The sequence below is a fragment of the Zonotrichia leucophrys genome, chromosome 1 (genome assembly GCF_028769735.1).
Source record: "Zonotrichia leucophrys gambelii isolate GWCS_2022_RI chromosome 1, RI_Zleu_2.0, whole genome shotgun sequence".
Taxonomy (NCBI): Eukaryota; Metazoa; Chordata; class Aves; order Passeriformes; family Passerellidae; genus Zonotrichia; species Zonotrichia leucophrys.
This window is the reverse complement of record NC_088169.1, coordinates 101,555,608-101,627,696: the sequence shown is the minus strand read 5'-3', so window position 1 is coordinate 101,627,696 and position 72,089 is coordinate 101,555,608. Positions and strand designations below refer to the sequence as shown.

General features: G+C 43.8%; 1 protein-coding gene across 2 annotated transcripts; it reads right to left on the bottom strand.

The window, feature by feature from the left end:
* Window positions 1-21,342: 21,342 nt before the first annotated feature.
* On the bottom strand, window positions 21,343-52,814 carry WNT11 (Wnt family member 11). 2 transcript variants are annotated; one of them, XM_064726278.1, is made up of 7 exons: window positions 52,687-52,814; window positions 49,343-49,563; window positions 40,146-40,381; window positions 39,455-39,568; window positions 39,291-39,370; window positions 37,493-37,785; window positions 21,343-26,734 (listed from the first exon to the last, which is right to left on the bottom strand). In XM_064726278.1, exons 2-7 carry the CDS (start codon window positions 49,423-49,425, stop codon window positions 26,560-26,562), a joined length of 981 nt encoding a protein of 326 aa, XP_064582348.1. In that variant the 5' UTR covers window positions 49,426-49,563; window positions 52,687-52,814; the 3' UTR covers window positions 21,343-26,559. The 2 variants fall into 2 exon arrangements, with proteins under 2 accessions (XP_064582348.1, XP_064582338.1); XM_064726268.1 differs by having other exon boundaries at window positions 39,291-39,568.
* Between the last annotated feature and the right edge of the window lie 19,275 nt (window positions 52,815-72,089).

The window sequence follows — 72,089 nt, the reverse complement described above, 5'->3', positions numbered from 1 at the left end:
ACCGTGTCCTGGGTATCGCCCCTGGGGAAGGTGATGCTGGATTTGGGCATTATCTGGCTTAGATTACCATCAGATCTTCTGGCATCTGTCCCAGTCTTCCTTTCTGCTATTTCATTTTCCCATTATCCTTAAGGTTTTTCAAACAAAAGGAATATCTTTTAGCAGCATCAGATTTTGAGGGAGACTGAGCATGTCTGGAGTAACTTAAATTTTTTAAGGCAATGCTGAGCTTGTTAACTTTTTCAGGGCTACTTCTTTTCCCAGAGGGAGGTTATTGTGACTTAACTGTGGCAAAGACTCCAGAGTAGCATGGCTGCCAGCCACAGCTTTGGGCTGAGGTGGACAACTCCATGGGAAGGTGCTGCTGGAATCACAGAGATGTGGTTAGACTCAAAAGAATTGCTTAATTCCCCATTTTGCTATAGCTTGCCTGTATATCTTCTGCTGTCTCAGCTCCCTGGATAAAAACCAGAATGGATCCATCCTTTTTCTACCATTTCATCTGCACTTCTTACTGCATATCTATGAGTTTTCCCCTAATTAATAATGTAGGAAAAGCTGCACTGGGTTATACTTTCTCTCCTATCTCTGAAATGTAGGAACCCATGACAAGAATGATCAAGCATGGATACAGCAAAAACTATTTCAATGTTGCCCTCTTTTTGTTCTAGGACCTTAAAGACACTAATTTTCCATCCCCCTTCCATTGCTGGCATTTTTTATTGAGCAGTAGACTCAACATCTCAGGAAATGGTGGTGACACATGGCGTGACTTCTTTGCAGAGCCAGGAGCTGGACTTCACTAATCCTTGTGGGTCCCTTTCAGCTCAGGGAGATCCTATGGCTGTGTGCTGGGTGCTCCTGTAAGAAGTGCAATGGAGAGTCCCAAAGGTACCTTCCCATCAGCAGCCAGATGGGGTGGTTGCTTTCATCTCTTTTAAAGCCAGACATACGGCACAGATGGTTCCAGATCGCTTTTCCACCACTGCAGTATTTTCCGAAACTGTGTCTGAAGTATTTCATGGGTTGCTGGGGGCAAAATACAAATGCACAATATCACTGACAGTCCCAGAAACAATGTGAGATGACTTCATTTCCATCTTCTCTATCAGCTTAAGAAGTGCATGACTGCTCCTGGCATTTCTTTATTCAGAGATGTTAAGAGTGGCAGAAACTATGGAACTCCTAATTTGAACTTGAGTACACTGCAGAACAGATGCTTTCACATCAAAACTGGACTGAGCCCAGTGACATGGTTTTGCTTAAAGTGTCTTTCCTGAAGACATGCTAATGATCGGCCAACACTTTAACCATTCCTTGATAGATCACCCCAGGCTGTCAACATCCCCCTTCAATTCACAAGGCTCGCTTGCTTGTAACCAATGTTTTTTTGGCTTCAACTCCTAGCTGTTGGCTCTTGCTACTTTTCTTTTATTATTATTTTTTAATGAGTAAAGCCCTGTGCTATCCCTTGTGTTGGGCTAATATGATTGTAGCTGTTGCTGGAAGTGTGGAAGCAGTTTTCTCCTCTGAACTAAGGACAGATCTTACCCCATGTCATGCTCAATTTTAGAGTTCCATAATCAGCAAAATGGGGTAGGTTTTTGAACCAGCACAGCCCAGAATTTGCCAGAAGAGATGTGCTTTTTTTCCCAAAGCTCTTTCCCATCAATAAACTCACAGTTTTCTCTCTCAGGAGTCAATAGTACAAATTCAGGATTTCTACTCATGAACATATTTCAACATGCACCTAAGGAAGACTCTTAAGTGTTTTACCAGAACAATGGGTACTTAAGCAAGTCTTCAACCACTCTCTTCTGAAAGCAGTAAGGCTGAGGCAAGGTTAAATCCCTGCTGTATCAGACTAATGCTACCCAGAAAACACTGCAGTGAGAGAAGACAAGCCTGTTATGTCTCTGGTGTGATGTAATAGAATCATTTAATTATTTGGGTTGGAAGAGACCTTAAAGATCACCTTCCAACCCCCCTGCCATGGGCAGGGACACCTTCCACTAGATCAGGTTACTCCAAGCCCAACCTGGGCTTCAAAAATTTCCAGGGATGGGGCATCCACAGCTTCTCTGGGCAACCTGAGCCAGGCAAGAATTTCTTCCCAATATCCCATCTAACCCTTCTGTCTGTCAGTTTGAAGCCATGCCCCCTTGTTGTGTCACTACATGTCCTTGTAAAAAGACCCTCTCTGACTCTCTTGTAGTGGGTCTCAATTCATCTTCTCACTCTGTGCTTCAGTGACATTCCAGATAACCTGGCAGTTTTGTCAGTGGTCAAACAGGGGTGGCAGATGTTTACAATGGTGTTTCTGGGCACCAGGAGCCCCATGGTTCCCCCCTCACATATTGCCTGGCATCCTTGTGGTGGGTATACCTCTGCTGCTCTTTTAACTGTCCTCCCTCTCAGATGAACCTCCAGTGTTGCCCAAAGCCTGTTGAAGTGAAACATGCTTTTTAATCAACTTCAACAGGCTTCAGCTCAGGCTTCCAGTGTACAGGTCTCTCACTTCCAAAGGCAGCTACCCCAGTTCAGAGACTGTGTTTCTGAAAGCTGCTGGCACCCAGGTCCTGCAGTGAAAGCTCTTTATCCCTGAGCCACGTAGCCAAGGACTTCACATCCTGAGTACAGGTCATCATCTGGCTGGATGAGTGTCTCCATCTGAACTCCATCAGCACTTGTCCATGTGCAGCTTTAGCCCTGGTCAGTGCAGCAGTGTGGCTGTGCTGCTCAGCACTCAAGCTGCAATGTGGAACAAGTTTCCTGGGGCCCAACCTCCAGCTCTGCACCCCCTTTCTCTCCTGTCATATACTCAAATAAACACATATGTCTGTGCAGAGCTGTGTGCATTTCCTGGCTTTGTTTCAACAAGCAAAAAATAAAAAGTGGGAACCTCTGGTCTAATCTGCAGGGACAGGATTCCTGAATTAATAAGTCTTCAATGCCTAATTCACCTCCCTGTCCTCAGCAGCAAGCATAATGATTCCCTCATTGCCTCTAACAAAAGCAATAAGAAGAAGAAGAAAAAATTTCCTAAACAATTTTTAACTGATTTTTTTTCACTTTTCTTCTAACATCAGTAAGTGGGGGTACTTCTCCACTCTTAAAATTAAAACAATCCAGACAAACAATATGTCGAGCTTTGTCCTGCTTCCTGCTGCAATTATTCCTAATGTTTGGCCTCAGATCAGAGGCACAGCAATCCCTAGAAATATGACAGCAGAGCAGAGAGCTCTTTCCAACAGAAACGCCTCCTGAATCATGTCAGGAATTTATGAGGCTGACAACGGGCCAAGACTTAAATATGTTCTGGAACAAATGGCATTGCATAGGTGGCTCTGATCAGCTTTACAGTGGTGGGATGAAGATGGAATCCTCCAGATGGAGGAGTGGAAGGATATTTATTGATTAAAAAAAAATAATAAATTAAAGCTGAGAGTGACAAGAACAGGCATTGGTATTTCAAAACTCAGGCTCTACCAGACAGAGCCAGCAAGGAAAAAGCTTTAACAAGTCTGGATTCTGTGGTGGTGTTCGTAGGGGTCCCAGGATGAGGGAAGAGATAAGAATCTTCACTCCATGTTTCAGAAGGCTGATTTATTATTTTATGACATATATTATATTAAAAGAAAATTATATATTAAAACACTAAAGAATAGAAGAAAGGACTTCATCAGAAAGCTAGAAAAGAATGGAGTGATGATAAAATCTTGTGACTAACCAGAGTCCCAACACAGCTTGACCTGTGATTGGTCATCAAGTAGAAACAACTCACGTAGACCAATCAAAGATGCACCTGTTGTATTTCACAGCAGCAGATAATTATTGTTTTTCTTTTCCTCTGAGGCTTCAGCTTCTCAGGAGAAAAAATCCTAATGAAAAGATTTTTCAGAAAATATGTCTGTGACATGGATTCCACTACATTTTGTGTGTGTGTGTGTACTATTCTTATTGCTAAATCTCCCTAGACCACTTCGTGCCTGGTACAGAGGAAGAAGTGATACCTGTACTACAACCCTTTCCCCCCTCTAAATTGCATTGTCCTGGGGATATGCCTGCTGATTTGGTGCCTGCTGTCATTACAGACCATTTGGACAAGGTTTCATCCAGTGGGTTTTTTCAGTGTCTGCCTCCCATCAAGTGTAAAGTAAAACATTTTGCCCGTCTGAGGCCACATTGGGTTAGACAAAATTCTCAGAGTCACATCAGCACTTTATATCTCAATAAACAAATCAGGGAGGAAGAACTGTGAGGAGCTAGGCTGGCATGTGGTGTGGCACAGCACTGACAAATATTGGGACTTGCAAAATAAGCAACAATATGTATTTTCTTTTACTGCCTGTGTTTGACTTTTCACCACATTTTCCTGAATCATGAGATACTCAGTGCTGCAAGTCACAGATCTCACTTGTGCACCAGTCCAGATAGACCAAAGCTTTCTTTGGTCAATTCAATAAGAAAATTGAATACAGAATGACTGCACAGTCGTAGATAAGGATTTTCCAGGGGTGAACTCTTGATTCAGATTTTTGGGCAGGGACACCTGGGTTGTAATGTGATGAGTTTGGCTGGGGTTGAGTTAATTTTCATCATAGTAGCACAAACTGTGCTTTGGATTAGTCCTGCAAACAGTCCAGGTAACACAGGGATGTTTTCCTTATTGCCAAGAAGGACTTAGACAGCACCAAGGCCTTTCCTTCTCCCCAATGCACTGGTGAGGGGACTGGGGGTGCACAGGGAGCTGGGAGGGGACAGAGCCTGGACAGCTGACCCAAGGGATATCCCAGACCGTAGGGCATCATCCTCAGCAAGCAAAGCTGGGCAGAGGAAAAGGAAATGGCAGGACTATCAGGGCCACAAAAATTACCAGAGGGGTGGAACACCTCTCCTGTGGAGACAGGCTGAGGGAGGGGAGAGGAAGAGGAGAGGGAAGGAGAGGTGAGGCAAGGCAAGGCAGCTCCAGGGAGACCTTAGAGCCCTTTCCAGAGCCTAAAGAGGCTCCAAGAGACCTGGAGAGGGATTTCAGACAAGGGCCTGGACTGACAGGACAAGGGGGAACAGCTTCCTGCTTACAGAGGGTGGGGTTAGAAGGGATATTATTATCTCAATCCATTAGTTTCCTCTTTTACCTTTCCAGTTTCCAACTTTCACCTTTCCAGTTCATTCTCCTGTCCCACTTGCTGTGTGGTGTTTGCTTGCTCAGTGACATTAAACCACAACACAAGTTTTGGGGCCATGACCTTTGAAGAGCCTGTGACATTCCCAAAGGCCCTATTTAACATTTTGTAAAGACACCACTCCCAGATGTCAAACTCAAAAGAGATATATCATATATTCACCAAGGTATCACCCTTGCATGCACAGAGAGTACAAGGGTCATGGAAAACTCACGTCCTCTGTGAATTCTTGGACCAGTTTGCTGATTGTCATCTAGCACATGGTGCAGCACCAACCACACTGCTTCTACAGTCAGTGTAAGGGGAAGGCAACTGCAAGAGGACAGTTTATTCACCACAGATAAATAGTGAATATAAGATAGTAGGTGCATGTGGAGAACATTTTTGTCTATATGCCATTGCTTAGAAGCAGTGCCTGTCCTTGGCTTCTCACTTATATGCTAGCTCAGGGATGTGATATAAACCATTTTTCACACTGTCCATGCTGTTTATTATATATATGATGAGGGGAACTTGAAGGAAAAAGGAAGAGATCTCTTTATAAATAAATGAGGATATCCTACAGAGCCATAAGGAAGTACATATTTAACAGAGGGAGATAAGCAGCAAAAAAAGAGAAATATTTGTTAAAATAGCTCTTATCTTAGGGCTAAAAACTCCTTCAGCTTCAGCAGGAGTTGCAGAGAATGAAATGTGGGTCTGGTACTTTTGCATTGGAATACAATAGAACTGTACCCTAGACTTGCCTGTGTCAGAAGCCAGGATGGGATTGCCAAGGAAAGAGTCATTTCTTGCCTTTAGGAATAGTTTTTCAAACAATTGTTTCTGGCAATAGCTGGGTAGGACACTAACTGTGTATAAAGAGTCTAATTTAGTAATTTTGTGATCATTACTTTTATAAGGACAAGGGTCAGTGTAGAGATGATTTTTTAAAGTGACTCTCCCCAGCTTGTGAAGATTTAATTTCATTCTCCTGTGGAGGCAGATGAAGTCAGTGTCAGCCCAGAAAGTGTCAGCCCCAGCTCACACCTACCCAGCCTGCAGGGCTGTGCTGTGTGCTCACGTCTCCTCCAGCCCCTCTGCACATATTTAGCTGCCAATGTTCAGACTTCTTGGCTCTCCTTCACTGATGTGTAGCTAAAGCCCTCCTCTGTGTGACCCCTGATTTTTGCCTCAAACCTTACAACTTGTATATCATTACTGAGTTCCTGTCCCATCATTCCTGGGCCTCCTTTGGACTTTTCCATCTGCTTCACTGGAAGTGGAGCTCCCATTTTTTCCAATATTATTCCAACCAGCTTTGTAATTCCTGGAATTAGTCCATAATGCATAATATTCCTCTTCATGCTCCTGCCAGGTAGGCCTTTATTTAATTTTGGTCTCCGTGTCAGATCATTGTCTGGATTGTTGTGTGACTAAGCCCTGGACAATAACAAGATTCTGTGCATTCAAAATTTGACTTCAAATGCTGCAGCTTAAATGAAACAACTTTTGCCACCTTTGACAGCTTTTCTTGCTGTTTCCTTCAATGCTGGTCAATATTAGCATAATAAAGTCTTTTTGATGCTAGAACGCAGTCATGTTTTTGGAAACAAGTCCTGGGTCTCTTGTGAATGCCTCTTAATATGAAAGAAATATCTGAATTTCCTTAATTTGTGCTGGGATTTCCCTTTCAGTAGCCTGGCTGGCCTTGGTGGAATAATAGCCAAAAGAAACGCTGTGCCCTGTTATTTGCTTCTTTCTCTTTGTGCTTCAGAGGTCAAGATTGTACCAGCTGCAGCTCTGCTAAAATGGAGGAAAATTTGATAATCACTGTAAAGTCGCAATAGAAGGTACAGCTAGCTGGATTTTTTTTTTTTTTTTTTTTTTAGGGGAAGCAGCTGTGGGATCTGTTGTGAATGGGTAGGATTTGGGGAGATTCCTAAAGGCTGGGAATACGTGTGGCATTTCTGAAGTGCAACATACCTGGCAGACAGAGCATGAACAATGTTTATTATAGTAATAACATATGGCCTCCAAGAGCAGAGCACTGCAGACATTCAGGGGCTTGTAAGTCTGCTGGCACACGTTTTGGATGCTGTAAGCTCAAATCCAGCCTGGTTTGTCAGCAGTGAAAACCTGCCATTCCCTCACTACCTACAGTCAGTAAGGAGACATATGTCCATTTTACAAAAGCCAGAGTTGCCCTGTATGATCTCCTTGTCAGCAGAGAGACGGGTGCTGAAGGAGCTGCTTTCTTCAGGCTCCTTTCCTCTTTCACATGGTTTCTGAAGACATAAAGCTTCTCATAGTGTGTGACCAAGACACATCATTATTCTGACCATTGCGGATGAACTCAGCTGGGAAGCAGCCTTGTCTGCCCTATCTGAGCAGGGATCTCCCTTTGGAGACACTTCCCACAAGGATGCCTGAAGATAAAATATGGGCACAGCTGTCTTCTTTGAGGTGGGCCATGCAAATTTTAGGAGCCTCATACCAACCCTTGCAGAAGTGGGACAGCAGTGTCCTTGTAATCTCAGGGGTGGAAAGAAGAGGATCATGGAGCAGACTGACTGGGAGATGAGTTGTTGGCTTTCACACCTCCACAGGCTGGCTCTTCCAGGCAAGAACATTGTATCAAAAGATGCAAATTGATGAAGTCACAGCCTGGATTGCTTTTCCAGTAGTGAGTTTTCAGTTGTTTGCCCATTAAGCAAACAGACCCCAAAGTGCATCCATGTTTTTATACCAGTTCATTGCCTAAGGCTTCTACCTAATCTGCCTCTTCCTTCATAGTCAAGTCACTTGTCACCATGATATTTTCTGAAAAATCCCTTTGCCAGGATTTTTTGCAACAGGTGCATCTTTGGTCTCATGTGGATTGTTTTTAATTAATGGCCAATCACAGTCCAGGTGTCTTGGACTCTCTGGTCAGTCTCAAGATTTTATTATTCATTCCTTTCTATTCCTTTCAAGCCTTCTGATGAAATCCTTTCTTCTATTCTTTTAGTATAGTTATAATATATAATTTTCTTTTAATATAATATATATCATAAAATAATACATCTGTCTTCTGAAACACGGAGTCAAGATTCTTATCTCTTCCCTTGTCCTGGGACCCCTGTGAACACCACCACCACAGTCACTCACCTTCCTGTAGACCACATCCAGGCTGCTGAATTGATTTAGATGCCAAGGACTATGGCAGAAGGTGCATTCACATATATAATAGCATATCCGTGCTCATTCTGCATGGGGCCTAGAGGTTTGCTGTAAGAGCTGCAGCAATGTCAAGGTACACCTAGAATGTTAAACCCTTGCATTCTGGTTTGAAGACAAGCCGGGTTTTCTTTCTTGAAGAGCAGTCCATATCTACCGCCCCTTTGTGGAGGTGAAACTCACCACTTGTGAATAGTTTGATGCTGGGGCTCAAAGTCATCACCCAGTTGTGGGAGCCTATGTGACATTGCTGCAGGTTGGCTGAGGTCTAGGAAATGTACCAATGCATCCTCTCCATGCAAGGCAAACAGAATAGGGCACTTCTGTATTATAAGACACTTCTGCAACATGGGTTGCTGTGAATGACCTCACATTTGGCTGCCATGGTTTACCCGGCATTTGATAACCCTATTATATAACTCTATTATATAATTATACAACCCTATTTGCTGTGCTGGGGACTTAATCAGGAGTATTTGTAGAAACTACTTGGGTTTATAGTTTTGCTGTGTGTCTTACCAAAGGAAGATTTCTTGGAGCCACAATTTTGATCACATAAAAGGGAAGTGGGAAGTTGGATGAATATATGCCTCACAAACTATTTCCAGTGTCTTTACTGGCAAAAGTCTTTCTTGCCTTCTAAGGACATGGTCCCCCTAAATCCACAATAATTTTTTCGGTAGTGCTAAAGCAAAAAGGGTTGTGCTTCCACTTGCCTTGAAGTCCAGTTGCTCAGTTTGGTTTTTATTGTCACACACAGCTCAGGGCTGCCAGCAGACTGCCTAGCCCACAGCACATGGCATTTGGCATTTGGCCTCCTCCAAGTCCTGTGTGATGCCTCATGGCTCGAGTTCATAGTAATTACTGAAGGAGGAGTGGAGGGGAGGTTCAGTTCAAAGTGTCTGAAATATTAAGTGGTCTGTACTGCAGCCTGCCAGAGCTGTGTTTTTATAACACAAAATTGAGGGTAGGTGTTATGAGCTCTGAGATGTGGCATAAAGACTTGTGGGGGTATTTGAAGGTGCAAAGCTTGCTGGGACAGTATTGAAGGACTGCACAGGCCAAGAGGGAGCCAAAATTGGTATGGTCTCATTAGCAACACCTACTCTAATAAATAAAGCTGATGGGGGCTGATTCACTGGCCCTGAGGCACAGCAGCCCAGCTTAACTTGTGTCCAAACACCTTCTCAGCTGAGAGCAGGGTTTGGGAGTGAGCTAACAGCAAAGCCTTAGTGCTCCAAGAGCTGAGCCTACACCCTGGAACCTCTCTTATTTAGCAGCAAAGATACTCTCTAAATGCCAGGAATGAGTTCAGGGATATTTAAGCCAACTCCTCTATGGCTTAGAAGCAGCAAAGACCTTCTTGTGGGGACTGCTAAGGACTTCAGATTGTGTTATAAAATTTGATCTGGAACTTAATGATTGCCCAGCTCTCCTTCATCACACACAAGAGCAGCAGCACCGTTCATGTTCATGTTCTCCAGAAGAGAAGACCATCACTTCTTCTGATAGCCCTTCACACAGATCATTCACACAGATCATACCATTAAACAAGGCTATAATTAAAAAGTGTAATTTCAAATGGGAGCTTCAGACTCAGAAACTCTCAGACAATGAAAAAGCATTCACTGACCCCCTGCCACTTAAACAAAGTGGACCTACATCTTGGAGGTGTCAGTTTCTCATTCCTGTTATAGCTGAATGATCCTCAAGCAGACAGGAAAGCAAAAATGTTATCTTGAAGGTAGGCGATAAAAGGGAAATGCACATGAAATATCATAAGAAAATGTCACATCAATAATCTGTGCCTTTCAAATAAATCCTGTCCCCCCCACTGACAAAGGTCACCTTGTTGAAGAAACTCAAATTTTGTACCATGTAACTCAACAGTTTTAAACAGCATCATAACATACCTGTTATATCTTCTCCTTCCTTTGCTATGCAAAACTTGGCTAATACATCCCAAATGTTCCAGATGTTTTATGATCAAATACACATTAGCCTGGCTAGCTATCACTCAGAAAAAGGCTTTGTTAGGCAGCTCTTAGTCATTAATTTTTTTTGCTCAGATATTAAACAGCCTCATCCACCTAGATCATAAAATGTCTTCCCAGCCCTGCAGACTGTTAAAATTTATGCTTGCAGACATTTATGTATGCCTGTCACATCTGGAAAAGTGTGTGCTATCATAATGGCTTCAATACATTTCATCAGAAGACGCGTGGAAATTAAACTGGATTCACCCAATCCCTTGCAAGCCGTTCCACACAAAGCACATAAGAGCTGATTCCCTCTGTTTCCCTGTGCACAAGTAGTGGTGCTCCACTTCCTTTACATTTGAGTCTCCAGGAGTTGGATCAAGCTGCCAGGTTGGAGTTATGCAATTTTCCCTATTCCAGCAATTCTGTCCCTGACTCTGGCTCTGCATAATCTGAATTCCTGAATGCCCCTGGGACCCGAGTTCACAATTCCTTCTCTGGTATTTGCTAGCATGATAAAGTAATATTTTCTTCTCTAGAGAGGAAGATACACCAAGCCTGACTGTGACTTATTTAACGAGTGGTTGTCCTAGATTGCAAGGTAATGTGTGCATTCTATTTGCCATCTGTTAGAGGTGGGGCAATTTCTTCTGTTAACTGGGAAGTTTTCCTTATCTCTTCCACAAACCAGTCCTCACTCTGGGAAATATCTTCTGTTAATGGGGCATTGAGTGTCACTGCATGGCTGATAAAATTACAGCATCCCACTGTGAGATGCTCTGCCTAGGGGGAGGAGCCAAGCATTCCTAACTGGATCTAATCTGAGATTTTGGGACACCCAGGGAGCCTTTTCCACTGGATTCCCAGAGGAGCAGCTGCATTTTCCACTGGTTCCCAGAGGAAGACCAGGCCCATCTACACCACCACTGGATTCCCAGAGGAAAACTACACCCTTCTACAGAACCACATCTGACACTCCAGGAGCACTGCAGCCACCATTTAATCAGACTGCTACCAACACCCTGACCAACAGGGTGTCAGGTGTATTTTGACTCTGTCAGTGTTGTTTTGATTTACTGCATTGTTTATTTTTTTAAATTAATTTTCTTGCCTAATAAAGAACTGTTATTCCTGCTCCCATATCTTAGCCTGAGAGCCCCTTAATTTCAAAATTACAACAATTCAGAGGGAGGGGGTTTACATATTCCATTTCAGGGGAGGCTCCTGCCTTCCTTAAGCAGACACATGTCTTTCCAAATCAAGACAATGATTTAGGTCAAGACACAGTTCCAGTGCTTGTTTTAGTGCTAATACGGACTTGCAATCTCGTTATCACAAAATCACAGAATAGTTTAGGTTAGAAGGGACCTTAAAGATCACCTTCCAACACCCCTGCCATGAGCAGAAACACCTTCTATGAGACCAGGTTGCTCCAAGCCCTGTCCAACTTGTCCTTGAACAGTGCCAGGCATGGAGCAGACACAGCTTCTCTGGGCAACCTGTGCCAGGGCCTCACCACCCTCACAGGGAAGAATTTCTTCCCAATGTCTAGTCTAAACTTGCCCTCTTATTCATGAGCCAAGATGCCCACTAATTCCTCTTATTGTTTTCTAGTTGCCTTCACTCTGTAGTGTGGTAAAAGTGCTGCAATGAATTGCCCATTATCCAATACACTGATATGGCTTAGTGGTGGCTCCAGAACCTCACCAGCACACACCTTTGTGGGCTGTTCTGGCAGACCCTGAACAACCCCTGACCTGTGGCTGCACTGCTCCAGTTGGTTGAACACAGATCAGCTGGAAGATGGTCATGCATTTTGCAATGTTATCTTTCAAATGGTCAAGGTTGCAGGGTCATATTTTCCTTGTAAATGTCTCAGTCTGTTCCTGAGGCTGAAAACATGTGACTTCAGGGACTTTGCCTGTGAAATGGCTGTTTCCACACATTAGATGTATAGATCAGTGAAGACAACATGAAATTTTACAAAACATAGAATCATAGAATATCCTCAGTTGGAAAGGATCCATAGGGATCATTGAAGTCCAACTCCTGGCCTTGCACAAGACTACCCCAAGAAATATACCATGTGTCACACCATTAAAAACATAGAAATGTTTCTTCCTTAAAAAAAGTCTCCAATGTCACAAATCTAGTATCGGAAATCTTCCTGAGTAAAGGTCTTTTCTTTTGGTGAAGATAGACAGGTTTTCACTCCTAAATTTGAATTTAAGCCAGGAAGGACAAAAGTCCTTTTCATGAAAATTTAAAAACTGGGAAAGAAGTACAAAGTTTACAAATTCCTTTCAATGCTCCTCCTTATTTTCCCATCATTACTGGAAGCCCACTGGACCTGAAACCTTTCTGGCTTGAAAACCGTTCAGACGACATTTTAAAATACATCTTGAGAAGCAATCAGTGACTTTATTCCCTTCTTTTCCTTGGTTGTTCCACTTAGTTTTCTCCATGGTTTCCAGTCCTCTGCCTTCCAGACCACCCTTAAACTTACTACCCACCTTTTTGTGCACACAAAGGACTGAGACTTCCCACTCATTTCTACAACCAGGTCACAGTAGCAAAACCCCACACAGGCTGTGCGAGGAATTCTGCCTTGAGCCGACTGACACTCCTGATTCCCTTTGCAGATCCTTTCCCAGGGATGCCAAGCACTGATAAAGTGGTGTCAGTGCCCTCCTCCCACTCTGTTCTACCCACTTTGCAGGCCAGGCAATCTGCAGGCAGCAAACTGGGCTAAGAAGAGGTCTTTCACTTTTAATATTCCTTCTCCTGGCAGGGAGCTTGGCCAGATCTCAGAGAAGAGGGCCCATGTCCCCAGCCCACTCTAGAAAAGGTTACAACATCTGCTTGCCAGTGAGGAAGAAAACCACAGTAGAGAGACCCCATTTGTTTCTGTTTTGATGTGAAGCCAGAAAAGCCAGTTGGTTTTTCATTTCCCCAGATGCTTGAGGAGCTCAGCTCCTCACTCTCGTATCCATGCAGCAAGAATGGAGGATGCTAGAAACCAACAGGGTTTTGTGGTGCCATGAAGGTCTTGTGGTCTGATTCCCCAAACTCCTGCTCAGTTCTCAAGACAGATGGGCCTCTGCTTCCCCTGCAGACTTCTTCTTGTGAAACCTGAACTCTCCATGCACTCAGGCACGGGGCTAAGACCTCCACCCGAGCCCAGACCTCTGCTGCCCGGGTAATTCTCATGCAATGAAACTCTCAGAAGTTTCTTCCTGAAACCACAGCTCCCAGAGTTAGCTGAGCTCCTGAGACAAGGAATTAACCCCTTCTGAAGCATTTTGGGATCAGTCCCCGGTTCTCGTTGTGTTCTCCACTCCCTGAACAGCATATAAAGGGATTTCATAAAGGAGAAACAAGCACAATAGAGGTGCAGATGTTCCCTGATGGGGGATAAAAGGAGAGATCTGCAACCTGTGTGTTGCTTGACTTCAGGCCACAGCTATAACAGGATATCCCTTTTCTGCCTCTGTTATGCATCATTGAGGATTATAAGGGTGATAGCTACATGAAAATGAGAGGATGTCTGGGAAGGCCATCCAGGAGGAATGAAGAGGGATCTGTTCAGTTCAAGAACCTCCTCTTGTAGAAGGAGGACTGAGGGACAACATATAAAGCTGTTGGGAGACAGGTTCAGGACACACAAAGTAGTTAGGTCTTTAACCAAGATCTGTTGGGATATGAGAAGGTGACAGGAGCCCAAGGGGAGAATGTACAATTTCAGGAAAGGGAAATCAAAGGGTTACAAAATGCTTTAAGCTTCCAAGGCCACATCTGTATTAAAGAGTCAAGAGAGCCAGCTAGAGCCAGCCAGAGAGCCAGAACAATGTCTCCAGCTCTGTTCTATGACTACATAAGAGTGCTTAAACCTTAGATTGCTCCCTGTCGTGGCTGAGCACTAGTGAGTCCCAGACAGCATCCAGGCATGTTGGATACTAGGAAAGGGCAAGGACCATGACAAAAGTCAGTGAGGGTGAAGTAATCTGTTTAGGTGATAAAACCCATCTGGCTGCAAGCTCTGCTGTGCCACTTGCCATGGGCAGCCAGTGAACAGGATCCAGCCTGGTTTATTTACTAGTCAAAGGCAGCCAAAGCTGCAGGTATCTCGGGGCTGTGCACAGGCACTGGCGTTTTAAAAAGAAGTGTGATTTCCAACACATGTCACTCTCTTTGGCAGTGCCTGTTGGCTGGACTGAGGCATTCCGCTGTGGAACACTCCAGGCTGCTGTGATGCTGAGATATCTCATTCAGGCATCAGTGCCTGAATTTAACCATTTAACCATGCCCATCTGGCCTTGCTCCAGCTGCTTGCAGGGCTGTGTCTCCAGCAGACCTTTCCCTCTTTCTCTGATCCAGGGAAGTTTAAAAACAAGTACAATAGAAGCTGGGACAGGTACCCAAAGGAACATGGCACCTGTGACAGGAACACAGTGTCCCATTAGCACCTCATGCCTTCCATGACCAACAGACCTGTTTTGGCAGAAATAGTTTGTCTGATGGGGTTTCTGCAAGAGAGAATTATGTGGCCCATCTGGTAGCTCCAGAGCTGGGATTTGAGCCCAGCAGCTTGGTCAAAGTCCAAACAGAATGTTCAGGCATAGCTGGGACACCATATTCAAAGGATATTGTGGTTTTCCACTCTCAAGCACACTCATTTGAAGTCCTGGTTGTAACCAAGCACAAAGGAAAGAAGGAAAATTATTTTGTGTTTCAGAAAAATTATTTTCTTTGACTTTCTAGGCCCATACATTTAGCATGTTTCAAAGGTGACTTAGCCAGAATTTTCTGAGTTTATCAGGTCCAAGAGTTTGGGATTATTTTCACTAAATTAATTCAAATAATGAAGTGAATTCCCCTAGCTCCACAAGGAATACAAGTGCTTTGGTTTTTTCTTCTAAGTATCCCAAATATAATTGATCATTTAGAAGACTGATGCTGAACTTCTCTGGCAGTGTGCTACCTTAATCAGAGAAGATCTGGGCTATTTTACACAAGGATGAAACATGTACCTGATGCCAGTTCCTAAAGGGAATCCAGGATGAGCAAGTTCAATGACAGAACTAACATTTCTAGGCAGATGGGATATTGTTCACCTTGGATGTTCTTGAAATCTCAAACTTCTCACTGCCGAAGTTTGCTGGAACTGGACATGGAGAAAAGGCAGCGTCTGAAAGGATGGAGGTTGGACAAACATTCCACATTCATGAAGATGGAAGAAGAATGTTAAAAAATACTCATATTCTTAGCAAGTTAGGGTCCCAAGTGCAGTTCTGCTAACTTACCAGAATTTGCCACTTCTCCAACAGCTCCTGGCTCTGAGAGGCAAACTCTGGCCAGCTTTGCTGGAATATTTAGGATATTGCCATTCCTGAGAGTTCATGCCTTTCCTAACCTTCTGCCAGGCCTAAGCTTACCATATGTGAGGAGCAGAAAATTCTCATGGGTTCTCAGATGTTCTTAATCAGAGGTACATATATTGATTCTCACTCCTTGAATTCATTTGTCCCGTGGACTGATCCATCAGTTTGGTGAGAAAATTAAATACTCCAAATGCTGCATCCTATTTTCCTTCACACTATACTGTCCTTCCCATCCTTTCCTTTGCTGGTTGGACACCTATTTCCACCTTCTGAGTGGGCTGCATCCATCCATCACAGTTCCAGATGCCTCTGGAAGCCCCTGAGATCCCTGTAAAGCACTGTGGGCTCCAGTGGGCCTTCCAAGGCTGTCAGTGCCTTGTATGGGATATCCAGCACCTCAGCTTGGCAATGATGTAGGAGGGAACTCAGGCCATGATCACCCAGCTCCTGTCTGTTCTGCAAAGATGGATCCATCTTTTCACTTCTTTAATCATGAAAACAATGTGGGAACACAAAGGATAGGGGAAAAGAAAAAAAAAACAATCAGGGCATAAAATACAACTGTATTTTTACAAAATGTTCTTCTGGCTAATATAATACACAGTCCAATGCACTTAACAAGACAGGCCCTCAAAAATCTGCTACCAAGCACCGGAATTCCCATGTTCAGCTGGTATTAATCATTGCTTCTGATTTACACTGAGAGGCAGGTCACAACTGCCTAATTAAATAGCTTCTCTTTGAGTACAAAGCTAAACTTTATAGAAATGTAACTGTGAATTACTTTATATAGCTGAGAGGCAGGTCACACCTGTCTAATTAAATAGCTTCTCTTTGAGCAGAAAGCTAGATTTTATAGAAGTGTAACTGTGAGTTACTTTATGTAGCCATTTGATGGAAAGAGAGAGAGTGGAAGAAAGAAGAAAAAAGCCAGGAAAAGCAAGGGAGAGCAGAAGAAAGAAAGAGAAGAAAATAAGGAAAGACAGAAAGAAAAAGTGAGGGAAGCAAATTTATATATTTTGAGAGTTCAGTTCCTTTCATTGTGAAAGAATGGGAAAGTTTGAGAAGCCCAGACTGAATAACTCACAATGATAACAGGGTGATACCAAGAGCATTAAAACTGATTTATTGGGCTGAGTTTATCTGATTGCAGGGAAAGTGAGTACTGCTGAATGCAGCTCTGACTGTGCCTGTGTTTGACAAGACACACAGCTCAGATGCAAAATTACATTAAGCAGATGTGGCCTATTAAGAAGCTGAGCTTGAAAATGTACTTTATCCTGTCAAGGCAAATCCTAGTTGAAAACTTGTGCCTCAAAAAAACCCCTGAAAACTGCAAGATGTTCTATTTTGGGCTTTTTTGCTTTAATCTTTTTGTGTCAGTCATAGTTCCAGGGTGATGATAAACATAAAGCCACCTCCACTGTATTTCTAACATAACTCCATTACCTACCCTCAGCTAGAACAGAGAAAAGCCCCCTAACATAAAACCCAGCAGGACCAGTCCTGGGCTCAGCTATCACCCAGAACTGGCTGAGGTTGCCGAGATCTCGGACGCAAACCAGCTAAAACACAAATCATCTGTTCCTGCTCCAGCCTGGGCTAAAATGCAGAATGGCAGAGGAAGCAGAGCCAGTTCATCCCTTCCTTGCCCCCATCCATCACGGAGACAGGGCTGGGTTCGTTCATGTGTGGGGTCTCCAAGATGAGAGACTCTCACTCTGGGTGCCTCTCTGCATGGGAGCTGCTGAAAACATGTGGGATGTGGTGCAGAAGGAGAAAATGGATGAGATTCAAGATCTGTGGAGCAACATTTGGTTGTGCTAAAAGGGGGTGTGAGTATTATTTGATAAAAATGTTGGTGAATTCCCATACCAAATTTCTTTTTATCTAGCCTATTTATACATCTGTATTAGTTATAAAACTTGGAAAAAACCCACTTGTTCTGGATTAAACCAAGCCAAAATATATCTCATGAGACTCAATTCTCACTACTGAATTTAGGTGTGTAAAAGGCACTTGGAGTGTATCAACCCCTGACAGCTCCAATGATTTTTTTACCTTTGGAGTATATAATGATTCTTGATGCTTCCTTTATTCTCAAGTATTTCATCCAGTACATACACCACTGACAGAAATGTTCAGAAACACCAGCAAGATTTCAAAAGGAAAGAAGGTCAATCTCATTACACTGGCTAAGATCATTTTGAGGAGAAAAAGCATGATGTTGAAAGAATGGTCAGTGTCTTTCTGTGCAGGAAGATCTCAGTTTATCTAAATCTCCTGAAGGTAAGCTTGGGCACTTAGGCTATTAACCAGATGATATGGAGTAATGGAAAATATTTTGCAAGGAGAAATCCTCTGCCAGCAATTCAGTGTTCATGTAAAACACAGTCACTGTATGGCATTCATTTTGTTCTTTGAAGTTTCTTTGTTTATGCTTTATTATCTGAAATACCCTCCTTAATGGCTGGGGGGAAAAAAGTTGGTTTGTACCAGTGCAATTATCAATATGAGGCAAGTTCAGGGGCCTTGAGTCTGACATTTGATTGCAACTGTGAGGTGGGCAGTGTGCTTGAATGGTTTGATTTTCTTTACAAAACTCCATGAAAAATAACTTTTTTTCGTTTCCTTGGAATTCTGTGCAAATCCCAAGATGAAAATGTTCCCTCCAATGGAGAGAAAAGGAAAAAAGTAAGTCTAACCAGCTAAATTCACATGTTTACAATGTTTGATGTCATTCATTGAGCTTCATTGTTTAGTTTGGAAGTGTCATTAAGCAATTTATGTAACATAACAGATACCAGCTGTAATAATTTTGGGCATGGGAGTTACATAGGCTCATTCTTTGATGCTAATAGTCCAGCTACAATTAATAACTAATTAGATTGGTTTATAACAAAACCAAGCATCAAAACAAAAGAACCCCTATGACAAGCATTGGGCTAAGGATAAGCCCCACCTGACTTCCAGCATCTGCTCAATGGATATCTACATGAAAGGGTCACACTAACTCCCAAATAGACATAATTCATCTTATCCCAACCCTCTCTTTGGAGGCATTCCAGATTTCTACACTCTGAAAATATCTTTATTGCAGAGAGCTGAGAACAGATTGCTCCAAAACCTGCTCAGTGAATTCCTGCTGGGGTAGTTCATTCAACACCTTGTGACTTTATTTGGTCACAATAAGGTCTTGCTTAACTCAGAAACCCCTCTTGGTGATTTGGAATTGTAAGACCTGGAGGTCAGACCCAGACTATGGGTGCCAATGGCACTTATGGGACAGAATGAGCCTGATGGCTTTGCACAGCTCATTTCTGAGTGTCATCCAGTTTGTTGGTTCCTGGTAGACCTGGAAGAGCCTTTAGGGCAGTGCTGTGAAGGGAGGAAACAGTCCTCAAGTCCTTGCATCACCAGAAGCAGGGGCGCAATTGAATTGCTTAAATGTCAGTACTGCTGGAAATGCCATGGGTGTCCCTTGGATGTTCCTCTTCCAGCCCTGGTGGGCAGAGAATTCTCCTGAGAACAAGGTCACTCTGAAGTGCCTCAAATGGCAACAGATGCTTCACTGCAAACTGCTGAGAGGAGTCTTCCATCCAGTGGAGGAAGAGTTGTGTGTGGAAGTCAGGGCGAGCTGGGGAGCTATTGCTGTCTTAAATCAGGCCATTCTTTGCTGGTGTCATCTCAGCAATTTCGTGTCACACCCAAGAGCTGCTTCTCAAGTGTGGAGTTGCTTGCTGTCATCTCCCACTTCCCCAAAAAGCAAAGGTACTTCCAGCTCCTACCCACCACAGCTCACACACAGCAAGGAAGGAAGCACCTGCAGAGGTGAGCACTGAGGTGGGGTTTTAATCTTCAGAGCTGTAGGAGGAGAGCAGCCCTGGGCAGAGCAGATGTTTAGAAAAGAAAACAGTTTTCCTGCCCCTGGTCAACACAGGCAGCACTTTGTAGAATTAATTGCATCTTGAGTGGAAAGTAGCTGCAGTTGGTGTGTGTTTTCAGTGTCTGCAGGCACTGAAAAGAGTTTGGGATCCCCCAGCACACAATGGACCTCACTGACCTGGGGCTGTTTGACTGACACCAGCACAGGCTGCCCAGAGAAGCTGGGACTGCCCCATCTCTGGAAGTGTTCAAGGCCAGGTTGGATGGGCTTGGAGCAGCCAGGTCTAGTGGAAGGTCTCCCTGCCCGTGGGCTTTGGAATGAGATGAGCTTTAAGGTCCCTTCCAACCCAAAACACTCCATGATTCAAAATACACCCTACCAGTTGGTTTCCTCTGATGATGACAAGTTGCTGTTTTTAATGGCTTTCATAATGGCACAGATTTTAGCATCTTATCCTAAATTTCAAACTATTTTAGGATAGTTTTAAACTTGAAATTTAAGATGAGAAACAATGGAGAAGGAAAGATGCCTCTTAGAATAACAGATCTTAAATCCCCCTTTCCTCTGAAATGCAGCATGAATTTTGAGAAAGCAGCCAATCCTCAAGGATGTTGAAATTATGCTGTCACACATCCTAGAGCTTCAGACAAACACAGGATCGTGAGCACCTAACTTTACCTGGATTATTTTTTATAGTTCCATCTTTGCTCCAGTTCATAATTCGTCACCACTGAGCGACACTCCAGACCTCATCCCGGGCTGGAAATTTGAAATTCTGAAAGAGCAAATTAGAAAATCTGAAAGAAACATGGGCCTCCATTTCTAAAAGCCCATTTGTCAGCAGTTACCACTTATAGAGATCTATTGATAACCGGCATTTATAAGATTCGATTATCCAAGTTTTTCAGTGCTTTGGTACTAATACAGGAAATCTCTTATCCACACCTTTAGCTTCAAGCACGTGAGCCATCCCTTTTTGAGTTGTTGTCATGTGTCATGCTGTCGCTTTGATTTTTAAAGATTTTCTAAGCCTTCTGATGTTTACATTCTTGTAACAAACTTTCTCACACACTTTGTGTAAATAACTTATTGTTTTACATTGTTATACGGAAGAAGAGAAATTTGATGGACTGTTGGTTTGTCCAGTGTCATTGGAGAGGTGACACTGTCACCCTCCAATCCACTGTCACTTTTAGAAATCTATAAATATTAGAGTCAGAAAATAAACTTCTCCCTTTTTTTACCTTGAGAACAGCATCATGTTCACGTCGTGTTATTTCGTGTCTTATAGCAACATCATGGGAATGGGCAGGCTTCACAGAGTAACTCAACCAATGACAATTTTTAGATCTGAATTTCATCTTTACACTGACAGCAGCACAAGGGTTCTGGTGCTATAATATGGATCTGGTGGCTTTCTCCTAAGCTCTGTGGTCCTGGCAGCATATCCCTTTATATCCCAGCTCCTGCAGTTTTGTAGTTACGTGATACCCTCTTCTGCCTTAAGAGAAATTTCAAGACAATTTGATTTGGGTAAATACCTTGAAAAATTCCACTTAAAAGAGCAAAAAAGAGAAAGCTTTCCACACAGCCCAGAAAGTATCTTTGAAATGTAAAACTAATTTAATTTCCAATGAAGACCAAATACTGTCCACTTATTCTTAACAAAAGAGGAAATAAAAACAATCCACAATGTATTCTGTTGTTACTATTTTTATTATTATTGTTGCTCTCACAATTAGAAAACACAGTTAATGCTGCTTCCACGAAGAGAGGAAAATTTGTTCTTTAGATGAATAAACCAAAGCTCTGCTTGAGATATTTAATCAAACTCTGTCTGACTGATGAAACTGTTCCTGAGAGTAAAACAAAACAAAATATGTTGTGCATGTTAAAGTCATTAATCTCAGGTGGATTTTAAGTTTCCTGTTCTTTCTCCCCCTCTCCCAAATCTTGTTTTCTGCTCCATCTCCTTTGCAGGGGAGAAAGTCATGCCTGTTATAGCTCCAGTCTGCTCTTAGGAATAAAACAATGTTGTTTCACAGCCCCCTGTCCGATGCAGGGAAAGCCAAATCCTTTGTCACAGGGTGAAGGTCTAACAACAATCCATCCCAGGCCTGAATTTTCCTCTTGTTCCCCATATTCCCAAGGACCTCCAGAGCCTCCTCCCAGCCCTTTCCCCAAACAGGTAGCCCAGAGCTGGGCAGCACAAGCCTGTCTCACTTGGAGGATGATAATGTTTGTCTACAGGGATCTGTTTTCTGGCAGGAAGAGGGATGGTCCCTCAGGGACTCTTTTATCACTTTCCTGACAGAGACGCTTCTAATTGTATTCAGATTGTTTTCTTCTTCCCTCGCTCCCCTTCCCCTCACCAAGGGCTTTTCCAGCTGCAAGTGAAATATTGCGGGCTGCCTGCTGTAGTATAATTAAGATATTTTCTCTTTTTGTCTAATAAAATACACAATCAGATGGGAATTTTTTATAATGAATGGCATTTGCCTACCTTATGGAGAAACCTAAATGATATAAAACTGGAAAGGGTAAAGATGGGAAGATTAATAAAAAAAAAGTCACCCAGATATATACAGGGTCTAAAAACTCAGATCTGAAAATAGCATTAAGTCCACACTGTTTTATTAAATCATAGATTTTTTTTTTTTCAAGTTAATAAAATAGCATAATACTCTTCAGGATAGCTTGGCAGTTTCCATCAGGGGTAATATTGTAAAGCTGTGAAATAATAGTGAATAGAATAAATCAGATGTATTTTGCTAGCTAGTTTAAACCAACAGTACTGTGTAGTATGACATGGAGCTGGGCTAAATTATATCAGCTGCTGGGATGTGGTAAGACATGTTATAAGAAGGGAACTACAGCATCACCTGACAAAGGCATTCACAGTAATTAAGCTGTTTTCTGCAGTAGCTGAAAGATCTCAGTGTTTCAGAGCAAAGCCTTGAAAACTGCTTGCTGAAGGCCTGAGAAAGGGAAGGAGGGATGTATTTTCCTTGCAAAGCTGGTTTGTGACAAATGTTCTCCCAAATATCTTTCACACAGCACATGCACAAAAAAATATAGAATCATGGAATGATTTGGGTTGGACCTTGAAGATCATCCAGTTTAAATCCCCTGCCATGGGCAGGGACAGCTTCCTCTAGACTGCAGAAATAACTTGGCCATTTTGTTTTGGATCCCTGTTGTATTGATAATTGAAATTGAGAGATGTGACACTTTTCTGGCCTCTCTGTGCTTTGCTGCTGGTGCAAGGAGTGAAGCATCAGAGACAAGTTGCAAGAAGAAAATTGTACTATGAGTTCCAGCAGTATGGCCCTGTATTATAGGTACTCTCTTTATTCCTAGTTCTTATTAAAAGGAAGTGAGAGCTGTCTAGTGCTCATAGAATGACATTTTCAGAAAAAAATTGGAAATGCCAGAGCATCCAGAAGGACATCATAGAATCACAGAATGGTTTGGGGTGGAAGGGACCTTAGAAGCTCCTAAGACCTTAGAAGTGGTGGGCCTTAGAAGTTCCACCCCCTGCCATGGACAAGGACATTTTCCTCTAGACCAGGTTGTTCTAAGCCCTGTCCAACCTTGGACATCTCCATGGATGGGGCAGCCACAGCTTCTCTGGGTAACCCGTGTCAGGGCCTCACCACCCTCACAGGTAGGAATTTCTTCCTAACATCCAATCTAAACCTACCTTATTTCAGCTTAAAGCCATCAAAGTGCTGAGATGGCCCTAGCTGGCTGGATGAAGCAGGCCTGTGTAACAAGGGAGGCTGCAGTTCATCAGACCTTGCCCTGTGCATGATTCTCACCTCAGGAAGGTACATCCCCCTGGGCACACTCCTAATGCAGAGTGCAGCTCTCCAGAGGGCCCTAAAATTTAGAAGTTATGGCAAAAGCAGTGTAACTCTGTAAATTCATAGGCTAACAGCCTAAGACATGGGCTGGGGTCGCACAGACCCTTTTGTCAAAGAAGCGAAGTTCAGATGAAGCCCATGATGGATTATCTGGAGAAGAGAGCAGAGATTTTGAACGTGGCTGCCCCAAACTGCAAAACTCCAAACAATTCAGCCATTTCAGGTCAACATCTTCAGTAATGGACATCTGTGGCATGGCTAAAGTTCTGCTGTGAGTTCATTTCCCACTTGGTAGACCTGTAGATGCCTAATTGGTTTATTCACTTATTCTAATTACAGGTGATGATTTCTTCTGACATGAGAAAGCCAGTCAAGGATCACAGGTCTGACATGGAAGGAATGAAATGCAGCTGAAAACAGTGTATGACCAGACAATTTCTTCCATTTCACTAGTTTTTCCCCAAGCAGAAAGACTCATGACATCAGCAAGGGAGCAAGAAAAAGAATCATTACAGAATAGCATTGAAATGCTCAAATTTTTGTTCAGTCAGAACATCTGTGCCTTGTTGGCACCATCAGAAACTGGAAATAAAAATAAAATTCCTTAAAAGAATGAGAGTGGATGGTTTCTTTACATATCAAATGAAGCCAAATTCTGGCATTGGAGAGCAGTGGGATTTGTGCCACCAGCCTGTCTGCATGTCAGCCTAAAGACACCCACCACTCATCACTGCACTGCAGAGCTGTTTTAGTCCCTCAGCTTTTATGAGGTGACAATAACACAAACCACTGTTAAACTATGAAAGCTCTTTTTTTTGCCTGCTCACAACTGGGGGATGGAAGGAGGCAACAAGACCAAACCCATTACAGCAAAGCAGAATAGCTGAAGAGAACAAAATGCCTCTAATTTTGCTATTATAGCACATGATGCTTCTCTCTTCCAATTCCCCAGGGCTGCTCACAGACATGTCAGAGGCAGTTGCCCCCTAGGGATTGGCTAAGTGGGGAAAAAAGATTTGGAGAAAGGTTGTGGTGTTACTGACATATTTCCCCCTAGTGAAAGAGTCCCTCTACGTTTGTGTGGGAGTGATTTTTTGGCTGTTTACAGCATTTTGCATGGGGTTGGGGAGCTCAAGAATGATCTGAAAGACATCAGAAGCTCTGCTGCCTTCTGTTCCTGGAGCAGCATCCTTCTCCAACGTCACTCTTCATAATCAGTACACAGGGCTGGATGACCACTAACAATAAACCAAAACAAAAAATCCCCCCCAAGACCCCAAGCAAACAAACAAAACAAACAAACAACAACAAAAACCCAAACTCCCCAAAAAACCCCAAATGAAACAGCAAACAATAACAAACAAAAAAGCAAATAAGGGATCTTAGGCTATTTTAAAAGCTCCCCTGCACAGCAGCTCCTCTCCATGTGCAGGAGCCAGAAGCCAACTACCCATGACATGAGAGGTGTGAGTCATGTTTGTTATTAAGCTCCTCAGGGGCTTAATTTTACCAGTTTGAGTGATTGCTGGGAAATTTTACCAATGAGAGTGATCACTGATAGAAAAATGAAACAGCAATGGTGACTCTTCCTTTCTCCAAGTGTTCTGTTTCATTGTCTTGACTGTATCTTGGCTAATTCTGCTCAACATTAAGAGGCTGGGGAGGCAGGGAATAAAGAAACTTATCTATCCCTATACCAGTGAGTGCCTCAAACCATGTTATTTTCCCATCCTTGGGAGGAAAATCAGAATTGTTTTCCAAGTAGAAGTGTGAAACAATAATCTAACATTCTGCTGTTGCAGCAGTAACTTCAGCATTTATTTCATACTATTGTTAATGCTTGTTTATAATATGAGGATATATTTAGGTAGGAAGTAAAGTAGATGAAAGCACAAGATATAAATATTTCTGTATATCTGCATACAAAAGAAAATATGTACAGCCACAGATAGTGGTGCTCTGCTGTGTGAGGGCAGAGCCACGTGAAAGACTGACATCTTCCCATTCCTTCCTGCTGTGAGTAGCTGCTGACTTCCGTGGATGCTGACTTCCATGGATGCTGACTTCCATGGATGTGCTCCCTATAGCCAGATCACTCCACTCTCTGCAGTTTCCTGAGGTTGGACCAATAGTTTTGTGGGGGAAGAAGCCAGTGGCACATTTCCCCAAGGATTTGGTGGGTCATTGTGGAAGAATGTCAGTGACTAAGGGTATCACACCAAAGGCCAAAGAGATAGAGAGCAGGAGCTTGCTGCTTTTCTTTACTTTCCCACTAGACTTGGATTTCGCTTTGTTATTTTATCCTAAAGGCTCCACTGCTGTCTTGTGGACCCCATAAAGTCCTTCTCAGCCTACCCTACTCTCACTGCCTCCAGGATTCCAGGGGATTTTTTTCATTTGTCCAGACTGGACAAATTAAGGATATATTTTCCTTCAGCAATCAGCTCAAAGTCGCAGACCTGTGTAAAAGGAAGATTAGAATTAGTTGCTCATTTCAGGGGATAGACCTGAAATCTTTCCACTTTTTTATCTTTCAGAATGGATGATTCCTCGCTGAAAATTAAGTCTTTGGCAGCAAAGGCAGGTGTTGCTGAAAAGTTGTAGCATTTTCCCTTGTGGGATGGTCCTAATGGAGACTCAGTACCTGTGCTAGAAGGCACAGGCTGGTGTGAGCCTTAGTTACTGTCAAACAAATGGTGCTTTTTTTTCCCCCCAGGGAAAGTTTCCATATTTATTTCTCAGAATACTAAGGCACTTGATTGCTGGACATCATTGGCAGCCACAGGAAATATTTTGGAAGAAGATACCATCCCAAATGAAGTTTTGTCTTCTCAGAGAGCATTTTATTGGTGAGGAGAAACATTTGTGGGTCTGTTGCTTTTTGGGAGGTTTTTTTTACGTTCTTATTTTTACTGGTGAGATTGCTGCTTTTCCTCCTACCATCTCTCCTCAAGTCTGTGTCTTTACAAGGTAAACGATGTCTGGTCAAGGAAATGTCTTCTCTGAATAGTGCTGGGGTGCTGCTGCTGCAGTTTGAGCTCCCAGGTGTGCAGAGGAGAGGTTTCATTTGCACACATATCTCTCGACAGTCCTCTCGCACTTCTTACAGGTCACGTAGCAGCACCAGTGATATTTGCAGTGGCAACGCTCCACCACCTTGTCCATGTAGGGGTTGTAGCCTCTGCCACAGCACATCAGGTCACAGCTGTCACTCCCGTTGGAAGTCTTGTTGCACTGCCTGGAAGAAGGAAAAAGCTGTGAGCAAGTGCAAATTCCTGATGGGTTTTCCCAAACCCCTGCTGTGTGGTGCTGCTGGGCCTGACGGCTCTGCAGGGCTCTGGGTGAAGCCAGCACAGTGAGCACCAACAGCCCCCTGTGCCTGCAAGGGTGCAGGGGAAGCCCTGGGCTGCCATCACCTGCTAGGACACCCAAAATAACACTAAACTCCTGTTCTGACTCTCAGTTTGGGCCTGGCAGCATCCAGGCTGCTTGTCTGCTAGGCCAGTCTGCTCCCACAGGAGCAGGCAAGCAAAGCTATTGGAATACCTCAATACTAATACTAATACTAATACTAATACTAATACTAATACTAATACTAATAATCCCAAACAATTAGTGTTCCCAGGCAGGCTCCAAAACTGTCTGAAAGCAGCTGGGGGAATGTCGCAGACATATTTTGGGAAAAATGCTTTTGCCAGGATCTTTTCTGCTGAGAAGCTGAGAAGTGTCAGCTTCCCCATGTTTTGCTGCTTTGGAATGTGATCTGGAGAATTGTTTACCCAGCATGTAAAATTGTTTTTACTTGATGACCAGTGACAGCCACCTGTGTTGAGGCTGTGAGCAGTCACAAGATTTTATTATCATTCCTTTCTATTCTTTGCTAGCTTTCTGATGAAATCCCTTCTTCTATTCTTTTAGTATAGTTTTAATATATAAATTTATTTTCATATAATATATATCATAAAATAATAAATCAGCCTTCTGAAATATGGAGTCAAGTCTCTTCCCTCGTCGTGGGACCCCTGTGAACACCCCCACAGAGGAAGATGACACCCTAAAGAACAAACGCTGCTATATGTCCACCACTGCCTAACCTGAAAAGGGAAAAGGAGGAACACTACAGCCAAATAATATTTAAACAGTTTCCATGCCAAGGATCCCAGGCTGGGAAGAATGCTGAGCAGGCTGTTACAGGCACTATGCAGCACTGATCCTATCAGGGAAATCACCATCAATACTAGCAGGGCTGGGCTGTGCACCTTTTTCCCTTTGGTTTTCTCCCACATGGCATCATCAGCTGGGCAATTGGCCCCAAAACACCTTTATTCCTGACTCAGGAACAGGAAGTGTGGCAGGAGCACAGGGTAGGATGACAAGTCACCAAGTACCACACAGACTTTCACAGCTTGTTTTGCTTCTGCTCTTAATTAAAGACAGACTCAGTGGGATAAATCAGCTATTGGGTTGGGTTCCCTAATTTTGTCGGCATGCCAGTGAATGGTTTGAGGTTTTCAGAAGCAATCACTTAATTGAGGAATTTCTTTCATTGATCCAATGATTACCATTTCACATCTGTCCTCAAAAACCATCAATCCCACCTCCTAAAATACTCCAATATTCACTGGAAGTGAAAGTGCACCAGGCATTGAATTTTGAATGCAATGAACCCTGTCCTAGAGACACCATTTCTTCACAGACTGCAAAGACAACCCAGGATGGAAGTGTTCCTGTTTGGTCAGACACCTGTGCCTTTTTGGTGTGTACCCAACACCGTGGGGCTGTGAACTTGATGGTCTTCTGAAACTGCTGTAAGAAAGGTGGTTTATTGAGTGGGGTGATCGCTGACATCTCTCCTAAATCTTATTCTGTGTGGCTATTTTGTGTCTATTTCGGACAGAAACAGTCCAAGGCTGCTTTGGGGCCAGAAGAGGAGAGAGGAGCATAAGTTGTACCCTTAAGCTAAGCAACTGTTAATAAATGAAAACAAATCCATGAGAATTACAGGAATTGCTCATGAGGTAATGCTGTAGGAGAAGTTATGAGATTAGTGAAGCATTGAGATTTTGTTCTTGCTCTTCTTCAAGTTTTTCTGTTTGTTATTCTGATTCACATTCCTCTACAGGTTCAGTGTTTAAAGGCCCCCAAAGTCACTCTCATTCAGGAGTGTGTGTAAATATTTAAAAACCTTTTAAAGCCTCTACCAAAGCTGAAGTGTGCAGCCACACTGAATGTGTTTGCCCAACGCTGAACCAAAGGCCTCGTTAGTGCCCCTGTGAACTGGGGCCCCTCCACAAGAAATCTCCAGACAACTCCTCATAAATGTATTAATAAATGCTTCAAGTATTCAGAGCAGAGGTTCAAATATAGGTGTGTTGACATTAGAAGAGGAGAGGGTATTTGTCAACCTCACTCAGCTTTGCTAGTGGATGGAAATGTTGTTTCCTGGAGGCTCATCTAGGGAGGATGGGGAATCTGCAGAAGCCTGGCAAGGGATGCACAATGCATCCATGTCACTTCATGCTGGGAGCTCACTAAAATGCCCAAGAAAAGGAATTCCACTCTGACTGCAGCTCACCACTGAGGATGTTCACTCCCCAAACATACAAGGCACACCACAGTGATATATACCCCATCCAAATAGAAAACAAAACTCTTCTACCTGCTGTACTGGGACCTGGGATTCTCTCTTTCCCTCCATCCACTCCTGTGGTTTGCCAAAAAAAAAGAAAAAAAAAGAAAGAAAAAAAAGAAAAAATAGGGAAAAATAAAAGAAGTGACTCTAGTAGAAGATATGCCTTCCCATATACCTTCCCCCATTGCCCACAGTCTGAGACAAAGAAAGGAAAAAAGGAAAATCTTATTAAATAAATCCTCAAACTTCCCTCAGTTTGGTATCAGGAAATGAGGATATTCAGAATGGGGGGGTTGAATAGCCAAAACAAAGTTTTGACCCCATCATAAACCTATATGGGCTTTTAGAAAGATTTCCTAACAATGCCACTAAGCAGAGATTTTGTTTTCTGTTTTAAAGCATAGGCCTGGGTATGAGTTAGATTCCTTTTTCATTAAACAAGATGAAGCAGGTGGTTTCTCAGCCAGTGGGGAAAGACAAAGAACTCCAAAGACCAGAGTTTACCCACAGAAGGAGCCCTGAACATCAGATTCAGAGCCTGCAGTTGTGATCTCACCAGGCTCCCCACTGATGGGTTAAGTTCAATCTCATTTGTTTTGGGCCTGGTCCAGCACAATTCCAGCAATCAGAGAAATGCCCTCCTCCTGAGCCTTGGAGAGAAAACATGAAGGCAGGCGACTGCCTCGTAACACAACACTGCGACCTCAAGAAGTACTTGGAAGACTGCTGAGAAATTATCCTTCAGCTGTAATCCCAGCCAAGGCTCTGGCTCCAGAGCAGGCTTTTAGCATTGTCACAAGGTCAGCAGTGTTGTCTAGACAACTCCCATTCAACATGCCTGTCCCAAATGCCCCCTTTCCAGCCCTCATTTGCAGAAGCACTGCAATACACCATACAGACTCAGCAGAGCTGAAGGACACCCCAGAACTTCTAAGAGTCTTCCCCCAGATGGAGAGTAGGGATTTTAATTTTAAAAGGGGGAACTAATAGAATTATTTTGGTTAGAAAAGACCTCTAAGATTGATGAAATCCAACTTAGCAATGTCACACAGCTTCATTGTGAATCCCTATTTACTCTGTCCCATCAGCAGATAGAAGGATACATATTTTTTTGGTTGCACAGCTGGCACCTGGGATCCAAATTGAGGCCAATTCTGTGCTGTCACCCACGACTATGACCTATAATGACAGGGATGAGATACCCACTGGAACCTCACTCCATCAGTCCTATTGATAAGGACTTAATAATGAGGATATTAAAAAGTCATTCTGGGGCACAGCAACTGCCTTCCTGGCCCAGTGCATCTCCCAGTGGATGAGGCAGATGCTGTTACAGGAGTAAAACATAAATCTAAGCACTTTCTGTAGTCCTTCTCATACACTGCCAGCACCTGGGCTGTTGCATCAGGGATGATAGAAGGGATGTTCCTTCCTTGATATCTCATCCCTTTGGCTGTGTGATTCCCTCAGCCCCTTCCAACCACAGGGAAACCATCTGCCTTCATGAACTCCAGCAGTCCCAAATCCCAGAACACAGTACTGCTATGTAATTTTTTTTTTTTCTCTTTTAAATCAAATTCCTATTTATTTCTTTGGTGCCCCTTGCTCTGGTAATGTCAAGTAATGCAGCAGTATATAAAAGAAAGAAAGAAAAAAATAATTCAAATCCCTCAGGAGATATATAACACAATGGACATTCCTGAAAATACATCAAGGTCACAGCTTCATGTAAGATTTTGAGGGAAGAATCTTATCTACTTTTAAATTGCATTCTCATCCACAAGGAATGACTGGAGACTGACACAAAACAACTGTACAAGAAAGAGTTATCAGCATATGTCAGTGAGGAGATGTCAAGAGAGATCCTGGAATTAGCCTGTATTTTCATTAATGAGAAGTTGAGAGTGAGGTTAAAAATTAGGGGACAATGCTAAGGAAGAAGGAGTTGAGAATATCTTGTGACAGTGGATTAAAGTGTAAAGTAAGATCCAGCTAAATGTGGAATGTTTCCAGGGGAGCCAGGGGAGCAGTTCAGAAAGTAGAAAACAATGAAAGAACTGATTTAGAGAAGTATGTTAAAAGAGGTGTCTTCCCCTCTATAAAAGATTATTGCTATAAGGGGAGAGAAAAAAAAATGTTCTTTATATGCCAAGGAAAGAGCACAAGAAAGTATTAGTTTTATTTTAGATTATGTTTAGTTAAATTTTGATTAAGAAAAGCCTAACACTGAGGATTGTAAAACCCCGGATCAGGTTGTTTAGGGAAACTGCTTTTAAGACCAGAGTAGAGAAACATTTTCAATAACAGCCTAGGTGGTGTCAGTTCAATCTTGCTCCTGAAAAGATCAAGGTCCATGGAAAATCATTCCCAGACCCAATTTTCTCTAACACAAACACCATTTGGTTGCAGAGGGACTAAATATGTTTAATAGAGCTAGATTAATTATTTATTGCAATTTTACTGCGTGAAATTATTCTTTTTGCAAATAAATTTATTATTCACAAACCTCTTCAGGAAACTTTATGATCAAATCCAGGTCTCTCAAAGTAGAAAGAATTCAATCTTCCCCACATATTAACTAAGATAACAAAATAATGCATAGCTGGCCAGCCTATTTACTGAAATGGGCACCAGCTGCAAGCATCTTGCCCTGGGAAAGAAGGAATAACACCTAAATAAGTTGGGAGGAACAGAAAGTGAATGTTTTTCTGACTTTCATAAAATCATGGAATAGTTTGGGTTGGTAGGAATCTTAAAGGCCATCTAGTCCACCCGCCCCCTGCTATGTACAAAGGCATTTTTATCTAGAGCAGATTTCCTCCAGTTCTTCTGGGACACTCACAAAAGCATTATTTGCTATTTCTTTTTCAGAATTTGTCAGATCTCATAAAAAAAATGGTAACACATCTGCTAACTGTTCCAAAACCAACTATCACTGAACACATTATAACTCACTCAAAGCTCATCTTATCCTGTGCCCTCACTAACAGAAACTAAAAGAAGCTGTAACAAAAAACAAACATCAAATGCTGTTGTCTACCCATAACTGCTACTCTCCCCCAGCTTCATATGAGTGCTTCTACCAAAAAATTTAATTGCCCACATAAACAAAGAATCACAGAGTGGTCTGGGTTGGAAGGGAACCTTGGAGATTATAGCATCATAGAATAGAATCATTAAGGTCAGGAAAAGCCTCCAAGATCATAAAGTCCAGCCCTGGGCTCAACACCACCAGATCCACTAAACCATATCACAAAGTGCCGTGTTCACTCATTTTTAAACACTTCCAGGGCTGGTGACTTCCCTGGGAAGCCTGTTTCAATGCTGAATGAATTCAGCACTGAAGAAAATATTTTAAATTTCCCTCAGGGCAGCTCGAAGCCATTTCCTTGTGCTGGTTTCCTGGGAGAAGAGACCAGCCATGGCCTGATCACAATCTCCTTTCAGGTATTTGTAGAGTGTGATAATGTCTCCCCTGAGCCTCCTCTTCTCCAGACTCAGCAATGCCAGTACTCTCAGTCACTCTTTGTATTATTTATATCCCAGACCCCTCCAACAGCCCCTCTCTGGACACACTGCAGCACCTCAAAGTCTGCCTTGGAGCAAGGGCAGTAACACCAACACAGCACTCAAGGTGCAGCCTCACCAGTGCTTGTACAGGGGGACAGTGAAGTCCAAGATCAGCCTGTTCCAACCCCTGTGCCATTAGCAGGGACACTTTCCACTGATTGTCCCAAGCCCCATCCAGTATGGCCTGGGACATGTCCAGGAATGGGGCAGCCACAACTTCTCTAAACAACCAGTTCCAGGGAACAATCTCACAGGGAAGAATTTCTTCCCAATATCCCATCTAACCCTGTTCTCTATCAGTGGGAAGACATTCCCCCTTGTCCTGTCACTCCAGGCATTGGTCCATAGTCCCTCCCCAGCTCTCTTGGGGCCCCTAAAGGCACTGGAGTGGGCTTTAAGGTCTCCCCAGAGCCTTCCCTTCCACAGGCTGAACAATCCCCATAACACAATACAATGCCTATTTTTGGGGTAGCAGGAAAGAAGTGGTATCAAGAGCTGCCACTGAACACTGAAAACTGAGCAGCATGCTCAGGCAACTTCATGTATGCTCATATCCAAGAAAGCATGCCAGGCTAAGCCATTTGTGACTAATATTTTATACTGGAGTAAAGAAAGGGTATGTGAGCAAGGAGCAGCCACCAGAGTGGCCACACTCCTTGCCACAGGGAGTCAGCTGAGGAGTGGTGACTGATCAGCCCAGCCAGGCTGCAGCCCATAGTTTGCTGCAGCCTGATTTCTGCAGCCTAAGAGAGCTCCTTCCCACATTTGGCTTGATTCCAAGACTGCTCTGGGAAGGATCAGTAATAAACAGCTCTGTTATCTCTGCAAGGTTTCAGGGGCTGGATGCTTTTGCATGCATGGCAGAATTTCCCTTTCCTTGGATTCATTAGGGAGACTTAAATAGCCTTTGAAACATGATACATAGCACCCTGCTTACAAAAAAGATTCATATTTTTGCTTCTTTTCTCACCAAAGAGATCTCAATTTTATAATCTGCCATTATTTTTCATTTACTCAAAGCTGGTAGTGATTTTTTCAGGCAGGAGCAACTGAACTACTTAATTAAAAAGATTAAAAAGTGCTTTTGTCCAAGAAATCTTTGAGAACGGGAATATTTACATTTCTTTCCCAGTGGTTGATTTGTTGTATTGAAAGTTTTACTTGCAGCTCAACAGATCAGCTTCTTTAGACTTTTCTCCAGGCCATTTTTAATTGGTTATGAAAGTGTGATGGTGGTATATAAGCAGAGTTTGGCTGGAGTCAGTGTGGCAGTAAATCTTGTTTGCAGGACACTTGGATACCAGTTGCAAAAATCAGCTCCTTAATCAGCTTTTCAGCACTTCAAAGAGGCCTCAAACCCCAGGTTTGAGTTAAGTTCCATGACTTTGAAATCTGGACATACCCTGAGCACTTGGAGGCATGCAGATTTCCAAACCATTTCTAAATTTCAACAAGCTAAGAATGTCCAAAGTGTCTTAGAAAATGTTTCAGGCTTGTTCTGAAGAAGGCTTTGAAATCCTTTCAGGAAAGAGCTCTAAAAGGCTTTTGAGTAACAGGGGGCTCATCTTCTGAGTGGATTTTCATATGGTTCATCTACAAAGTAATTCCTTTTCCTGCCTGAAAAACACACAATAACTCTGCATAGTATGACCCCTCACATTAGAGGGATCACCAATTAGATTATCCTTTCCTCCCACCTGGCAGTGCAGGATTGTTTCCTACAGCATACAGCAAACTCCAACTCATCCAAGGTGTTGCAACTTAACCATCAACCTCCATCCTGTTTCCAGCATGCTATGAGAAAGAACCAGACCTTGGGGAGAGGGAGGAGGAAAAGGACTTTCCCTGGATTTGCTGCAAAACTGCTCATTTTCTGTCACAAAAATGCATCAATATGAATATTTTAATCAAGGAACAGGAAAAGGGGGTGTTAGTGGCATATTTCCCCCTCCAAATCCCTTTGGAGGCAGAAAGCAGGGCTGGGAAATACTGAAGATGCCCAGATCAAAGATCCCTGAGCTGTGGACATAGGGGACTGCACTATACAGCCCAGGCATGGACTGACCTCTGTACCCAAAAAAAGGCCAGAAAGGATATGAGAAGGTGGTTGAAGACAGAGTAGACCAAATGAGGGACCACAACAAACCCCCCCCCCCCCTTTTTTACTTCATTGGCATGACTGGCCTTAAAAACCAGACTACTTGGAAACAGTGGGATCTACCTTCAGAAAAATTTTTATGTACATAAAGATAAAATGTTCAAATGCCTCCAGGACATGACTCATTAAATAAAAACATGCTTGAGCTATTCCCATGTGAGCATTTTTACATCATTCTGAAGCGTAAAACACATTTTGCCATGCCCTCTCTCTAACAGCAGTCTTTTTGTGCTCCTTCTACCTTATCCCTGTAACTAGACATTATCTCTGCAGCCCCGTGGCAAGCTGGAACAGAGGCACCACATTTAAAATGCATTTAGGAGCCCTCTTCATGAGAGAAAAAATGCAAAGAGAAAAAGGTGTCCATGGGAGGAGGCGACTAGGGAAGATCTCCTCCCTTTCTCAGCCCCCCCCAGGAAGCATGGACCAATCTTCAAACACACTGTGTGTATTTTACATTTATTTCCACTAGTAATTTAGTTCAGGAAAGGAGTTGCTATGGCTCATATAACACATGCCAATCTTGAAACACCAGGCATCTTCTCAAGAGGCTGCAGATGGACTGTAATGAAAACAAGCCCCATCACACATGACCTTAAAAACTTGACCTGAGTGGTGTCTGAAGCTCAGCACGGGACTGTCTCACCCTCCTCCCCTCCCATGGCCTTCACCATCTTGCACATCTGAGAATGAGGAATATTTTTTGACAAGTTCCTTTTGAAAGTCATCCCCTCCCACCTTAATATCTTGGTCCTCTAAATCCCCACTCCATCTCACTTCCTGTGGACCCTTGGCTGGCAGGTTCACAGTCGTGGCTGTCATCCAGCTCGGGATAAATGCACGCCTGCAACACACATTTTCCTCTCCTCAGAAGGAAAAAAAATATCATTCAGGACCTTGACATATTTTTCATCCCTAGATGGGATAAAAAGTTGAAATCTGCTGTAAAATAAGATTAGATGAAGAAGTCACACCTCCCTGTCCCTTGAAAGGATTTCAGCTCATGGAAAATGTTTTACTTGGCACATCTGTAATGAATTCAACTTTGTTTTGACACAACCTGTTCATTTAATGCAATTCCTATAAAACTAATTTCCAAATAATCTTCACCAATTTTTTTCCTTGCAAAACAGAAAGGCAGAACAAAGAGGTCATTTTCAAGGCACAAATATCATACAAAATCCATACAAATCCACAAAAACTTCACTTATACTAAGATGACATTTTCTTTCAGAAACATGTTTCAATACATGCCTTTTCCTAGCTATTCTTTGTGACTTATAAACTTCACTTGATAAGTGATGCTGCACTGCTGAATAGGTGATAAAGGTCAGCCTGGTGTTCCCACCACAGAGCTGTCAGATATGTGCCACTGTAGAGCACTCCAGGCATTGATGTCACAGGATAGGGGACATTGACTGTCATAAAGCATCAAGGGACAAAAAGACTGTCTTGTCTCATTCAGCTGTCCTATCTACTGATCACTCCCACCACTTACATACTGATGCAGAATCACAGAAACATTGAGGCTGTAAAAGCCCTCTAAAATCAAGTCCACAGCACTGCCAAGCCCACCACTAATCCATGTCCCCAGCTGCCACATTCCCAGATGCATATATAGTTTATCTTTTCTGCATTTGGGTCATTACATTTCAGCAAAACCTTCTCTCCATTGAACCATAATGGTCCAAATCCAAGTATGCCCACTACATTAAAAATGAAGGCATCCCAAAATGGGCCAGGCACATGCTCCGTGCCACTTGCCTGAGCCTCCTACGCGAAATAACCGAAAGAGCAAAGAAGAATTATGAGAACTATCTAAAGAAAGGTAAACCAGCAAGAGAGGTTGAAATCCAGCCCTTGCAGCCAGCTAACAAAAATTAGGAAAATTATGGAAACATACACTTTTTTGGCTGTTGATGGCCCAGCTCTAGAGAGATAGATGGGTGTGCCCACCTAGAGATGCTCAGATTGTTGAAATGTTGAACTAGTTTGTTGGAGGAAATTAAACAGATGGTGGGAAGAGAAAGGCATTTCTGCTATCTGTGAAAGGGGACAGTATGCTGCCCAGTGGAGGTTTGGCTGACCATAATGACCCTTAATCTCCAATATTAGTGAAATAAAGAAATTCCTCTGCAGAGTCATAAGCAATACAAACACATCTGGACCTTTAACATGGAGTAGAAGAAAAAATTAAATATAATCTTTGCACTTTTGGAGCAGTTTTGTGCAATCTAGGAATGCTGGTTCTAACTGAGTTAATATTTGCCTACTTAGGAGAGCCTTAGAGTAACAGCTCTTCTAATCAGCAGTGACTGCAAGAAATTACTGAGACTCAACACAGTATAAAGCAGCTGCTTGGTCCTTACAAGTTCCCATGGAGGTAAGCTGCCCAGGGAATTTTGAAATGTATATTGTGCCTGATTGTGAAATGGAAAATCTGTCAGCAAGCCCTGTCTTGGCCACAGCCATCATGAACAGGGTTAGGAATTGGTAAACCATATTGTATGTCAGAGATGTGCTTTACCTGCATGTATGTGTCACCTCCTTGATTGCCCCTTATTCATACATGTTCCCCTCTTGCCCTTTCCTCTTTGGGGCAGAGTACAGTGAGTACCCACTGCAGAAGTCCTCACCTGTCCTGGGTCCCATGTGACCCCACTTTTTCATTCTTCATGCAGAAATCAGGTGAGCTCTGCAGGTAAATCAGCTCAGTCTCTTTGACTGGCCTGATATCAATATCCTTTGGCACCAGGTATTTGCGTGTGCCCATGGGCCGGTGAACAACCTTGGTGGCAGATAAATATTTGGTTTTGAGGTCCAGTGCAATGTCTCGCAGCTCTTGAAGGCCTTTCCAACAGGTCTTGATAGAGCATGACCCAGAAACTCCATGGCACTTGCATTTCATTTCAAGAGAGGCTTTCAAGACCTGCAAAAAGGAATGCAGGAGTTAGGAAATGCCCTTCTCTCACAGCCAAACATCCCACAAGCTTGCTAATGAAGGAGCTTCCTTAGCAGTGGCTGCTACAGCAAAGTCCTACTGTTCTCATTTCTGCACAGGCAGTCTGGAGTGGCTACTTTGAAAGCAAATGAGATCCTACAGCTCTTTGGCAATTTTGAAAGCAAATGAGATCCTACAGCTCTTTGTGATCGCTATCAGTCCAGGACTACTTTCACAAGGGCTCCTTTGCAGCCAGAAGAGAGAAGAGTATTTTGAATTTTGATTAGATATCTATATTGGGCTGCATCTCCACCCTCTAAATTCCTAAGGAGATGAATATCAAAATATTCCATAAATAGATAATTAACATCAGTTTCAACCTCCAGCAGCTTTGGGCTTTGGTAAGAGAGATGTCATGGCTTTGTTGAATTCAGTGCACTCTCACCCTGCCTTTCTGCTGGTCATGGGGTGAAAACAGCCTTTTACTTTGATTCTCCACTGTTCTCATTTCAGTGGGATGTGGCAAGATGCTGCCAGGAAGGGCTGAATGCACCAGCCATGGCAACACAATGTCCTAAACAAAAATTTGCCCTTTGCAATTGAAACAAAAAATCAAGACGTTACAAAAATAAAACAAGATTTAAGAAAAAAAACTCAGACCCCAAGCAAACAAACCAAATAGTGTGGGAATAGCAGAAAAAACAAAAGAGCCAGAGAGGGAAACTTCAGCATGGTTGTGCTCTGCAAAGGTGGACTCAGCCTGTATTTACACAGCAAGCTCCCAATGAGCTCAGCATGCTCCAAGTTTGTCTGCACAGGCAGCCCTGGAAAGACCAAGCTGTGCAGTAGGAACATCTGTGGAACCACTGGAGCCTCAGAGATGGGTGCAGGGGTCAGTTTTGTAGCCCTCCCCCATCCATCTCTTCAGCTGCATGGACAGCTGCCACAGGGATTTGCACATCAGTGCACACCAGGCACTGCACATGGTAAATATTATCCCTCCACTGGATGCAGGCTGTTAAAAGCAGCTTGTGCCAGATATGAGAATAATCACTAGCATAGCAGCTTGAAAAGGAAAAAACTCCTCCCTCCTGCCTGCAGGGATGGCTGGAGGCAACTGCTGCTGGATGCATGTGGCAGATGATAATCCTCCAGGTTTGCACAGCACTTTGTCCCCACAATGCCCCTGGCAGAGCACGATGGGACCCGTCCCCACCACACCTCCTGGGCAGGCAGAGCCAGAGCCAACACTGACTGTGCAAATGGGGCAATGAGACATCCCACCCACGGTTAGACAGGGCTAATAACAGCATTTGGGACTCCCTGAGTCACAGGGGGAGTTACACAGCTAAAGTTTTCAGCAGGCCAAAAGACTTCAGAGCATTCTTTGAGAAATCTGCTCCTTTTGCTAGCTGATAGAGACACTGAACCTCACCACGTGACCAACACTACAGATGATTGTACAAGTACAATAACTCTTGTGGATTTGTTACCTGTCTCCCTACTTCACTGTTGTGCAGATGCATCAGTTTATTGGCTTGTGATCCTGATTTTTTCATCTTCATGGGAGCATCTGAAAATTTGGACCCCATGATAAGACCATAGTTGAGGTTGTCTGCACATCCTCCCCATCGATACCCAGGTCCAGGTGTCTCACCTGGGATGGGACCACAGGAACAGCCAGGGAGGTCCCCGGTGGTGCAGGCTCTGGCAATGGTGTGGCTGATGGCAGCAGCAGAGAGGGCATATACAAATGCTGACTCCCTTGTGCCTGAAAGAGACAAGAACTCCAGCTCAGCCTCCTGGGCCACGTAAACATTCCCCAAAAAGCATCTCACACAGTCTGTGTCCCACAGAGCAGCCAACACACCAACTCACTGCAGCTGAGGTGTCCCATGGCACCACTAGTTTGGAGCACATCTAAGTGAACTCTTCAACATAAGACAACATCCCAGCAGGGCAAGGAGTCATGGATTTAGGCATCTTGTTCATTATGGTGTGATTTGCTCTTGGAGCATGTGCTTAAGCCCTCCTGTGAGTCTCCTGCCTCCTTCTGCTCCTCCCATGACTCCCAGTGGGATGAGCAGACCAGAACTGCTCAACTGGTCTGCTTTGTAAGAGTTGTGGTAGAACAAGGTCTTGTATCCAAGGGCCTCTGGGCATGAGTGGCACCATAATGATGAATATGGTCTCAGAGAACAGGACAAGTAGGCTTTGTAGTGCCTCCATGGCCTCCCAGGAGCAAGACCCTTCCTATCTCCAGTACACACACACACAACACACACTCACACACACACAGGCTGACTCCACTGATTCCAGTCCCAAGTGAGCCAGCAGTGCTGTTTTACCTCTGTCTAGGTCCAGCAGGTAGTTAGGAGCCAGCTCTATTGAAGAGCAGTTCCACCTCATGTCTGAAAAGGTTTTCCGGCAGGTCTTTATCACCTCCCGCGCTGCCTGAATAATGGTCTGCATCAGCTCCAGGTTGCTGCGGCACAGCTGCACCTGAGAAACCACCAGCCCTTCGAGCTGCTTGCAGTGCTGGGTTTGATTAAGGGCCAAAGCCAAAGAAGTCTTGGACAGAGCTCTGAGGAGACAAGCACATGCACAAAAGCATTAGAACACAGTCTAGTCGTCTACATTCACCTGACTTAATTAAAGCTTTCTGTAAAGAAGTGCTTAGATAAAGCTGGTGAGAAAGATGAGCAACTATGAAGAGTGATTTATCTCATATAAAGTTGGTGGGAAGAAACACCCTTTAGCAGTGTTCTCTCCATTCCTGATGGGAGGCTGCACAAAGCTCCAGGGGTATGTGTCGAGTCAGCCGGATGTGTAAATCCTACGGGGAAGGTTGTTTGCTGAAGAATGAAGAGCACAGACCTCCCAACAGAGTAAAAAATGACCCATCAGTTCCATGATAAAAGAAATCTGGATCCTCCAAGACTGTGGCATTTGGGAAAAAAAGCAACGTTGGTGTTATCAGTATTTTGTATTCAGCATCTGTCTCACACACTCTCAAAGGATTATGCTAAATGTCATGTAATTAATTATGGAGAAAATCCCCTGCAAGGCCTAGGGAAAAATCATCAAATTTGCAAAACATATGCTTTCACTTAAAGTTAATGCCAAGGGCCTCTACTGATTCAATCACTGTTGCAGATAGATAAGTCTGTTTCTCTAGTCTCCAAAAACCATACTGAAAAATCTCAGTGGGAGTATGTGCAGAGAGAGCATCACAGCCAAATCTGAGAAGGGATCCATGAATACCAGCACATATGTTACCATGAAAGAAAAGAACAACATCCCACAGTGGTGGTTCTTCTACTGTCCAATTGCCAACTTTTCCAGGTTAAAAAAAGAACAAATGCCAGCATGCATCTCACAGGGCTGTCCTCTTCTTCCCTGAGCACCCACAACGATCAACAGAAGCCAAGTGTGGAACTCTCTTTGTATCTTTTTGGCTTTCTTAGGGTAGCCATAAAAGTTACTCATTCCCATAAAACAACTTTCTAGCAGGCTGAATCAATAATCTGATGGCATCTGATCATGGCAACACAACTTTAACACATATTTCCTTCTGTGCTTGTTAAATGTATTGGCTTTCAGATTTATCCCAAGCCGTCTTGGTTAGTTTGGCTTATTAGCAAACACATTTTGGGGTGCATTTCACTTTATTACTGTAACATCCACATTCTTTAGAAGTTAAATGAGATGGAAACAGAGCTAAAATTGAGCCCTAATGAAAACTGGAGGAATTAAATCCTTGCTGGGGATGAATAGACTGGCTCTGACAAATTCCCAGGTGACTGGGAGTTTGGCATTTCTGGCACTAGATAAACAGTGGCAAACTTGGAAGGGAAACCACTGCTCTGAAAGCTATATAAATATATACTTCATACACATATTTAACAGGTCTGTTAAAAATACTGGAAGCAGAAGTCATTGCTGGTGAATTTCAAGAGAAAGGAAAAAAGTGGTGGACTTGGCAATGTTAAGTTATTGGTTGGACTCAATGATCACAGAGGTCTTTTCCAACCTAAATGATTCTATGATTCAATCCTCAGAAATTCTGCCCTGCAGTTCATCTCGTTCCCATACACACTGGTGTTCATACAATCTTCCTTGTCTGGAGAGGGGCCCCTCCAGAAGGCAACTCACCCTGCCTTAGATGTGAACCTGAGCTGGTGGAGAAAAAAACTTGTTGGTGATATACCGGGTGTTCAGGTGTCTGAACAGAGAGATCATGTCCTTGAAGGTAGAGACATGAGTCTGAATAGTGTGACTGTCACCTGGCTGCAAACTCCTACACTGGGGACCTCACAGCAGTCCTTCAGGATCCTTCTTCAGCTCATGGAAAGCAAAAAGCCACATCTAGGAAGTAGTTAGCCTTTTGTGCTTTTGGGACCTATGCTAAGACACCATCATGACTTAGAAGTGCTCATTTTCTGCTCTGTATAGGAAACCCATACACCGAGCAGGGACACAGACATCTGAATGGTACAAGCACAGAGCTTGAATGAGATATGAGCACTTGACACCAGGAATCTGTGAAAAGTTACCCCAGAAAGCCTATCAGCAACTCCCAGGAATGAGCTGAAACACAAATCAGGCAAGAGGCCAAAGCAGCTCAACAGTAATAGAGTATAAATAATAAAAACTCCAGCATGGCATGTCCCAGCAGGAAGGGAAACAGGCAGGGTGTGGCAGGAGCAGTGAGGGAACTTCACAGCCTGAGCTTCAGGCAAATGAGGAACATTCCAAGTCTCTGAGAGAGGCTGTACCACGAGGCAGCAGCTCAGTTTTCTAATCAGATGTGTTGGGTGGCACTTGAGAGGCCTTGGAATGTTTTGGCTGGCCCTCCAGAAGGATGCATATATCTCCTAGGTCCTACACTACATTTTCTGATCTTTTCTAGAGGTCTTCAGCCTCTTTAAAGGACTTGGAAGGCTACACTGAGGTACCCCCATCTCACCATTACAGACAAGTCATGAATAGCACAAATAACCATCTACAGGTAGGGATGAAAGAAGAATTCAGACTGAAACTCATCCTCAGCATGAAAAAACAGGACGTGAAGCAATGAGACTGTATCATAAAAGGTGTCTTGAAGTGATCACCATTAGAGCAGCAGTTTTATAGTGCAACAAGAAAACCATTTACTTCATGGAAGAGGGAAAATACCTTCTGATTGGTAAGAACTCAATAAATGGCAGCAAGGCTGTTTCTCATAAAATGAGCTGAGCTCCAGGAAGCCTACCAAGAATAAAACTGCAAGATACAGGAAGGTGTTTTCTGAGCATCTCCCAGACCTAAACTTCATGTCTTTGCTTGTGAGAACCTATAATTGGAAACATCTCCAAGCACCGTGAGGAAAAATTAAAAGGTAATGGAGATGGAAAAGAAAACTCAGTTACTGTAGTCATTTGCTTAGACTGAAAAGTGCATTTATAAATCACAGATCAGGATTTTGAAAAGCCTATTAGGTCATCTATTCCATGCCCTGACAACCTAGGTTTGCCCAGTCTCTGTCCCACATTTAGGAATATCTTCTTCACTCCATGTCACTCTAAACCCTCCCTGTGGAAATGTACCCCCCCTCCCTACCTTCTAAATTCTGGCAGCATCAGGGGATGGATTCCCACTGCCTGCAATGACACTATTGGGAAACAATATCCATTTGTGGAAAGAAAAACATTCCCCAGGAGAGGCTTGTCCATGGTAGCATGTGGTGGTGGGTCTCTGGCCTGTCTTCACATGGTCTCTACTGATCACCAGCACTGGGAGGGAAACTGGAGCCAATGGGGCACAGCCAGCCTTAAATTCCAGACCTCAAGAGCATAACTAGAAGAATATTCTTCATTCCTCAACCTGGGAAAAAGATCCCTGACAAACATCTTTCTGTGGATTCACACTCTTCATCTGAAAAAGAGATTTTACCTGTTTCACGCTGGAAATGCTGTTTTTCACTGTTTCCTCCTGATAACAATCTCACCTAATTCTCCTGCCCCATCCTTCATTCTCCAGAAAATCAAGGGGTGGTTGTTTCATGTTTTTTTTTTAAGTATAAATATTTGATCCATCCCTTTAAATAAACAGGGCCTAAACCAAACATCTCCTGATCTCTATATAACACAGCAGATCCTTCAGTTGAAATTCTGGATACTGACAGAAAATCATGAACATGATTACAGAGGAAATATGCATAGATGGATCATTACATTAGTTTACTCTTTTATTTATCTCAGGCAGTAATTAAATTAATTTGAAAACATTAATGCTCTGCAGTGTTAGGTCCTTTGAGAGTTATGGGACCATTCCTGCATGTCTGAGCCCCATGAGAGGACTGTTCATAGTGCAGGTTAGGAAGAGGCACCTTCAGATGTTAGCAGATATCAATGAAAGTCATATATTATTTGGTTTACAAGGTACCCTGTGAGTAGGACACTGCTCCTAGTCAAGCCAAAGGGAGAAGAACTCCTTCAATTGAGCAGCAAAACATTGGTGTCCTTTAAAACACCCTGGAAAGGTGGAAGAATCTTCTCTCTGAAGGCATCTCCCCACCCTCCCTTGTGTGACATGATCTCCAAAAGGCTCACAAAGGGACTGCTGGTGAAACCATGAACCTCTACTCCAATTTACCAACTTTGCTTTCTGAAAAAGCATTCTTTTAATGCCTGTTCCTAAACTCCTTAATCTTGCAGGGATGTGGGTGACACAAAAAGATTTAGACAAAATTACATGGCTGTGGAGAGGGAAGTATGTGGCAAAAGTTAATAAAGAGAGGCAGAGATTAAGAGCTCTTTTTGTATTTGATCTCATTGAAGGTTTTTAATCTGCAGGAGCCTCATTTTCTCAGGTTTGCATCTGGAAAAGGCTTGCAGGGGAGTTACAATAACGTTGTCTAAGCTCCTGGTAGTCAAAGGCAGCTCATGCCCCTGCCACCCTGCCCTGCATCAGTTCCAGTCCGGGGACCACAAGTCCTGGGAAAGACACCACATCCCCTGGTAAATGCTTCCCCTGGTTCTGCAAGGGCCTTTCAAACAGAGAAGTAGGATTTATGTGGTTCAAAAGAAAAAAGAAAAAAAAAAAAAAAAAGAAAGAAGAGGAAGAGGGAGAGAAGTGTGTGTGTGGGGGAAACCAACTCTGAACTAAAAGCTTAAAATAAGAACTGTTTTCAGATATGGTGCCAAATTCAGTGCTGGCAGTAGTGGGCACAGGGCTGTTGACTTCATGCCCAAGCTTGAATGAAGTCAATGCCAGCAGTGAGCTGGCTCACTGAGCGCCGAGCAAGGCCATGGAGCTTTGTCAACTTTTCCTGAAGCTGGAGCAAAGAGCAAACTTCAAAGACATGGTACTCCCCTTTCCTCATCCCCAGCCCACTCCCCTCCTGCCATCCCCATCCTGCAGCTCTTTCACAGCAGCTCATCTAGCAGTGCCTTGCCAGGCAGACAGGCTCCTCTCAGGCGCCCGTGTCTCCACGTCCCAGCTCCCTCCCACTGCTTATTGAAGGGGAGAGGCAGGAGCTGCCAGGAAGCACAAAATATTTCCATTTTCTCCCCTGCTTTTTGCTGGCCGCAGAAGGGCTGCTCAAGGTTGGTGGGCTGGGGGACATCCCATGTTCACCAAAAGGTGTGGTTAAGCTGCCTTTTGCTTCTGTAGGGCTGCAGTTTAACCATAGGAATAGTACAGGAATAGCAGGGAATGGAGCTCAGCTGGGGATTGTTTCAGAGAACATGAGACATCATTGGGTCACCACAATGGGGACAGGCAGAGACTTCATGAAGTGACCAAGCTCCACCTAAAAATGATGGTACCCCAACTGACCAACCAACAAACCAAAAACAAACAAAAAAAACCCAAAATCCCCCCCCCCCAAAAAAAAACAAAACAAAAAAGAAGACAGAAAAAATCCCCTCCCAAAACAAAAAACAAACAAAATAAACCCAAAAATAACCAGCCCAAATCACTTGCTATGTTTGGCTTATTTACAACCACATTAAAGGAGACATTCAATACAGAGGGATAGAGGAGATGCCAATCCCTGTGGAGGCAGAAGTGCCTCAGAAGCCACTCTGTGCCTGGACATCCCAACACCTGCACACCTTTGGGGCATGCACATCTGGCTGCAGCTCCCTCTAATGCTCATCTGTTTTTCAGTTCTGCCCAAATAAGTTGCTTCAGCACCTGCTTGGTCAAACCCAAACTCTCCTGGGAAAGCTGAATGGATTGCAAAAGCAGATGGGGAAGGTAATAGAATTACTAGATGCATTGGCCCTCAGACATATCTCATGAAACCAATAGCTGCCTCACCTTCCTAGCCACTGTGACAAAACTGAGCACCACAAAATGATGTGACCTCCTCACACACCTGCTTTGCTCTCAGGATGGGAAAGTGTTTGCAAAAAAGGGACTCAGGGTCTCATATACATTGATGAGGAAGGCTGTATCTCCACAACAATCCTGATCCAGCAAAGATCTGGAACCATACTCTGGCTTTACACCTGAGTAGCTCTCTGGAGCTTAGATGAAACAGCACAAGATATGAAATTTCTCCGGCAAGAGAAATGTATACAAGAGCAAGAACCTGTGTACAAGGCGCTGACTGTCCATGCACTATACTGGATGTTTGGTGGGGCCAGCACCAACTTCCAACAGATGGGGATTTGGACCACAGAACTCATAAAAATAAGCCAAGCAAAATAAAAAAATAATTTCTTTTTTTACCTTCTCCCTGCTTTGACTAATTTTCAGGGCATATTTGTGTTACTGAGAAGTCCTAAATGGCTGAAAATTGTTTTTCTTCTTCTTCCCCTCCCCCTGCAATTACATCATGCACCGAATCAAAATTAAATTTCCTATCACCTTTCTTATCAGTCACTCCCTCATCTCCAGGCTGGTGAGACCCACCTCCTTATCTCTCCCTTCCCCTCCCAAATCCTCTTTGAAGCTTGACTCTGGCACCATGTGTACAAAAATGATGCAGTGGGCAGACTAGTGAGAAAATCCCACAGCTGAAAACATCACATAGCACTTTCCTCCTTCTTCATCCTGTTCTTTTTCCCCACCTCTCTGTTCAAGAGCAAGAGAAGGAAGGAGCAGATTTCAATTGTACAGCACCCAGAATATGAGTCCAGAGCTGGGATCAGCAGGTCTGAGGTATTAGTCAGTATTTGGTACTCTGTTTGCCAAGAAGTGATCCATGTAATTTCTAAGGACAGTCCCTGAGACTCAAGAAGAAAGAGTGATGGGGAGTGGGGAAAATTAGCCTGTGTTTCCCTAGGAAAATAAGGGTGGGGAAATGAGGAGAAACAGCAAACAAAAGAAAAACCAAACATAATTTTGTGAATTTCCAGCTGCCAGCATCCCAGTTGCAAAGTGCTGTGGACAGAGAGTGCAGGTCTCTGCCAGGTTTTAAACAGGTGTGAGGGGAGCTCAGTGGTGCATCTGCATGCCATTCATGCTTCAAATACCACTTTAATCCCAGCTTTCATCTTTCCTACTCACTTTTTGATAGGGGGATATGTCTGCTGGGAAGTAGAGAAGCAGCAACTGTGACGTCTTACCCCCAAACTGCTTCTCCCCCCACTCACCCCAAAAGCAACCCCTGCAGCTTAACCACTTAGGAAAGGCTGCTTTTGACAGCAAAGCTATCAGGGACCTTTCCCTGCCTCCCAGCATTTTTCATGTCTATGGCTTGTCCATTCCCTACTATCAGGTTCCTTCTGGAGCTCATCTCACCCCTGCCCTTTTAAAGAACCTAAGCCTCTTACTCATGATTAAGCATCTTGCCTAAGTGGGACACCAATGCCAAGCATATGGACAAGTCCCTCCAGTCAGTCATGGCTCTACACATAAAAGCCCTGCTGAATCAGGGTGCCACAAATCAACTTTATTTCTGTGCTGCATGGAAATAAACATTGCAAAGGAGTCCCATGGACATGTTGCTAAATGTCCTTCAGAAAGGAGATGCCTGCCTTTCCTGGTGCTGGATACTGGCAGAGCTGAGAGTCAAAATGCTGGAGGAAGTAGGTGGAAACAAACAGCTGGGTTATGTAACTGAGCTCTTGCTGACTACTACAAGGTGTAAAGCCAAGGCAGTCAAGAGCAAACCAGATCCTTACTCTCCTCTACTTCCAAATGTTCCTTAGAGCATGGAGACAATAAATGGAAGATTATGGAATAATATGGGTTGGAAGGAGCCTTAAAAATCATCTAGTTCCTATCTTCCTGCCATAGGCAAGCATGCCACCTTGAAAGATGCCCTGAAATAGGTGACTATTCCTCCCACCTGATCAAATGCATTTAAACACCTATGGTGCTTCTCTTTGTGGATACAAAAGGCAGATGTGTGGCTTCTAACAGCTCGCTGCAGCACACAGCATCACCAGAGGCTATCACTTACATTTCTGTTGGATATTTCTGTTTGGAGAAGATGAATTGCCATCTGGAAGGTCCTCTCTTCCCTGACTGCATGATGGGAAGTAAAAACACTGGCTCCAATGGGACACCTTAATTTGCAGATATCCAAATTTAAGCCTTTATAAAAGGTGGCATGATTAGAGGTTCAAGTGGCAATGATTGGAATAATTGAATGGCAATGGAATTGAATGGAATAACAGAATGGCAATTAGACATAGCATGAAGTCTGTGGCAGAAGGAGCAGCAAAACAGGAACCTCTTGTCTGAGTTTCACTACCTATCCCAAAGATCCTTGCTTCAATGCACTACAGAGTCTTCCTGACATTGTATATTATTGTGCCTTTTTTCCTACCAAAGATGCTCATTTGAGGCAAATCCACATTCCCTTGCTTATTTTGTGCCCAGCTCCAAACCCAAGTAGAAAAGACGGATCACTCATCAAGGTCGTGAAACCAGATTGGCTTTGGAGTGGCCTGTTTGTTTGTTTATTCTTTAGCAAGCAACTAACTGATTGCTTGTTTAAGCAAAGAAATGAGATGGCGATGTTTTCACTTTGCAGTACATTACCTCTAAAGAAACTCAATCCTGACTTGACCACAGTCCCTGGTATTTCTTCACCCTCCTCCCCCCTCCTCACCTCATTTTTAACACCCTTCACAAAATCCAAAGGTTAAAAGGTCCAGAAAAAAGCCATGTTATCTGTCAAGCATCCCTTGTGGTTGGAGATGGGCAGCATTATCTCAGCTGCCATCCCTGCTGCTCTCAGCTCCTACTCAGCACAGCCAGGGGTCCTGGTGCGAGAGTTTCCCAGCATTGCAGGAGCTCATGCTAGGAGCTTCATTAAGTGGCTCATGCGAGCATTCAAGTGTGTGCCTTTCCCTTGGTATCAATGAGGAGAAAAAAACCCAAATGGGCCTAAATCATGCATATTTTAGAAAGAAGATGGAGATATTGTTAGCATAAGCCCCTAGTACACACACTTGAAATCAATCAATGCCTGGAGAATTGCAGTGCTTGCTGCTCTTTAAACAGTTTACAGCATGCCTCAAGCAGCAGTTGTACAAACAGGTAAGAGACCAGCAATTCCTACAAAAACATTAAAAATGCAGAGATAGAGCCAGATACTTACATCCATTTTATCCCATAGCAAAGCCCTGTCTGCAGAATCAACAGCAGAAAACCAGCTAAGAAAAATCGCAGACTTGGCTTCATTTTCTCCGCTTTCTCCTGCTAGCCAAAGGAAATCAGCTTCTCCAAAGAAATTTGTTTTTTAAAAAGGAGTTTTCTTAATATTTTGCGCAGTGTATTTTCCTTCAGTTTGGGTAATGCTCGTTCCTGGAGATGAAAAACCTGAAAGGAGAAAGAGCCCGAGCTACGGTTAACTCCGAAGTTTAGCAAGTCACTGTGAGAGAGAAATCTATTATCCAAATTGCAGAGGAGTGGCTTATGAATCATGAAAAGGTTTGGATTATCCCTTCTCAGTCCTCTCCCTTGCCAAGCCTCGATACAACCTTTCGAGTCAACAGACAGACAAACCGTATGGGTTGAATTACAAAGAGTTATGGTCTGATTGTGTGTTTCCATTTAACCCTGCACATGGCAAGACTTCATTCACTGCTTCACTTTACTAGGTTTTTTTTCTTCCCCTCTCCAAAAAGTTTGTGCAACTCCTTAGGAAGAAGAAGGAAAAAAAAAGATAGATCTTTACATTAGCTAAAATCTTCAGCTATTCATCTCTTGCTTTCTTCTCTCCAGATTTTTTTTTTCTACAGAGAAGACAAATAATAAAAACTGCATTTCCCTACTTAATGCAGGTGCCCTTGCCCTGCAGATGTTTCTCTCTGATCTCTTACAATAAATATGTTTTGCTCTTTACCTTTTGCTTTTCTTCTCACCTCATTAACTCTGCCTCTCACTTCTTCCAAGCCCTTGGCACCTGGAGCTCGCGGAAAAGGCTACAACTTTGTAAACATAAAATCCCATTTTTGTCTCCAGGGAGCAGCCTGGAGGAGACAAAAAAGCTCTCAAGGATACCCCACACCCCTTTTCTTTGTGTTGGTTTTTTCCTTCTTCGGGCCAAACAGATAAACAAACCAGATGCAGGACTTAAATCCTTAGAGGGGTCCTCTCTGTCTCCAGGGCATGGCTTGCTTATTTTAGCAGCAGTATTAATAGCAGTAAATGGGTTTCCCTTCAGTTACTCACTTCAGACACTGCTCCAGGCTGCTTTTTGTGGTCTTTGCAGTGGTTTCCCATCCCATGAGAAAGACAACAGTAAAATAAACAGAAAAACCTGCCCACCACATTGCATCTCTGGGGTCTCCCAACCCATTGCACAGCACACTGGCAAACCCAAACTGTAACTGTTCATCCCCCCACAACACCCCCTCAAAGAGGTTTGGGAAGGGATTGGGAATGGTTGGAGCAGTCAGCTTCACTCTGGGAGACCTCTTACCCTGGAAAAAGGGTATCCTACCTGATCCCCAGCTCTGGATTTGCCCTGCTGCAGCTTTCTGCCTAAATATTCCCATTTGGGGAGCAATTGGGCTGGGGGGAATGAATATTTCTGAGTGTTTTCTCTGCCATCTGCAGCATATTTTTCTATTCAGGCTGCTTTTTGGCTATCCCAGCCCCAGCGCCTGGCGTAAAGGGTTTTGAGAGAAGTGCTGTTATTACAAAGGAGTTTAATAACCTCTAGGGGCGAGTTCCTGGCTCCCTTGAAGTCCAACACAAAACTGACTGCCTACAAGGGAGGCAGGATTTCATTGCCATGGATTGTTTTTCCTTAATGCCCGCTTGGATTTGGGTTTGATGCATCCCTTGAAGGCAGTGTTCCCATGAGGCATAATGCTTCTTGTTTCAGAGTATTTTGTATCTTTTAATATTTGGGAGCCCTTTTCTTCCCACTGCTCCACAAGCACACTGGAAACCTTCAACCCTTAATCCTGCCCATGCCTTTCAGTGTCTATTTAGATATTTCAGACCCCTTATCTCGCCCCTGTGAACTACTGGACAACACAAGAAGTGGGTGTAAAATGTCTCAGATGGTCCAAAACACTCTCATCTAAACCTGACCACCCAACACCATTCTCTACTCTCCCCCCTTGACTTGAAAAAGTCACAATTTAGGGTTTTTTCAACCCCTGGAGTGGAAGAGAAATTATCTAATTCCTCCATACCTATCCAAAGAACTGTAAGCTTTGCATGCAATTGCACTCCTTTTATTTGGAGAGGTAATAATGCATTTTTCCACTCAGTCCAACACAGATTACATTTGCATGAGCAATTTGCAAGGGTGGGACACGCTTTGGGGCAGATGTGATGTTTACAGCTCTGGTGAGCTCTGGGTCACTGATCAAACCAAGAGCAAGTGGCCTGTGGACTCCTAAAAGCAGGAGCTGCTTTTAACTCAAAGCTCTCTTTTCTCTTCACCTCAAGGCTGTTTGCAGCCAGCCACACTCTGGCACACAGAAAACACTCCCATCAGTCACCTCCAAGACTCTGGACCTCAGGGATGAGAACAGGCAATTTTAACTGTACATAAAAGTGTGAGTATTCAGCTCACATTTTTCCAGTTTTCCTATCCAGGAAACAAAGACATCCACCTGACTCTGCTGCCAGCCTGCAGCTCTCTCCAAGAACCCAGCAGCCTGGTTTAGGGGTAGCACATCCCCAGATGACCTGCAGCGAGGAGTGGGAGCAAAGGAATAGAGCTGGTGGTGGAGCTGATTCCAGCTGCCGGGTCTCACCACTCCCTTGCTGCCTTCTGGATATTCCTTGTCCCCCGCAGCCCCTGGGTGTCCCCCTTACCCTGCAGCCTCCCCGACTCCTCTCTCCTCTGCAGCTCCTTGCATTGCCCTGCACATTTGCAGCTCCACGTCCCCCCTCTGCCACCAGCCCCTGGGTCTCCGGTGTCCCATCCAACTCTTGGGTTTCTCCTCTCCCCTGCAGCTCATCGGGCACGGGTCTCTCCACGCTCTGGGTCTCCCTTTCCCCTCGCTCCTGCACTCACGCTTCCCCTTGCCGGGTGTCAGGTCTCTTAATTCAGCCTCCGAGTCTCCTCCTTCCTTGCTTTCCCCCGGGTATCCCGTCTCCCTAGCAGTCTCCAGCCTCCCCTCTCCCTCGCATTCCCTCGGTTCTCCCTGCCCCATGCATCCTCCCGGGTCTCCCTTTTCCTTGCAGTCCTCCGGATCTCCCTTCTCCCTTGCAGTCTCCAAGCCGCCTCTCTCTCAGGCATCTCCTCGGTCTGCTTTGCAGCCTCTAAGAATCCTCTCTCCGCCGAACCCCTTAGCGTCTTCCTACTCCCCTGCATCCTCCGGGATGCATCCCCTCTCCTTGTAATTCTCTCCACGCCTCGCAAACCCCTGTTCTGGGCCAGCCCCGCACCTTGGGCGTTCCGAGGGGCTGCCCGGAGCCGCTGTCCCCTTCCCACCTCTCCCGGCAGCGCTCGCTCGCCCCGCGGTCCCCGCTTACCTCGGCCCGGAGCGGGCTGCGCGGGGAGCCGGGCCACTCTGCCGGGGAGGCCCCGCAGCCGCCTTATATGCGGCCCCTCGGCTTTGATATGCGGGGTGATGTCAGCCCGGATTAGCATAACAAAAGGCTCCGCGCCCCGCGGATGCCCTGGCGGGAAGGCCGGGCCCCGCGGGGCTCTGCGCATCCCCTCCCCGCTCCCATCCCCGCACAGGGCCGGGACAGGGCAGGGGGCTCGGCCGCGGCCCCCGGGCACGGCGGGGACCCAGCGGTGTTATTCTAATGAGAGGTTAATGATTAACAGTGATTAGCAACGAAAACAGCGAGTCGGGGTTCTGGCCGGATGGTGAGCGCGGCCGGGGTGCTCCGCGCTGCCCTGCCCCGGACAAGGACAGGGACACTCACCGCGCTCTGCCGGGAGATCGGGCTCCTCTGCGAGGGTCGGGAATCACCGCCCAGGGTAGCCCCTGCTCAAGCTGTACCTCAGCACGTCCTGCTGTCAGCCTGCAGGTTCCAAACCTCTGCTCTAATCGTCTGTGATCGGTGGGAAGAGCAGATGGGGAGGTCTGGATTTTGCTTTCAGGTCGGTTTCGGGGTTGGAGGCTTGGTGATTGCCTGCTAATGGGAGAGAAAGAGGGAGGAAAATGTAAAAAGGAAAAAGAAAGGGAAAAGGAAAAGGAAAAGGAGAGAGAAGAGAAGAGAAAAGAGAAGAGAAGAGAAGAGAAGAGAAGAGAAGAGAAGAGAAGAGAAGAGAAGAGAAGAGAAGAGAAGAGAAGAGAAGAGAAGAGAAGAGAAGAGAAGAGAAGAGAAGAGAAGAGAAGAAAACGTATACAAGAAAAGAGGAAAAGTAAAAAAATAAAAAGGGAAAAAGAGAAAGAAAAACAAGAAGGGAAAAGAAAAATAAAATTTAAAAATTAAAAGAAAATAGAAAAAAGAAAAAGAAAAGGGAAAAGGGGGAAAGAAACAAAGGAGAAAAGAAAAACAAAAGAATAAAAGCAAAAACAAAGAAATGAAAAGAGGTTAATAAAAAGGAAAAGAAAAAATTTAAAAAAAAACAGCAACAAAAAAGGGCAAATGAACAAAGAAAAAAAAAGGAAAAAGAAGGAAAATACAACAAAACAATTAGAAGAAAAAACCTTAAGATAAAAACCCCGTAAGAAAGAAAAGCACAACTGGCTTCTGAACTTAAGGCCTCATGAGTCTGAATTTAAGACATCTGTCAGCTATGGGCTCTGAAAAAATGGATGCTGGTTGCAAAAGTACTTGTGTATTTTTTTTTCATTTGGTTTAATTGTGGGTTTCAGGTGAAAGGAAAGAGAATAAATGCTTTAGTCTCTGGATCAAGACACTCAGAAGAGTTTCCTTACGGTCTGTTTTCAGGACAGCTACTTATAGAGGATATTTTTTTGTGTGTGTGTCCCTTTGCTGATTGCATTCATATAACAAGTCACAAAAGTTCCTGTGTGAACTGCAAAGAACCCTGTATACACAATCCCAATTTCCCAAAGCCATTATATTATTTGTTTTGCACAGTATGTCCATTTTTCTTTGTGTGACAGTTGCCCAGTTGCTCAAACTGCTCCAAACTTCCATTTGCCTGGCCCTTCTCCCATCCCTCTGGCCCCCACAAATGCGTACCTATGAGGAGGAGGTTTTGTCAGGGTTCTCCAGGGAGGAATTATTTACATGGGGGAATTGCCTGGTATATCTATTACAGTCTGATTTGCTGTGCAAATGCTCTGATTTCTGTATAAATACCCTTTTCCCAAATTACCTTAACCTTTAAAGGGCAGTAGGGAAAATGCAGTTGTTATTAGTCAATAGGAGTAGAAGGAGCAAGTTGTGGCACTTGTAATACTCATGATTATGCAGTAGGCATCTGCTGTGCTCAGAACTGTGCAAACAACACAGCGAGATGAGTCCTTCCATAGGATCTTCATGGTCTTAATATTGGTGCTGAGAGGTGACTGGCCTTAACAGGTGCTGAGAGGTGATGGTGCGGAGTGTTGGTTTGGAAAGACAGGTGTTTGCTGAGGAAGGCAGGAGCCTCCCCTGAAATGAAAATGCAAACTCCCTCCCTCTGAATTATTATAATTTTGAAATTAAGGGGCTCTCAGGCAAAGATATGGGAGCAGGAATAACAGTGCTTTACTAGGAATAAAAAAAAGTAAAGATAAAAATAAGAATGCAGTAATACAAAACAACATTGACAGAATCAGAATACAACCTGACACCCTGTTGGTCAGGGTGTTGGTAGCAGTCCAATTGGAATTGTGGCTGCAGTCCTGCTTGAGTGACAGATGTGGTTCTGTTGGAGCAGTGATCCTGTAGAAGGGTGTAGTTTTCCTCTGAAGGTCTGGTGGTGGTGGTGTAGATGGGCCTGGTCTTCTCTGTGGAGAAAACAGGTGCTCCTCTGGGAATCCAGTGAGAAAAGGCTGTCTCTGGTGTTCCGATTCCCAGATTATATCCAGGAAGGAATGCTTGGCTCCTCTCTCTGGGGGGAGCTTCTGACAAGGGGATGCTGTAATTTTATCAGCCATGCAGTGACACTCAATGGCCCATTAACAGAAACCATCTCCCCAGAGGGAGAATTGGTCATGGAAGAGATAAAGGAAGCTGCCCAATTAACAGAAGATAACTGCCACACCTGTAACAGGTGGCAATAGAATACACACCCCAGCCACATCTTGCAACCTAATTGTTGCAAAAAGGAATATGGAAAGAAGGAAATGGTTCCAATCCGTGTGGTTTTGTTGAGTGCTAACAAATTGTTAAGGCACAGAATCAAAGAATCATTAAAGTTAGAAAATCCCTGTAAGAGCATTGAGCCCAGCACTGACAGGGGCACCTCTATACCGTGTCTGACATGCAGAGGAATTATTAAAAAATGGCACTGGAGTATAAATATCTACTTGTTGCAATGTCCATGGGAGCTACTTGCCGTGTGTTCATCATGACAGAAGGACATAGGAGATACAAGTGAAAAGGTGGGACAAAGAGTAAGAAATCTGAAGGATACATACATGAAGGATATTGGATAAATATGCTCTGCACTATCCACATGCATACAGAAAGTTATCCAGGAAGAGCCTTGGGAAGTTTAAAACCATTCAAAACCTTTAATCTGAGAAATTTTGTACACAGTCAAGCCCTCAGGCTTGATATGCCAAACTATTTCAGCACATATTTAAATACTCTTTATGGGACATATTGTATTCTAAGTGCTTTGATGAATCAGGGAAGTCCATGGTTGAATTCTTGCAGTTTTTTGTCTCCTGCTCCTCATCCTCTGGTGGCAAAGCATGGCTGCTTTTGGGGCACCTGGGAGGTTGGGAACTGCCAAGGTGTGCATGGGAGGGTTTATTTCACCAGACCTGGGTGCTGAACCAGTAATCTAAATCTAAAAGCTTAGCAGTCATTAGAAGTCATTAAAAGTCAGGAGTCCTACTGCTTCTGTGGATCAAAGCTATTACCATTCCCATCAGCAGGAGACAATGATTCACCATTTTTTATGGGGTTTTCTTAAAACAGAACTGGTCAAACAAATGTGACAATTAACAAACCAGAGCTGGGGCTTTCCATTGGCATTTAAGCCCCAGGGAAGCAAATGGATGTTGAGCAAAGAACCCACTTTTGCTTTGCAGTCTGCAAAGAAAGATTTCACAGAGTGTGGCTGTATCCATCCATTAACGGAAGGAGAGGCACCTGGATGAGATTTTCAAGATTGCATTTCCTAACTGACTTAGTTATTAGACTGAAATGTTCGTAAAATCATATTCTTGGTAAACTTTGGAAATATGTTTGGGGTGCTGTAAGAAATTCATTATCATGTGAGAAAGATAACTGAACTGGAAAATAAGGTTTTATTGTCATCTGTTGCACCAGGTAACCTCCAAAACATGAAGACCTCTCAAAATCTACCAGCAAGTCCATGCAGGATTTACAAAGAGTGTCTATGGAGCTGGGACACAGAATCATAGAATAGTTTATGTTAGAAAAGCCCTACAAGATCACCAAGTTCAAGCATTCCCCCAGCACTGCCAAGCCCACCACGAATCCACGTCCCCAAGTGCACATCCACATCCACACAGCTTTTACATCCCTCCAGGCATTAGGACTGCAACACTGCCTTGGGCACCCTGTTCCAGGGCTAAAAAACCCTTTGGGAGAAGAAATTTCTTGTAATATCCAACCTTAACTTCTCATGGTGAAACTTGATTCTGTTTTTCTGGTCTTATTGCTTGATACCTTGGAGAAAAGACTGACCCTCCCACTTCCCTACAGTGTCTTTTCAGGCAGTTGTAGAGAGTGATAAGGTCTCCCCTGAGCTTTAGAAGACTGACATCAGTCTTAAAAGCTATCATGGACAGCACAGGTGAGACTCCCTGCACCCAGACTTCAGCTACACCTGTCTCTGACTTCAAATGCAACTCAGCAGGAGTGACTCTCACTCAAGGAGTCCTGCAATCCCTTGCAGAAGTCCTGAATCTGTTGCACACCTTCCCAGAATCACATTATATAAACCATAACTCTGCAATTGAGAGCAAGACACCACACAGGTGCTGAACTCAACTGGATTTCAACCAACCACACAGACACAAAAAAGGAATTTTCTGTTACTAATGCCCTAGGACTACCCATGCACCCTTCAGTAGCATTTCATTTATAATTTGTTTTTATGTGTGTATCTCCTATCTCTCTTCTTCTGTCCCTTCCATAGAAGAAGACCCTCCATGGATGACTCAGGAAAATATTACACATCTGCAGATCCAGGACTGCACTGTAAACTCTGATGGAGCAGAGGTCCATGCTCATTCATTTAAAAAATCTCTACAGCAGTGTGCTGAGTCACGGCACTCTCCAAATATTTAATGATAGGATACAATTATTTGTATTGTTGGGTGTGGTATTACAGTTTTATCAGTGAATTTCAAGATCCTGTGTGCTATGAATGATCTGCAAAAGCTGCCATCCTCCCAAAGTGGTTAGAGCAGCATTTCACCCAACATTGGTGTGTGTTCTTCATGTGGCAGCCAAAGAAGCCATGGATAAATGCTCCCAATGAATTTTTTTGAAATTGTTGAACTGGTACCAGTAGCTGGAAGGTGCCCAAGCATGTTACAGGATGCCATTCCTACATTTTAAACAAGTATTCCGGTCATCTTGAGGCACAGGCTCCAGCTACAAATATAAATAACTTTGAGCTACAAATATAAATAACTTTGTGGCCATTTACTGTCCCAAAGCACAACTGGAATGGAAAACTAAGCTCCATTACCCACACTCTGCAACAGGAAACATCTTTCTTAAATCTCCCAAGCTCTGCATTGACTTTAGTGAGTGGTTTTTTGGTGAGAAATCATGTATAATAATAAATGACAGGTCAGTGACCAGGTTTGTGCCCTTGACCCTATTTACTAGCTAAGCAGATACAATTTTTTCACTGGTTTCCTAAGTTTCAATTTCAAGCATTGATAGGGACATTTTTTTAAAAGGCTCTGCCCCTTACTAGAAATAAGCTAAATTATTATAACATTAATTTTTAATTTTCACATACATACTTTATTTTCTGATAGGGAGAATAAGAAAAGACTATTTGATGCTAAAATAATTTTCAAAATGCTGAAGAGCAGGAGCATATATGAAAAAGTAAGGACTCAGAAAGTGAAGTTCTTCCAAATTAAATCAAGACTAGGGAACATAATTGAGGAGTCATTGCTTTGGACTGCCTCACAGCAAGAATTGTTACTTCTGAGGGGCAAATACATTGGTACAAGACCGATCTGTACAGCATCCAGGGAGAAGTGTCACATCTCTGGGAAGGGGATGATAGCTTCTGATACATGACTTTTTTTTTTTATCATGAGGTTGTTCTGAAGACAGACAGTGGGTTAATAAAAGAATACACTTTGGCAGGGACCCAGCAGCAACTGGGATGGCAAGGAGTGTCCCTGCAGAGGCAGAGGAGAGATTTGTGAGCATCCATCACAGCCACACTTCATCATGCATGGAGAGGGTGCAGCTCTGGCTGTGCCTCAGCAAGGCCTGGCAGCTCTGAGGTAAATAACACACAGGTTTTTGTCCCGAGATGTTGCAGTCAGAAGGAGGCAAAAGTTCTGTGATTCTTCTTGTAGATCCCAAACCCTAGAGATGGAGAGATCCTACAGAGGCCATATGAAAACTGCCTTGTACCTATAGCATAGACAGCTTTACAAGGGGATGAGGCTTCTCTTTGTCCTTCCTCTGGCATACAAGGCCACCTCTGTAAATCAGAAAGATTGCAGCAAGCTGAAATTTCTCCTCCATCAGACATGTTACAGAAAATTATGGCATTTTCCAGCATGAAATGCAAGCCTGAAGAGTTATTCTGCCTTCATTTTCCTCTTGCCCTTAAATAGCAGACATTTTTGTGCAGTGGTATCCCAATTATCTGTCTGTAAAAGTGCGGCCACAATCCATTTTCCCTAAATATCAGTGGGTTTTGTCTCCCTTGCCTTATCTATATTATCATCACTCATCATCTGTGCTGTAGGAGTGCCCAGTCCATGCCCAGTTCAAGCCACAGCGGTGACCAATTCTTGTCCCACTGCACCAGCCCAGCTACCATCACCAGCCAGAGAAAAATCAAAGCAGTTTCTCGAATTTTGTGCCTTTTGGCTGGAGACCAAGTTAGCCTGACCTTCCACCCCTGGGACTGACCAGAAAAGGCTTCTCTTCCAGACCAAAGGTCCCACACCTACCCCAACACTGCCTTTTAAAGGCTAATAAAAACCAGCTGTCAACTCCTCTCTCCAAAGCTGAATGCTCCCTTCAGGGTGGAGGAGTGCTTTCCCTTCCCAAAGAAGTCCAGTAACCCCTCCTTTGCTGCAGTGCTGGAGCTGGAGTCCTCCTTGCAGGGGGGCTTAGCTGTGGGTGCATAATTAATAGCAGTGATTTGCAAGAGTGGAGAGAATGACACCAGCTGGAAAGGATAAAATGCATAAATTGTCTGTTTAGAATAGGAGGAACAATGTAAAATGTTCAAGGGGGTGCCTTTCATTACTGTCCCTGCTTTGCGGCTGCTGGCTGAGAGCAGAAACACCTCATCATAAGCGAGATATTTGTTAGACATGCCTGTTTCTGCCCAATTTTATTCTAGTCTCTGATCCCAACATTCATTCTGACTCTGTGATGTGAAGCAGGGAGCAGGAGAGAGCTGTGCCAGGTTTTGCTCTGAGTGATGGGCCTCGGGATGATCTCCTGCAAGGCAGCATGAGGGCCAGGTTATCCAAAGGGCTTTTGGAGAGGTCTTCAGACAAGAATGACTTCCAGAAAAGAGGGTGGACTTTTTGCAGGGCTTAAGGCAGTCATCCCTGCTACAATATCTCCTAAACAGATATTCCAATGCTTCCAGTGCTTAAAAAATTAAGATTTCTGTAGCCTAAGTGGAAACTGGACATCTCTGCAAACCCATCCATGACCAAAGGGGCTTAACATTTCTGAAGATCCAGACACAAATGTCCCCACTGAAAGGACATCCTTCCTCTGGGTAACAAGCAACAGAACAAGAGGAAATGGCCTCAAGCTGTGCCAGAGGAAGTTTAGATTGGGGATTAGGAAAAATTTCTTCTTCAAAATGGTTGCAAAGCCCCAGAAGAGGCTGCCCAGGGCAGTGGTGGAGTCCCCATCCCTGGAGGGATTTAACAGATCTAACAGGATGTGGCACTTGGGGACATGAGTTAGTGGTGAGCTTGACAGTGCTGGGAGAACAGTTGGACTTCATGATTTAACAGATCATTTCCAACCCAAATGATTCAGTGATTCTATGGTTCTGTGATACATTTTCAGGCCAGGCAAAGCAAAGCAAGACCGAGATGGGCCATGGGTCACCTTGGTTATGTGCAGTCCATGGCCTTGAGCAGAGAATGTACAATTCCCAGACTGGAGAAGGATCTCAAATCAACCTGCAGTGCCCCAGCTCAGCCAAGTATTTCTGCTTGCAACTGTGAAAAAAGCTGCGTTTTGACGGAAACTTAGGACAGCAAGGAGATTAATGGCATGATCACCTTATGACCTAGCTTGACAAGAGTTGGCAAGGCAGCAGAGAAGGTAGCAAAGAAGGTACCATTCTTTGAAACTCAGACTGGAACAATTTGGACAAGGAAAACCTCTCTCAAATATACCCTGGGCTATGCAATCATAAACCACAGACAACACCAGACTTTTATGGTTTACCTGAAATCTTTGCTTTTCCCAGGAGTCAATTCATACATCTGTCTCACTCAATCTTTTGCTGACTTGGAAACATAAATTTTTAAGCAAATCTGTACAGCTCAAGAGGGGTCTACTTTTTGAGCATCCATGTCCTATTAAGTCCCTCCTAATACTCTAGGTGCCATTTTCTCCCTGCTGGGACACAGCTGTGGATACCCAGAGTTCCTCATCTGCTTGCACTGCTGGGAGACCAGCACACAAAACCACAGTCTCTGATTTATGTTGGCACTCCTTAATATATGCTTAAGGCATTCTTGAGATATCCAGCCTGAGTTATCTTCCTTTTCAATTGGTTTCATTAAAGAATGATCTTTAAGGGGATGCTCTGAAAACCTTTCATCCTTTCCTAGAAGCAGCCAGGCTTGGTTGTTATGCTGTTATCCTAAACTGCCAGGAACACACCTGAGATGAATCCTTTTTGTTGACAGCAGTGATTTTTTTCCCCTGAGTGATTTCTCTGTAATCCTAATGTGATTTCTCACTGATTCAACCTCATGGTTCTGTTAGGTTTTCTGTTTCCCTACAAACAGTGTTTGGTTTGTCTTCCATACTGGGGCATGTTCATCATAAAAAACATTGTGAAATAGATTCTGAGCAAAATACAGCACCTTTAAGGTTATAATATGGATTCATGGCCTGAGTCAGCACTGAGTTACATGAATTTTAGTTCAGAGCCTTTTCTAGGATTAATTATAGGCTGGCACAAAAGGTTAGGCAGGTATTTGTTCCTTTTGCTGCCTGGTGTCATCACTCTTGAATAGCAAAGGCTGCTACATATCACTTATTCACTTAATTGTAAATTACTTAATTGTGAATTGGGATCTACAGAACAAATATTCATGAAGATATTTTAAGTGAGGAACTCTGTAGGGTAAATGTTCATGAAGCTTGTTCTCTTCTCAGCCAAATACAAGACGTATTTGAAAACCAGATGTCCATGTGTCACTTTGTTCACAGAGTCAGGTGCTTGTCAGCATGACCACAGGAAATTCATTAAGGTGAAATATGGGGAAAAGAAATGGGGTCTTGCTTGATCCATCTTACTCGGGCATATCCTCACAGGCACCAGTGCTGATAAACATGGAAGCTCAGCTGCAATGTGGAGTGGCCACAAAAGCCTGAAGACAGCACGCAAAATTGTCTCTCCTGATCCATGTCCATCCCTTGTCGTCACCAATCTCTGTGAGCTGAGTTAAGCAGGAGTCTGGATGTCTCTAGAGGATGTGCCTGATGGGGAGTGGTCATACTGGCATGACTTAGCTGGGGTTCTTATGCTGCTTCATCAGCTCACAGAGGCTTGGGACACGAGTCCTACAGGGGACACCCCACCCCACCTGCCTAACATTTTAAATTCAATGAGAAATAATACAAGCAAACAGCATACCACCCTCAGAGTAAATAATTTTCTCAGAGTAAATATTGGATGTAAATCGACCCTCTTTCAGTTTAAAAGAGTTTTTCTTTCTCGTATCACTATGTGGCCATGTTAAAAATAACACTTCAAATCTTTTATAAGCCCTGTTTAAGTACAAAAAGACAACAATGAGGTGTCCCCAGAGCCTTCTCTTCTCCAGGCTGAACACCCCCAGCTCTCCCAGCCTGTCTCCAGAGCAGAAGGGCTGCAGCCCTCACAGCATCTTCACAGCCTCCTCTCCACTCACCCCAGCAGCTTTGCATCCTTCTGATGTTGGGGTCTCTGGATATGGAAGCAGCTCCGCAGGTAGGATCTCACCAGAGCCAAGCAGAGGGGCAGAATCACCTCCCTTGAATTGGTAAATGGTATTTAAACAGGGACATCAGGCTCTGTGATTTTTTGCATTCTGCTGGGTTGGTACAGCTTCCTCACCTGCCAGAGCCCAGCTGCTCATGGGGGTGTATGTGTATAAAAATCCATGTGCTTTAACAGCCTCTGCTGGCAAGGACCACCTGCCTATAGACCCAAGAAGTTTAGGTGTCACCCCAAAGAATGCATTCATGCAGAAGCTGAGGGCTCTAGGCTGGAACCATTCTGGGATATATTCTCTGTTCCTCTCCAGAGCAGAGATCTAACCCAATGTTTTCTTCTTCTCTTTCAGTTTCTGAATCTAGTCCCTGATTTTCAGAGGAAAAGTTCTACTAATATCAACAGCACATGATCAGTTCTGAAAAGCCACAGCCTTGATAAACTACAATAATCCATATTCTCTGAGGAACTACTTCTCCTTCTCACTCCTCTGTTTATACCTCCCACAGCTGTGATAACAGTAAGACTTCTGCTACGAGAACAACCCAGAACTTGCTACTTCCATGCGAAAACATAACAGCCTCAGTTTGTGACTCATCCTAATACTCTGTGGGACAACTCCTACATTTTTACACTTTTTAAAAAATTATACCTCCCTGTTCTTCTGTCTTCTTCTCTTTTTTCCTTCAGCACAAAAAGTGCATGCAATGTCCTTTGGTTGTTGTTCCATTTTTTGCTTGTTTTGGTGGTTTGGTGGTTGTTTTTTGTTAAACCAGAGAAGGTGAGCCGGGGAAGGAGCATATCAAAGCACATCAAGGCAGACAGTGGAATGGCAAGCCAGCAGTTTTACTGCTGGCAGAGATATATGTGTCAGAAAGCATCTCTGAATAAACAATAATTAACAAAATAAAAAGTAATAAAAATAAAAGGAGCAGAAAGCTTTCTTTCATTCAAACATGCCAAAAAAAGTAACATTTTGGCAAGAAATAGTCTGAGAAAGTGCCTGAAGAGCTGGAAGTAGGTTCTGTATCATACAGAAGAGCCAAAAATCTGTTTAGCCACAAATAGCATGTGATGCATTGCAAAATGCTTCAAGAGGAGATATTTAAAGGGTGGGATGGTTGGCATAGAGAGGAAAAGGGGGGGAGGCATCGCTGTGGGAGGAATATCTTCAGCCTTCAAACAACAGCCACTAAAACATCCCAAATGCACTGCCTCCCCAGAGGTGACAAGGGTTGAAAATTTTGTGCAGGATGGCTTTTGAGGGATGATATAATCTCATTTAAAATCATTTTTAACTGTTCCTTTCATAGTGAGAAGGAAAAGCCCAAAGATAGGGCCTGATTCAGGGATGTCAGTAAGATCTGTATTAATGGAGTTTGGATCAGACCCATGGTGTAAGATACAATGCTCCAATCTAGCCATAAATTAAGTGACTTCCATTAATGTTTATATTTCCTTTAATTTATTTAACCAAGAAAGTCAGCAGAGGCCCATAGGTCTCAGCATTAAGAATGAACTGGCCAAGACAGCAGCAGATAAAACTCACACCAGTGTAAATCAAAGCTTCCATAAGTTATACCATACTCAAGAAACCATTGGTGAGTAAGGCAATAAAATGTGACTATTTTTGCTTTATTGTCTCATTCTCAACTCTCTGCTGGAGCCAAACATAATTTCTCCTTTGTCTTTTTAAGAGGTGCCAGAGAAAATGGACCAAACTTATTGCAAACCCAGGCTCTAGAGTGCCAGTTCAGGAGCAGGGATTTGCAAGAAACTCACAAATGTTTTGCCTTCCTTTATGGCCAGATAAAAACAAAGATGAGATCCAGAAGCTTTACTGCTTCTTTTCCTGTTTAATGTTGGAAAAGGCTGCACCTCCACCTTATTAAACCCACATTATGAAAAATTATTGCAGCTCAGCATTGTTTTGCCCTATATAATTTGAATTTTTCCACATACAGACAGCTGTCTATATCCTGGAAATGGATATGCTTAATTTTTCCCATCTCAGGGTGCAAAGAGTCATGGTGCTCCCCAGCAGAGGACCTGGTTCAGCATTTCACCTTCCCTAGCACGAGGCTGCAGAAACACTGTGGATATAGTTTTCACCAGAGCAAATATTTAATCTTTGAAAGTTCATCTTGGCAAGTAGCCCTTTTCCCATCCAGTCATTGAACCCATCTCCTCTAGCTTTTTGGGTGTAGCAAGTGCTTCTTCTCTTCTCTTCTCTTCTCTTCTCTTCTCTTCTCTTCTCTCTCTCTCTCCTCTCCTCTCCTCTCCTCTCCTCTCCTCTCCTCTCCTCTCTCTCTCCTCTCCTCTCCTCTCTCTCTCTCCTCTCCTCTCCTCTCCTCTCCTCTCCTCTCCCGGACAGTACCAGTTTACAGCTGTGTTACAGTGATGGTGTTCCTGCCACTACAATCATGACTCTGTCATGATTTCCATTATAAACCTCAAACTGGATTTCTCTGGCAGGATGGGGGTAGGGGGTGGTGGTTTTTCTCTTCATTGGGTCTATAACTTGATCATAAAAACTCACACTGGGATAAAATTCAGCTGCCAGGTCTTGGATACTAAATCTGATTTAACCCTGAGGATGCTGAACTGCTTTCAGGTGTTGGGCACTGCTTTGGGGTGTTGGGCATGCCAAGGTGTGGGAGGTGAGTCCTTGGGGACAGCAAGAAGGGGTGGCCCACTTTGATTTGGAGTATCTGGGAGCCAAAATGCAGAGAAAATCCAGCTGGGCAATGCTGCATCCCAACAGCCATGGTGTTCTCAGCTTCTCTTGGGCTACAGGCTGATATCCCTTATTCCTTTGATTGACATCTTTATTCCACATCCTCATGGGTATCTCATGCTTGATCTGTTCCTCTTTACACTAAGTTTCTTAAAACATTTAATGCATATATTCATTTAAAACCCCACATTAATTAAGTTTTACCAGGTATTTGTCACTCTAAAGTATCTTGAACCCCTTATTCTACCTGAATTGTCACTGAATCAGGTCTTTGAGCAGTCCTTGTTTCCTAAGCCCCACTCCAGAGAAATTGAGTTTTCCCAGAAAGAACACTTAAGCTCAGGTTGGTTTTGTATCTGACAGCAGCTGCAACTCCCAAGAAACCACTGGTCTCCAAAAACCTGGGGCCAAACTCATCCAATCAGGGCTCATATGTTCCACCAGATCAGAATGCCTTTCAGGTGTCTCCTCAGGAGAAACTAAGGTGAGAATTCAGTAGAATCACAGAGTCATTCAGGCTGGAAAAGAGCTTTAGGAACGTTGAATCCAACCATTAAATAGCCAATCCAATCAGCACTGCCACTAACTCATGCCCCCAAATGCCACATCTACACAGCTTTTAAATCCCTTCAGGGATGGGGACTCTATCACTGCCCTGTGCCAGGGCTTCAGAGCCCTTCTGGGGAAGAAATTTTCCCTCTTATCCAATTCAAGTCTCCCCTGGCACAACTTGAGGCTACTTCTTCCTTTCTATCCCTTCAGAGCAGAGTCCCCAGCTGGCCCCACCTTCCTGTCAGGGAGTTGTAGAGAGTGAGAAGTTCCCCAGGAGCCTCCTTTTATCCAGATGGAGCCTCCCCAGCTGCTCTTCATAGGACTCATGCTGTAGATCCTGAGCATGGCACAGACACAGCTGACTCATGGACAAGGATTTACAGGGGGGAAAAAATATCTACCATGAGGACACACTGCATCAGGGAAGGCAGAATGGGAACTGCTGATGTATCAGCTGCCCACAGATTCCTCATCTCTGAAATGCTGAAGAGAAAAGGCCTGATGAAAGAGAGTGACACTGTCTTGCAGGTGGGATGGAGCAAGCACAGCTCCAGTTCAGCCCACCTTCTTTAGATACCTTCTTTAGCCTTGAAATAAACCCTTTCTGATGTGGTGCCTCCCTGTATCTAATTTATTTCTTTAATCTCAACATAATTGTTGATACTTAGGCACACAGGTTTAAATACAGCTAAATCAGCATGAAGTGGATTCTTATGGCAGCCAGGCAGCTTTTCTTCCATGGATGCTGCTGCTTCTCTTCAATGGTCTGTAGGTCACCCCTGGCACTCATGCAGCTCCCAGAGTAAAAGATGATGGAGCAGACATGTTTAGGCTCCAAAGAGCACAACAGATGGCTCAGTGCCTAGGGTGCTCTAAGGGACTCCTAGGAAAGCATCCAATCCCAGATCCATCCCCAATTCAGTCTGGAGAAAAGGATGTTACCTCCTGGACCTGCTTATCACTCCCCTTTGCCAGGGATGGAAGGGGTGGAGGAGAAGGAGAAAGCACATTTCATTAAAGCAATGCAGCACAAAAACCTGGACACGTTCTCATCTGGAAAGCAAGCACAACAGCACTTCCCTAGCCTGCAGGGACACAGTGAGAGGCCATTAAAGACTTTTGCAATGATCAGATACTTTAGCCATGAACATCCTCCTGAGAGCTTAAAATTGATGGGATGAGGCATCATGACTGTACAAAACTCTAATCTATCAAAGCAATAATCTATGGAAGAAAGACACTTTACAACACAGTTACACAGCAGATGGTAAGTGACTCATGATGTGTTCCACCAATTGTACACAGGAAAACAGTATTAATAAAATATGCTGACATGACAGATTAATAGTTTAGAACTGCAATCCAGGAGAGGTTGGACTGGCCTATCCTTTCTCTGGGGTTCTTAACATGAAGGAATTAAATAAATATTACAAACTGAAGATTAAATGTGAGTAATATTAAAGCAAGGCTTTGGTCTGCATGGAGACTGTAAAACTGGTATCACAGGACTCAGTGTTCAATGTGCTGCAGTGACACCACTACAACACTGCACTGTGTACAGATAAGTGCGGCTCCTGCTGCTCGTGCTGCCAACCCACCCCAGGATCTGAGCAGCCAGATGTGCCCCTCTGGCTGTGGCACCACATCTGGCAGCATCACAGGCCTGATCCTTCCCATCTTTTGCATATCATTGTGATCACTACCATCCTGAAAAAAACCCTAAAAAATAGCCAAAAGGGTGTGGTTTGTTTGATTATTTGATTGTTTGTTTGTTTTAAAATTTTTGGAAGTGAAACACAACATCTTGCTGGAGCTTATCACTGCTAAGTAATTCCTTGCAAGGCACATGATTTCACCTCATGTACATATTCTTCTTGACTTTCCTGTTTAGATTCCAACAGAAACGGAGTGGATTTGGAACAGTGGTTATTCACACCAGATCATTTAAAGCACCTAAAATAATTATCTAAGATAGTTTAGAACATCCATAGTCAGTGGAGGGAAGGAAGATGCTCCAAAAGGCAATTGGGAGCCCTGGAGCTGAGGCTGGAACTGGCATTTTGGTTGGAAGCTGCTGTGTTTCAGGTGATGGCTGGTCCCATCCAACTCTAACCATGAAAACTTGCCCACAAAAGGTTCAATTTGCTTCAGCCTTCTCCAGCATTCAAGGAAGTGGGTGTCTAATTCAGTTGGATCTCCTTCCTCTGAAGGTGATGGACAGTGTGGTCCCTACTGCTCTGCAGGGGTCTGGAACAAACCTTTCCCATTTCAGACTAGCATAATCACCAGCACTTCAGGGGAATTCTGGAAATCTGGATCTCTGTTTTGGAAAAAGCAAAACAGAAAAGGAAGAAAGGAAGGAAAAAGAACAAGAGTTGGGGGAAAAAGAGAAGGAAAAAATAAAAGAAGAAAAGAGAAAGGGAGAGAGAGAGGGAGAGGGAGAGGGAGAGGGAGAGGGAGAGGGAGAGGGAGAGGGAGAGGGAGAGGAAGGAAAGCGTGAAAAAAGCTACCTTTGTTCTTTGTTACATTAAATTTTAAACACCACACTGGTAACAATATATTGGCCTTATTACACAAAGACAGTAAGATCCAGCTAGCTCATAATTCCACCAATAAAGATCATGATTTGTCAATAAAAATTAAGGCAGTCACTGATCCATAGTCTAGATTTCCTGCTTGGAGTGGAATTGTAAAATATGATGATCAAATTTGGTGCAAAGCAGAGCAAATGTGAAAGGTAAGCTAGGGAAAAGTATACTCCTCCTCTTGCCACTGTCACATGAAGCCAGACAGGACCAGGTCCTTCATCAGAACACCCCAAACCACCTACAGCCATTGTGAAGAGAAATCCCATTTTTTAAGCTGTATGGAAAATCTTTGCTCATGATTTTATGTGTAACTTTCTTGGCAACTTCGAAAAAGAGGCACAGAGGGCCTTGACTGAAAACTGATGACACAATATCTCCCTGCTCTTAGCATTTTGGCATGCAGCACAAAAGCATTTCTGAAATCCCTCCAGTATCTAGATCCGTACCTGGACTCTTTTTAGGACTAATATTAAAAGTGTATGGTAGACTAGAGGCCGGTCTGCTCAGAGGAGTGAACATCCAGTGAGTTCCCCACCTTTTTATCAGTGAACAATAAAAGGTCAAGAGTCTTGTGTGAAATATTTTTGCCTCTGGTGGGAAAAAAATGTTGATAAATTACCTTCAACTTAATTTCAAACTAATTTGTTTCGTGTTCTCTCAAAGAGCCTTAAAAATGTTGGCAATCTCCTAAGCATGACTACAGGTCTTGTTTAGTCAGCTCCTAACCCCACCACTGAGCCCTGGTCTTCCAGGAACACATGCCAAAATAAAACAATTGAAAAAAAAAATGTGCTCTTTACTTAGAAGTCCTAAGGCTATCCAGATTATAAATTTGTTTTGGGGTGTGTGGCAATACTTATTTACTCCCAATTGATTGTTTTCTTTGTGGAAGCTTTTCAGCCAAGTTAGAAAGCCAGAAAGTGCTGATCATAGAAAATCCATAACATACCTTTAAGTAACAGCTGAAGGTACTCACCAAAACTTGTCCTCAGAAAAAAAATATATCAGAGACATTCATTCAACCATCCTGAGCTGATCCCACATCTTGGGCAGACGGGGTGGGGGGTGTGGATTCTGCCCCTTTCTCTGTTCAGGTGAGGTCCCACCTGCAGAGCTGCCTCTGGCTCTGGGGTCCAACATCAGAAGGATGTGGAGCTGCTGAGGAGAGTCCAGAGGAGGCCATGGAGATGCTCTGAGAGCTGGAGCCCCTCTGCTCTGGAGACAGGCTGGGAGAGCTGGGGGTGTCCAGCCTGGAGAAGAGAAGGCTCCAGGGATGTGGAATTGTGGTCTTCCAGTAACTGAAGGGAACCTGCAAGAAAGACAGAAAGAGGCAAATTACAAGGGCCTAAAAGGACAGGACAAGGGAAATGGCTTCCCACTGCTACAGGGCAGGGTTAGATGGGATGCCGGGAAGAAATTCTTGGCTGTGAGGGTGGTGAGGCCCTGGCACAGATTGTCCAGAGAAGCTGTAACTACCCCATCCCTGGAAATGTTCCAGGCCAGGTTGGGCGTGTCCTGGAGCAACCTGGTCTAGTGGAAGGTGCCTTGCCCATGGCAGGGTGTGAAACTGGATGACCTTTAACGTCCCTTCCAACCTAAACCACCTATTACTTAATGATTATATGATTTGCATCAATGAAGATGACCAGGGGAATAATAATGTCATTATTAGAGGGTTACAAACAAAAAAGCAAAACTCTGGGAAAACAAAGAACATCTGGACTTGGGATTTGAGATGGAGATGAGGCTCTTCTGAGTGTCAGCACAGGAGCAGGCCAAGGTACCCCACGCCAAGCAAAGAGCCTGTGGCCTCACTACAGCTGCAATGGTGAAGCTGCCTCTGGGAAGCTTTGGGATGAGGTTTGCTTTCAAGTTTTAATTATTTAAACTTCAAAGTGGAATCAAAAGTCAAAGAACTTGGGCTTGTGCAGCAGAGTTTTTCATGGCCTTCATCACGGCATTTCTCTGATGGAGGGGTCTGCATCTGCATTCATATTTCAGTTCACAACAAACCCAAAACTGGAGAGGTGAGCTCCAGGTGAGCACCTATCACATGCAGTTCAAGACTGGGCCTCAGGACTGGCTATAGCTAATTAAAAAAAAAAAAAAAGCTCTCTGAACTGTGGATGGCAAGTCATCAGCACTTTTTCACTCTGCATAGCCTGGTGGTGTGGATACAGCCAGGCACCTTCACTAAAGAGCTGTGGTTAATGTTGGGGTATGGCTGAAGGCCATGTAAAGAGATGCAGAAGCTCTCAGCAGTTGAATTCATAGCCATGTCTATACTGCCAAATAACAAAGTCTAGTGAGTGTCCCTGACCCTGAGACCAAGGGGTATGGACCACCATCCACATTGCTCAGGGCTGTCACTGTCTTGAGCACACCCCCCGGTGTTGCCCCTCTGGCCCTAAGACAACAGAACTGTTTTGTGTGGTTTTGCCAAGGTAAATTGTCTGCAATAATATGTGAGGTGTGCTGCAGGCCACTGGAGGGGTGTTTTCTAGCAGGCTGGTGTGAAGCCTCTTCAGATACGCTGCATGGGACCAACAAGGCCCAAACAGGGTCAGATTGATATGACTGCCCATGAGGACTCTTGATTAAACTCGGGCTGATTATGTGGCAAAGGAGTGAGCAATGTGGACCATCAGGATGGTCTCAGGCTCATCTTTTGGTGTTCTCCTGCTCAGCAATGCAGACAAACTCTTTTTGCTGGGTTAGCCATGTATTATGTGCAGATGAAAGAGGCATTGTGCCTTTTGCACCTTGTACATACAGCTTCCTCCTTTTGCTCCCAACCTTTAAGAAACTGAAATGCAATGTGGCAAATTCAGGTCTGGGGAAAGAGTTTGAAGGAAAACCCACATTACTCCTCCACTCATCAAATTTCTCATCTCCTTGAACATGAACCACAATAAAACCAATATTATAACAAAGGGGACACTACATTAGCATCCTTAGTGAGTGCACCAGACATGGGGTAAGAGACATCTGACCAGACACAGTCATCATCATGTCCCCTTGTATTTGAGCTAGTCATGTCCAGCTTACCTTGAAGGCAACATAGAAAGAGGGACATTGACACACATTTTCTCTGACATGCAGTGTTGAGACAAGGTAGATGAACTGCTCTCCAAGAAACTCTCCAAGCCAAAGACATCTGGTTACTAATGAAGGCGAGAAGAATCCATGTCCAGAAGGAACCAAGAACCCTTACATTTACAATATTGCCTCAACACAAGCACTTAAAATAACTCTTAGGCACCCAAGACACTCCATTACATGGATGAAGGTGGGATAGGTGAGCCTGTGGAATATATGCAGAAGCAGGGTGTGCTAGACTTGAGATGCAGTGAAGGACAGTAAGCAACAGAGGAAATGTGCAGGGTTAAACCAGCATCTCTATGCAAAGAACAATGCATTGTCTGAGCAAAAGCTTTCCAGCATCAAGGGGCAGTAAACAAGCTGCAGGAAGAAAAGTTGTGGCAACGGCACTATGTAAGTAGAAAGAATAATACACTGCTTTCCTGTTGGCAGGAGTCATATATTTCCCTTT

Coding starts and splice junctions, on each gene's coding strand:
- WNT11 (XM_064726268.1), bottom strand. CDS start 49,425: ATGAAGCCAAGTCTGCGATTTTTCTTAGCTGGTTTTCTGCTGTTGATT. Junction 37,786..39,290: donor ACAGTGAAGTAGGGAGACAG/GTAACAAATCCA, acceptor TCCTTTTTGCAG/GTCTTGAAAGCCTCTCTTGA. Junction 26,735..37,492: donor TCACATGGGACCCAGGACAG/GTGAGGACTTCT, acceptor TCCTTCTTCCAG/GCAGTGCAACAAGACTTCCA.